The 72,089-nt window shown below is 33.5% G+C and overlaps 1 protein-coding gene across 1 annotated transcript; it reads right to left on the bottom strand.

Annotated features, from left to right (window-relative positions):
- Positions 1–41,288: 41,288 nt before the first annotated feature.
- On the bottom strand, positions 41,289–56,781 carry LOC111898195 (MADS-box protein FLOWERING LOCUS C). The gene is made up of 7 exons (XM_023894121.3): positions 56,397–56,781; positions 42,377–42,446; positions 42,246–42,298; positions 42,084–42,177; positions 41,820–41,861; positions 41,654–41,695; positions 41,289–41,553 (listed from the first exon to the last, which is right to left on the bottom strand). The coding sequence occupies exons 1-7, from the start codon at positions 56,585–56,587 to the stop codon at positions 41,473–41,475; spliced, it is 573 nt and encodes a 190-aa protein (XP_023749889.1). The 5' UTR covers positions 56,588–56,781; the 3' UTR covers positions 41,289–41,472.
- Between the last annotated feature and the right edge of the window lie 15,308 nt (positions 56,782–72,089).

Below are 72,089 nucleotides of genomic sequence, written 5' to 3'. Positions count from 1 at the left end.
AACCTTGGGACTAACATCCCGAACCAGTTAGTATTTTAAAAACCTTGGGACTAACATCCCGAACCAGTTATAAGATAATTCGATAAAAACCATGGGATCACTATCCCGAAAGTAGATATAAGATAGCTTGATAAAACCATGGGATCACTATCCAGAAACTAGATATTTGATAGATTGATAAAATCATGGGATTATCATCCCGTATAAGATTTAGTTTCAAAACCATGGGATTACCATCCCGAACGAGATATAGACACAAGATCATGGGATTATCATCCAGAACGAGTTATAGATATAAAACCATGGGATTACCATCCCGAACGAGATATAGATACAAGAGCATGGGATTACCATCCCGAACGAGGTTTAGATACTAAACAAATTGTAGCTGTGAATAAGTTTATATTAATACGTATTGTGAGTCGGGTAACCATACTGATACGACAACGAGACCTCCTTGACGTTAGTCAGACGTCGGACGATATACAGAATTTGTCACCCCAGGCGTGCCTGCCTAACTGTAGCTAGCAGTTAAGGTGTGGGATTGTCAGTCCCGAATAGATCTATTCACAAATTCCTCGCTCTCCCTCCAGGAGACTCTGGTTACACTTCCGGAGAGGATTTACTTGATCATCCATAAAGGGTAGTGACTATCTCCCAAGCTAGTATTAACTATTCACAGGATTCCAATATGATACCAAACATACAAAGATTTCGAGACATGATACAGTGAAAAATAGATACATACAACGAAACTATCTGACAAATCATTCGAATGATACGGAGATAAACTGAATCAGACATAGTTTATCTAATAACTTAATACAGATATCAGTACATAATATAAAGAGTAACATAGAACCCCAAATTATTTCCATAATAATTTGATTAGTTTGGTTATTTTCTTAACTAAAATCCATTTAGTTGAAATCGATAAATCATTCCTTATGCTCAACATAATACATAAGGAGTAAAAGAGTATATAAGTTTGCCAGATATTATTTGAAATACATCGATGTTATAATTCGAAAACAGTTATAGTTTTGCTTGTATTCCCCCCCCCCCCCCTGAAAACAGTTAAAAACAGTGAAAAAGGCGTAGGGGTATGAACTCACCGGACGAGAAATGTGACGATTTGGATGCTAAGAGTTGATCCGGGGCTTGTAAATACACGAGGTTCCTAATTATAATGTAAAGATACACATTTGTATCTAATTAGGACTTAGTTTATTTATATGTTAGGGACACTTGCTTCAAGTCGCGAAAACACTCTGATACGAGTGTTTGGAGGGACCCGGGTGGCATTTAGGGACGTGAAATGACACTAGGGACTTGGGACTTGAGTTTACTTCCCATGAGTAAACTAATATAAGAGTTTTGGTCTAAAAACACCCATTCCCCATGAGTTTACGGCCGTAAACTCATGGTGGGTGTGGTTTAAGGTGCTAAATGACTTCTAACACTTAGGGGATAATTTCTAGACTTGGTTTAAGGACTTGAAAGGATTTTAAAACATAAAGAGTAAATTACACGAATGGTCCCTATGGTTTGGTGAAATTTGCGTCCTTGGTCCCTAACTTATTTTTTTAACTCGGAAGGTCACTACCGTTTGTTTTTGTTACGCGCTTGGTCCCTACTGTTTGTTTTTGTTATGCGCTTGGTCCCTGTCTTACCTAAAATGATTATTATTTAAATAGAAAAAAATGGTGGGGTAGGTAAGGTAAGGTTAGAAGTGTGAGATTGGGGGTGTGTTTATTTAAATAAATTAAAAAATCAAGGGAAAAATAGTCTTTTTAGGTAAGACAGGGACCAAGCGCGTAACAAAAACAAATAGTAGGGACCTTCCGAGTTAAAAAAATAAGTTAGGGACCAAACATGCAAATTACCCTAAACCATAGGGTTATTTGTGTAATTTACTCAAACATAAAATAGACCCACATATGGGAGTTTACGGCCTAGCATGGCTTCCTGGCGGTAAACTCCTATTTTCTCATGAAAATGGTGTTAAATGGTTCCAAAACAAATCACATGTGATTAATAGAATTATTACAAGGCCTAACATGAGTTTGCAAGAGACATTTGAGGGGTTTATGGAGTTTACGGCCTATGAGACCCCCCTCATGGCCATAAACTCTCCTATAGGGTGCTACAAGGTGTTTCAAGGTCTAAAACTTGCATAGAAGGACTTCTAAAATTCATCTAAAGGCCTTAGGGGTGATTAGTTAGCATTCTAACACCATAATTTATGGAGTTTACGGCCCAAGAACAAGCTTTGGCCGTAAACTCTTAGAAATCCCACAAATGATGTGTTTAAGGCCCTTAAACTATTTTTGGTTGGTCCCTTGATTTATTCCAAGGCTTTTGGTGGTGTTGGATGGCTTTCTAACACCTTAGAATTGAATTTATGCCTTGTTTTGGGGAGTTTACAGCCCAAGCACACACCTTGGCCGTAAACTCACATAAGCCCCCCAAAAATCATGTTTCAAGTGTTCAAATGCTAAAACCAATGTTCTATAATTCATATCTAAGCCATACTAGTGATTTGGAAGGGTTTAAGGTCAAGAAAAACCCCATTTACATGAGTTTACGGCCCAAGCTTATGCCTTGGCCGTAAACTCCTCCAAATGACTCAAAATCAAAGTTTTAAATGTTCTAAGTCCATATCTTGAAGTCCCTTAGCCATATCTAAAGTCCAAATGAGTTTAGGAAGGAGTTTAAGGGCTTAAAACTCTTCAAAATGGTGTTTACGGCCTAGGCAGCCTCCTGGGCCGTAAACTCACATATGTTGCCCAATTTCATGATTAAATGTCAAATTTGGAAGCCAAACATGCTATAGATTAAGGCTAGGAAGGTACCTTAAGGATTTGAGGCCTTAAAATTGAGTTTTGGACACTTAATCTTTGGATTTAGGAGAGAGGTTAGAGAGAGAGTAGTGAGAGAAGGAAAAAGCTTCAAATGAGAGGTTAAACATGTTTATATAGTTCCTAAAACTTGGACACGGTGGAATTCTACCCGATACCGGCCTTAAACGAAGCTTTAGGTTGCACCCGATTGAGTTTCCGTCACCCGGCGAGGATATTTCTAAAACTTATGAAATAAATGTTTTGGGCTAAATTCATGAGTTCCTAAATGATTTGGACCCTCAATGAATGATAATAAACATATAATTTTAGTTAACTAAACCCAAAAACGATATCGGGACATTTCGATCTCCGACGAGTTATACGGGTAGAATGGGTTTTTCGGCGATGAACAACTTCGGCTTGTTACATTATCCCCCCGTTAGAGGGAATTTCGTCCCGAAATTCAAAGAATAAGATACAGGTCATGGATTGGAATGAAACACGAATGGATTTGTTGCTTCGGATCTTCACTTTCTCAAGTGGAGTCAGGTCTCTACTGGGCGTCCCAGCGAATTCTTCATTATCGGGACATGTCTTGGTTTCGTTTCTTGACTCTCTCAATCTACAATATCAATCTGTTCTCTCGTGGAAGTTCCAACTCTGAACGACTTCGGTTTTCTCAAAGGAATCATTAGGGTTTCATCGAGTAGGTGCTTCTAAGGATTCGAGACGTGATGGCCTAGATAGATGTTACCAAGCTCTAAGGGCATCCGAAATCTAAAGGTTGCAGAATCGATCCCTACGAAGATCTCGAAAGGTCTGATGTGAGACTAAACTAGACGCTCGAAAGAAACTCCCGGGAATCCTTCGGGATAGACATGCTAACTTCCCGTTTCTCAATAATCACAGAAACGAGGGATGCGTGATAATTCACATTGGGAAAACTTTTGAGTTCTAAGGCATAGAATGATACGAAAGTTTGATGCCGAAGATCACGAGAACAGGGTCGAGGAAAAATCTAGACGAGCGACCCCTTCGAAAGCAAAGATAACAACATGAATGAGACTCGGTCATTTCATGTTAAACATAGCATCAAAGTATTTTCATAGAAAGTTTCCCCCTTTTTAAATCGAATGGAACAGAATAGTCCTCCAGACTGAGGATTCAATCTATAGGTACGAAGTTAATGTTCTCTATCTCACTAGTTAGTCGTCTCGACGGTATACGTTTCGATCACATACGAAGGGTTGAGTTTAGAAAATGTTCGAATAGATAGATAACAGGTTTCCCTTTTGTACTCAAATCGAAAAGAGTTGTAGGTATAAGAATTATCATAGAGAGATATACCTGCGGCAGCAGAGGGATTTGTGGTTGTAGCTGTCTTGGGACAATTCCTTTTGAAGTGCCCAGCTTCACCACAATTGTAGCAGGCTGGACTGATTCCCGTTCCTGATGATTGATTTGTTGGCTTGGCTGGTTTTCTGCAGGTTCGCGCAAGATGGCCCTTATTGCCACAGTTGTCGCAGATCCTTTCGCGACATGGTCCAGGAATGCGGTGGTGGTAGTTGCACTTACCACACCAAGGAAGGGTACCAGTGTATCCACTGGCGGGAGTTTGGGCTGTGGAACCTACAACTGAAACAGCAACAGGGGCAGTAGCAGCATGGACTGCTACCGTTTGTTGTTTCTTAGAAGACCCTTGCGTACTCTGGGCCTTCCGCTTGTTCCAGGATTTCTTTTTACTTCCGCCTCCACTAGCGACTGGCTCGGGGGTAGTAGCTTCTTCATCAGAGTTGTCTTCGTGATCTATCAGGATTTTCGCAAGACATTTGGCACTGTCATAAGTGTCTGGCTTCGCAGCCAAGACATTCCCTTTTGTTGGCTGGGTCAACCCCCAGATGAACCTCTCTATCTTTTTACTTTCCGGGGTAACCATTCCCGGACAAAGTAACGCCAGATCGTCAAATCTTGAGGTATAAGCAGCTATGTTGGAACCCTTCATCTTAAGGTTCCAAAGTTCGTGTTCTAGTTTTTGAAGTTCGCCCCGAGGGCAGTACTCTGCGAGAAGAAGCTCCTTCATAGCTTCCCAACCCATAGCATTGGCTACAGGTAAAGTTAAGGATTTGACTCGGCCATTCCACCAAGTCAGGGCTTTGTCTAGGAAAGTGCAGGCAGCAAACTTGACTCTATCAGACTCCGAACAGCCACATATTTCAAAGATTGATTCGATTCTCTCGAACCATCGGGTTAAAGCAATGACACCCCCTGTGCCATCGAAGAATGTTGGTTTTGCGTTCATGAAGTCTTTATAGGAACCCCCTTTTTGGTGTCCCTGGCTATCATCTGGGTTTTGGGTTTCACCTCCTGAACCCCTAGAGTTCAGTTGAGGTAAGAGAGCTGATATGGTAGCAGAAATAGTTGCCTGAAGTGTTTCCAAATCGATCTGAATAGGAGGTGGTGGCGGAGGAGGATTGTTGTTGTTCGTTGAGCTGGGTCTCTTTCTTGGAGGCATCTTGATCTAAAAAGATCAGGAAAGAGAGGATCATAAGTCCTCTGAATTGAATCAAGAGATATGGGACAGGAGATATCTCATCAAGGCAAATATAGCATCATACAAAGCGATAAAGCAGAAAGGAGTTATCAAGATAGAACATTTTATCGCTAGAGGAATGATCAAGGAATAATGCGTATATGAAAATTTCTACAAAGGATCGGCTCGAGAAATACTCCCATAGTATTTCATGGTTCGCTGCAGCGACGATTCGTTGTTTGGAATATTGGGTAAGTTTTAGGTATGCCGCATACTACAGTCACTCCCAAGCACATGTTGGCCGTGTCTCGAATGAATATAGTTGGCCAGGCTATATTGACCCTAGACACGACTACATAACTGCTCAGGTTTAACCGCAGTGTACAACACCCATTTACTTATGTTTTGTTCTACTTATAGTTACGGATTTCGACGGCTCGACATACTTAAATACTTTTGAAAATACTTATATTTTGTAGGATACTTTTAGTTCAGAGCACTTTGGCCCCTTAATGTTTATAGTCTTATACCATGTAAGGTTTGGTATACTCTGTTCACTATAAACAAGGGCTCTGATACCAATCTGTCACACCCCGAAAACCAAAGGCGGAAACGTTCCCGGGGTTGACTCCATGTTGTGTATCAAATCCAATGTACATAGTAATCACAGTAAACAACCATTACATTACATATATCTGAAAGTTACATTTGGTTCAAAAGTAAATTGTACAAAAGTTATACATATATCATATGAACAAAACGAGACGAGTCTTCGGAACACTCCGTCTTCACCAAAAGATATCACCGGGTACCTGTCTAACTTGGACCTGAGAATACAAGCAGTTTGAAAATCAGCATAAAGCTGGTGAGTTCATAAGCGGTTTTGTTTTGTGAAAATGTATCGGTTTCCCTTAGTTTTCTGAAAAGATTTGATATCCAAGAAAATCTCATATTTTCTTATGTAAGTAGTTAAGTTATCTTTCGTTACAGTTCAGTTACAAGTTATAAGATAACCCCAGGAAAATCCCATATTTTCCTAATTGCAAGATTGATTGAATAGCGCATAGTATAGTTTAATATACAAAACTATAATTTAGACGAACTGTAGATAGAATGTAATTTGAAAACCTTGGGACTAACATCCCGAACCAGTTAGTATTTTGAAAACCTTGGGACTAACATCCCGAACCAGTTATAAGATAATTCGATAAAAACCATGGGATCACTATCCCGAAAGTAGATATAAGATAGCTTGATAAAACCATGGGATCACTATCCCGAAACTAGATATTTGATAGATTGATAAAATCATGGGATTATCATCCCGTATAAGATTTAGTTTCAAAACCATGGGATTACCATCCCGAACGAGATATAGACACAAGATCATGGGATTATCATCCAGAACGAGTTATAGATATAAAACCATGGGATTACCATCCCGAACGAGATATAGATACAAGAGCATGGGATTACCATCCCGAACGAGGTTTCGATTCTAAACAAATTCTAGTTGTGAATAAGTTTATATTAATACGTATTGTGAGTCGGGTAACCATACTGATACGACAACGAGACCTCCTTGACGTTAGTCAGACGTCGGACGATATACAGAATTTGTCACCCCAGGCGTGCCCGCCTAACTGTAGCTAGCAGTTAAGGTGTGGGATTGTCAGTCCCGAATAGATCTATTCACAAATTCTTCGCTCTCCCTCCAGGAGACTCTGGTTACACTTCCGGAGAGGATTTACTTGATCATCCATAAAGGGTAGTGACTATCTCGCAAGCTAGTATTAACTATTCACAGGATTCCAATATGATACCAAATATACAAAGATTTCGAGACATGATACAGTGAAAAATAGATACATACAACGAAACTATCTGACAAATCATTCGAATGATACGGAGATAAACTGAATCAGACATAGTTTATCTAATAACTTAATACAGATATCAGTACATAATATAAAGAGAAACATAGAACCCCAAATTATTTCCATAATAATTTGATTAGTTTGGTTATTTTCTTAACTAAAATCCATTTAGTTGAAATCGATAAATCATTCCTTATGCTCAACATAATACATAAGGAGTAAAAGAGTATATAAGTTTGCCAGATATTATTTGAAATACATCGATGTTATAATTCGAAAACAGTTATAGTTTTGCTTGTATTCCCCCCCCCCCCTGAAAACAGTTAAAAACAGTGAAAAAGGCGTAGGGGTATGAACTCACCGGACGAGAAATGTGACGATTTGGATGCTAAGAGTTGATCCGGGGCTTGTAAATACACGAGGTTCCTAATTATAATGTAAAGATACACATTTGTATCTAATTAGGACTTAGTTTATTTATATGTTAGGGACACTGGCTTCAAGTCGTGAAAACACTCTGATACGAGTGTTTGGAGGGACCCGGGTGGCGTTTAGGGACGTGAAATGACACTAGGGACTTGGGACTTGAGTTTACTCCCCATGAGTAAACTAATATAAGATTTTTGGTCTAAAAACACCCATTCCCCATGAGTTTACGGCCGTAAACTCATGGTGGGTGTGGTTTAAGGTGCTAAATGACTTCTAACACTTAGGGGATAATTTCTAGACTTGGTTTAAGGACTTGAAAGGATTTTAAAACATAAAATAGACCCACATATGGGAGTTTACGGCCTAGCATGGCTTCCTGGCGGTAAACTCCTATTTTCTCATGAAAATGGTGTTAAATGGTTCCAAAACAAATCACATGTGATTAATAGAATTATTCCAAGGCCTAACATGAGTTTGCAAGGGACATTTGAGGGGTTTATGGAGTTTACGGCCTATGAGACCCCCCTCATGGCCGTAAACTCTCCTATAGGGTGCTACAAGGTGTTTCAAGGTCTAAAACTTGCATAGAAGGACTTCTAAAATTCATCTAAAGGCCTTAGGGGTGATTAGTTAGCATTCTAACACCATAATTTATGGAGTTTACGGCCCAAGAACAAGCTTTGGCCGTAAACTCTTAGAAATCCCACAAATGATGTGTTTAAGGCCCTTAATCTATTTTTGGTTGGTCCCTTGATTTATTCCAAGGCTTTTGGTGGTGTTGGATGGCTTTCTAACACCTTAGAATTGAATTTATGCCTTGTTTTGGGGAGTTTACGGCCCAAGCACACACCTTGGCCGTAAACTCACATAAGTCCCCCAAAAATCATGTTTCAAGTGTTCAAATGCTAAAACCAATGTTCTATAATTCATATCTAAGCCATACTAGTGATTTGGAAGGGTTTAAGGTCAAGAAAAACCCCATTTACATGAGTTTACGGCCCAAGCTTATGCCTTGGCTGTAAACTCCTCCAAATGACTCAAAATCAAAGTTTTAAATGTTCTAAGTCCATATCTTGAAGTCCCTTAGCCATATCTAAAGTCCAAATGAGTTTAGGAAGGAGTTTAAGGGCTTAAAACTCTTCAAAATGGTGTTTACGGCCTAGGCAGCCTCCTGGGCCGTAAACTCACATATGTTTTCCAATTTCATGATTAAATGTCAAATTTGGAAGCCAAACATGCTATAAATTAAGGCTAGGAAGGTACCTTAAGGATTTGAGGCCTTAAAATTGAGTTTTGGACACTTAATCTTTGGATTTAGGAGAGAGGTTAGAGAGAGAGTAGTGAGAGAAGGAAAAAGCTTCAAATGAGAGGTTAAACATGTTTATATAGTTCCTAAAACTTGGACACGGTGGAATTCTACCCGATACTGGCCTTAAACGAAGCTTTAGGTCGCACCCGATTGAGTTTCCGTCACCCGGCGAGGATATTTCTAAAACTTATGAAATAAATGTTTTGGGCTAAATTCATGAGTTCCTAAATGATTTGGACCCTCAATGAATGATAATAAACATATAATTTTAGTTAACTAAACCCAAAAACGATATCGGGACATTTCGATCTCCGACGAGTTATACGGGTAGAATGGGTTTTTCGGCGATGAACAACTTCGGGTTGTTACATTATCCCCCCGTTAGAGGGAATTTCATCCCGAAATTCAAAGAATAAGATACAGGTCATGGATTGGAATGAAACACGAATGGATTTGTTGCTTCGGATCTTCACTTTCTCAAGTGGAGTCAGGTCTCTACTGGGCGTCCCAACGAATTCTTCATTATCGGGACATGTCTTGGTTTCGTTTCTTGACTCTCTCAATCTACGATATCAATCTGTTCTCTCGTGGAAGTTCCAACTCTGAACGACTTCGGTTTTCTCAAAGGAATCATTAGGGTTTCATCGAGTAGGTGCTTCTAAGGATTCGAGACGTGATGGCCTATATAGATGTTACCAAGCTCTAAGGGCATCCGAAATCTAAAGGTTGCAGAATCGATCCCTACGAAGATCTCGAAAGGTCTGATGTGAGACTAAACTAGACGCTCGAAAGAAACTCCCGGGAATCCTTCGGGATAGACATGCTAACTTCCCGTTTCTCAATAATCACAGAAACGAGGGATGCGTGATAATTCACATTGGGAAAACTTTTGAGTTCTAAGGCATAGAATGATACGAAAGTTTGATGCCGAAGATCACGAGAACAGGGTCGAGGAAAAATCTAGACGAGCGACCCCTTCGAAAGCAAAGATAACAACATGAATGAGACTCGGTCATTTCATGTTAAACATAGCATCAAAGTATTTTCATAGAAAGTTTCCCCCTTTTTAAATCGAATGGAACAGAATAGTCCTCCAGACTGAGGATTCAATCTATAGGTACGAAGTTAATGTTCTCTATCTCACTAGTTAGTCGTCTCGACGGTATACGTTTCGATCACATACGAAGGGTTGAGTTTAGAAAATGTTCAAATAGATAGATAACAGGTTTCCCTTTTGTACTCAAATCGAAAAGAGTTGTAGGTATAAGAATTATCATAGAGAGATATACCTGCGGCAGCAGAGGGATTTGTGGTTGTAGCTGTCTTGGGACAATTCCTTTTGAAGTGCCCAGCTTCACCACAATTGTAGCAGGCCGGACTGATTCCCGTTCCGGATGATTGATTTGTTGGCTTGGCTGGTTTTCTGCAGGTTCGCGCAAGATGGCCCTTATTGCCACAGTTGTCGCAGATCCTTTCGCGACATGGTCCAGGAATGCGGTGGTGGTAGTTGCACTTACCACACCAAGGAAGGGTACCAGTGTATCCACTGGCGGGAGTTTGGGCTGTGGAACCTACAACTGAAACAGCAACAGGGGCAGTAGCAGCATGGACTGCTACCGTTTGTTGTTTCTTAGAAGACCCTTGCGTACTCTGGGCCTTCCGCTTGTTCCAGGATTTCTTTTTACTTCCGCCTCCACTAGCGACTGGCTCGGGGGTAGTAGCTTCTTCATCAGAGTTGTCTTCGTGATCTATCAGGATTTTCGCAAGACATTTGGCACTGTCATAAGTGTCTGGCTTCGCAGCCAAGACATTCCCTTTTGTTGGCTGGGTCAACCCCCAGATGAACCTCTCTATCTTTTTACTTTCCGGGGTAACCATTCCCGGACAAAGTAACGCCAGATCGTCAAATCTTGAGGTATAAGCAGCTATGTTGGAACCCTTCATCTTAAGGTTCCAAAGTTCGTGTTCTAGTTTTTGAAGTTCGCCCCGAGGGCAGTACTCTGCGAGAAGAAGCTCCTTCATAGCTTCCCAACCCATAGCATTGGCTACAGGTAAAGTTAAGGATTTGACTCGGCCATTCCACCAAGTCAGGGCTTTGTCTAGGAAAGTGCAGGCAGCAAACTTGACTCTATCAGACTCCGAACAGCCACATATTTCAAAGATTGATTCGATTCTCTCGAACCATCGGGTTAAAGCAATGACACCCCCTGTGCCATCGAAGAATGTTGGTTTTGCGTTCATGAAGTCTTTATAGGAACCCCCTTTTTGGTGTCCCTGGCTATCATCTGGGTTTTGGGTTTCACCTCCTGAACCCCTAGAGTTCAGTTGAGGTAAGAGAGCTGATATGGTAGCAGAAATAGTTGCCTGAAGTGTTTCCAAATCGATCTGAATAGGAGGTGGTGGCGGAGGAGGATTGTTGTTGTTCGTTGAGCTGGGTCTCTTTCTTGGAGGCATCTTGATCTAAAAAGATCAGGAAAGAGAGGATCATAAGTCCTCTGAATTGAATCAAGAGATATGGGACAGGAGATATCTCATCAAGGCAAATATAGCATCATACAAAGCGATAAAGCAGAAAGGAGTTATCAAGATAGAACATTTTATCGCTAGAGGAATGATCAAGGAATAATGCGTATATGAAAATTTCTACAAAGGATCGGCTCGAGAAATACTCCCATAGTATTTCATGGTTCGCTGCAGCGACGATTCGTTGTTTGGAATATTGGGTAAGTTTTAGGTATGCCGCATACTACAGTCACTCCCAAGCACATGTTGGCCGTGTCTCGAATGAATATAGTTGGCCAGGCTATATTGACCCTAGACACGACTACATAACTGCTCAGGTTTAACCGCAGTGTACAACACCCATTTACTTATGTTTTGTTCTACTTATAGTTACGGATTTCGACGGCTCGACATACTTAAATACTTTTGAAAATACTTATATTTTGTAGGATACTTTTAGTTCAGAGCACTTTGGCCCCTTAATGTTTATAGTCTTATACCATGTAAGGTTTGGTATACTCTGTTCACTATAAACAAGGGCTCTGATACCAATTTGTCACACCCCGAAAACCAAAGGCGAAAACGTTTCCGGGGTTGACTCCATGTTGTGTATCAAATCCAATGTACATAGTAATCACAGTAAACAACCATTACATTACATATATCTGAAAGTTACATTTGGTTCAAAAGTAAATTGTACAAAAGTTATACATATATCATATGAACAAAACGAGACGAGTCTTCGGAACACTCCGTCTTCACCAAAAGATATCACCGGGTACCTGTCTAACTTGGACCTGAGAATACAAGCAGTTTGAAAATCAGCATAAAGCTGGTGAGTTCATAAGCGGTTTTGTTTTGTGAAAATGTATCGGTTTCCCTTAGTTTTCTGAAAAGATTTGATATCCAAGAAAATCTCATATTTTCTTATGTAAGTAGTTAAGTTATCTTTTGTTACAGTTCAGTTACAAGTTATAAGATAACCCCAGGAAAATCCCATATTTTCCTAATTGCAAGATTGATTGAATAGCGCATAGTATAGTTTAATATACAAAACTATAATTTAGACGAACTGTAGATAGAATGTATTTTGAAAACCTTGGGACTAACATCCCGAACCAGTTAGTATTTTGAAAACCTTGGGACTAACATCCCGAACCAGTTATAAGATAATTCGATAAAAACCATGGGATCACTATCCCGAAAGTAGATATAAGATAGCTTGATAAAACCATGGGATCACTATCCCGAAACTAGATATTTGATAGATTGATAAAATCATGGGATTATCATCCCGTATAAGATTTAGTTTCAAAACCTTGGGATTACCATCCTGAACGAGATATAGACACAAGATCATGGGATTATCATCCAGAACGAGTTATAGATATAAAACCATGGGATTACCATCCCGAACGAGATATAGATACAAGAGCATGGGATTACCATCCCGAACGAGGTTTAGATTCTAAACAAATTCTAGCTGTGAATAAGTTTATATTAATACGTATTGTGAGTCGGGTAACCATACTGATACGATAACGAGACCTCCTTGACGTTAGTCAGACGTCGGACGATATACAGAATTTGTCACCCCAGGCGTGCCCGCCTAACTGTAGCTAGCAGTTAAGGTGTAGGATTGTCAGTCCCGAATAGATCTATTCACAAATTCCTCGCTCTCCCTCCAGGAGACTCTGGTTACACTTCCGGAGAGGATTTACTTGATCATCCATAAAGGGTAGTGACTATCTCCCAAGCTAGTATTAACTATTCACAGGATTCCAATATGATACCAAACATACAAAGATTTCGAGACATGATACAGTGAAAAATAGATACATACAACGAAACTATCTGACAAATCATTCGAATGATACGGAGATAAACTGAATCAGACATAGTTTATCTAATAACTTAATACAGATATCAGTACATAATATAAAGAGAAACATAGAACCCCAAATTATTTCCATAATAATTTGATTAGTTTGGTTATTTTCTTAACTAAAATCCATTTAGTTGAAATCGATAAATCATTCCTTATGCTCAACATAATACATAAGGAGTAAAAGAGTATATAAGTTTGCCAGATATTATTTGAAATACATCGATGTTATAATTCGAAAACAGTTATAGTTTTGCTTGTATTCCCCCCCCCCCCTGAAAACAGTTAAAAACAGTGAAAAAGGCGTAGGGGTATGAACTCACCGGACGAGAAATGTGACGATTTGGATGCTAAGAGTTGATCCGGGGCTTGTAAATACACGAGGTTCCTAATTATAATGTAAAGATACACATTTGTATCTAATTAGGACTTAGTTTATTTATATGTTAGGGACACTTGCTTCAAGTCGCGAAAACACTCTGATACGAGTTTTTGGAGGGACCCGGGTGGCGTTTAGGGACGTGAAATGACACTAGGGACTTGGGACTTGAGTTTACTCCCCATGAGTAAACTAATATAAGAGTTTTGGTCTAAAAACACCCATTCCCCATGAGTTTACGGCCGTAAACTCATGGTGGGTGTGGTTTAAGGTGCTAAATGACTTCTAACACTTAGGGGATAATTTCTAGACTTGGTTTAAGGACTTGAAAGGATTTTAAAACATAAAATAGACCCACATATGGGAGTTTACGGACTAGCATGGATTCCTGGCCGTAAACTCCTATTTTCTCATGAAAATGGTGTTAAATGGTTCCAAAACAAATCACATGTGATTAATAGAATTATTCCAAGGCCTAACATGAGTTTGCAAGGGACATTTGAGGGGTTTATGGAGTTTACGGCCCAAGAACAAGCCTTGGCCGTAAACTCTTAGAAATCCCACAAATGATGTGTTTAAGGCCCTTAAACTATTTTTGGTTGGTCCCTTGATTTATTCCAGGGCTTTTGGTGGTGTTGGATGGCTTTCTAACACCTTAGAATTGAATTTATGCCTTGTTTTGGGGAGTTGACAGCCCAAGCACACACCTTGGCCGTAAACTCACATAAGTCCCCCAAAAATCATGTTTCAAGTGTTCAAATGCTAAAACCAATGTTCTATAATTCATATCTAAGCCATACTAGTGATTTGGAAGGGTTTAAGGTCAAGAAAAACCCCATTTACATGAGTTTACGGCCCAAGCTTATGCCTTGGCCGTAAACTCCTCCAAATGACTCAAAATCAAAGTTTTAAATGTTCTAAGTCCATATCTTGAAGTCCCTTAGCCATATCTAAAGTCCAAATGAGTTTAGGAAGGAGTTTAAGGGCTTAAAACTCTTCAAAATGGTGTTTACGGCCTAGGCATCCTCCTGGGCCGTAAACTCACATATGTTGTCCAATTTCATGATTAAATGTCAAATTTGGAAGCCAAACATGCTATAGATTAAGGCTAGGAAGGTACCTTAAGGATTTGAGGCCTTAAAATTGAGTTTTGGACACTTAATCTTTGGATTTAGGAGAGAGGTTAGAGAGAGAGTAGTGAGAGAAGGAAAAAGCTTCAAATGAGAGGTTAAACATGTTTATATAGTTCCTAAAACTTGGACACGGTGGAATTCTACCCGATATCGGCCTTAAACGAAGCTTTAGGTCGCACCCGATTGAGTTTCCGTCACCCGGCGAGGATATTTCTAAAACTTATGAAATAAATGTTTTGGGCTAAATTCATGAGTTCCTAAATGATTTGGACCCTCAATGAATGATAATAAACATATAATTTTAGTTAACTAAACCCAAAAACGATATCGGGACATTTCGATCTCCGACGAGTTATACGGGTAGAATGGGTTTTTCGGCGATGAACAACTTCGGCTTGTTACATATATATGTCTAGAAACCTATGTAGTCCATGAGAAATGTTTTCTAGCATATTTTTTTTTCAAGTTGCCATGTATTCTAGGTTCAAGTGCCAAGATTTGAGGAAAATAGTCCTTATAGGTACACCTTTTTATGCTTAGTTAACGATAGACTTTTAGAAGTTAGAAAAATCGAAGCTTAATTAAACAAATATGTATTTTGTACTTAGATATGTGTAATTATAATATGCTTCACTATGGTTTTTGATAGTGGTTGTAACCCCTTTTGTGGACCTAATGTTAATAATGGAAATGAGGGACGGAAATTGGAGAGTATAGGATGACTAGAATGATATAGTATTGTTGGAACAAACTTGTCAATTGATAAACAATCTATTGAATAGGATTGAAGGAAGGTAGCGACAAAGGCAAAACACAAGGACAAGGAAAAAATGTAGTAGCTACTAGAGACTAACTATTAAAGGTTAGTACATGTGAATTTTTTTCCTTTTCGGGATACATGGCATAAGTATAAGTAATTCTTATTAACTGTTAAAGTATTTGAGAAAAAGTAATGTATTCTGATACTTTGGAATAGTATTTGATGATGAGAAAGTTTAGGCAAAACAACATGGGTTTTTGCTATTGAATTTTGAGGCCAATAAGGAGGTTATAAGAAGGGAAATAAAGTCGAGACTTTATAAAACATGATCAAAGTAAATGATCTTAAACTCTTCTTTTAGATTATGATGTAGATGATGAGACTTCATTAACATGTTTGATTGTAATAATAACATTATTCGAGCTTGAATAGTAATTTATGGAATTGGGCCAAAGAACCTTACTTTGAGAAAGCCCTTCATGATGTATATGTATATAGTATGATGTCATTATATATTAGTTTCCTCACTAGTGACGAACGAGCGTATCAAAATTGTGATCATAATCTTTGAATAAAAATAAGAGTACATACATAGTTGAGTTAAATAAGAGTTGGTACATATTCGAGTGGAAATATATAAAACTAATGAAGTCGGGAAGACCTAAGTTTAGGGTATTAATAACCTAATATTGAATTTGGTTTGTAGTCATCCATTGCATTAGGCGTGTCATTAGATAGCAAGAATATATTTCATTTATTAATGAAAGTAATGATTTCTCATTACGTTTTGATGAATATATTTGTGTCTAAAACTTATATATCTCACGAGGCCTTTTTCTTATGTATTTTGTTTTTTTAATTGTCGTGTGTTCCATGTTCAAGTACCATGATTTGAGGAGCATAATCCTTATAGGTGGACTATTGGAAGTTAGAAAGAGTGAAAATTAATCAGACATTTGAGTATTTTATACTTAGACATTTGTAATTGTAATGTGCTTCACTATTATTGTTAATATTGGTTGTGATCCCCTTTATGGACCTAATTTCCAAAATGCTATTGTTGGGATCAAATTTCGTAAAGCTAAAAGACATTATTGCAAATTTGCGAACAAACTTTTACCAACACGGGAGTTAGAGGTCTTAGACGTTTTGCTTGACAACATTTTTCACCAATCTAGGCATTGGCATTGTCCTTTAGTAAGAGATCGTCTCATCCGACCTACAATTGTTAAACGCAAAGATGTGGTTAATCGTGTGTACAATCTGGAAGGCTTTACATAGGATCCAAAAGGCCCCACATAGCATCCAGAAGGACCTTGAAAAACATAATAATGTTTTCTATCTCTTATTTTAATAACCCTCAGGTGGACCGAGTTTATGCAGTTTGTGCTTCTAACAGTGAATCCTGAAAGCTAAATGTCGGGCAACTCAGCGTTAAGTGTCATTAGCCTCCAATGGCTTTTCGGTTCTCTACTTGACTGGATGACTTCCTTTGCTTTGATTATCCTTTTAGTTGATAAATTTGGAAAACATTTACGTGAACATCTGAAGCCATCTTAAAATAATTTTATGACCACCCACATATATTAGATATTTACAAGGTATAGAATACTTCCTTAATTAGACTAAACAAACTAGCATTTGAAAATTTTTATATATTCAAAATTTTCAAAGAGCTCCGGAATAAGGAAAAGTGTTCTGAAAATTATAACGGTGTTCGAAAATGCAAAAAAAATAAAAGTTTTCGAAATTAATAAATGTCGGAAAATAGATTTTTGAAATTTTGTGACTTCGAAAATTATGATGTGCTAAAAATTTAGGATAAAGTTATTTTCGAAATAACTTTACATCACGAAATCATATTTTGAAAACCAAAAACATATTCGACACAACTTAGTTCTGAAATGTATTCGAAAATTACATGTCATCAATGGAAAAATTCATTTTTGAAGTACCTTTTTGTATTGAATCAAATTTTAAAAATGGACATTCTTGAAATTCATAGTCTTATACTAATTTTCCATGAAAGGTGGTTATAGTATGGAATATGTTGTCTTTTTACGGTCATTGATGTCAATATCTATTTTTATAGCATGATACTTGGAACAATTTCGCTATTACAGCTACAACTTACCCCATGCCTCAATAGTAAATGATATGGATACTAATTCAATACAAAATGACTAATTAAGGGTTATGTAACATCTTATATGGCAATGACATAGACCGCCAAAGGCTTATTTAATGTAGTTTGCAAATAGTTGATCGACCTCTACTTCTTTGGTTTGAATAGTCGTACTACAATATAGGGATTGGTTGATGGGATTCGATGAAGATATCCATAGGTATGTTTTGTTTTCCATAGATTGAAATTTACGAGTGAAATTGAGGTTAGAGAGAACAAAAGTCAAAAGATGGGTGGTGTGACTCGTGTGAAAGGGACGATAAGGAGGGGGTGAAAATACGTGCATCCCATGAAATCTTAAAAACTTGTCGCAAATTAATCATATGAATAGTGAGAACGATGGCATGTGTTGACGTTTTTTTAGTTACACCCACATCTTCAAAATAAACATTAGTTACACTAAGCATCAAAGTTTGAGTTTTAAAAACAATACAAAGATGAAAATCATTTCGATATAATTTATTTGATTCTTCGATATTAAATTTTCAATATAAATTACTTGATTTCCTTCATAAATGTAACAGTCGGGTTGTCAACTTAGACGTCAAAACTGAAAGTGTTAGAAAAAATGAATTTTAATGTACATATTACTAGTTTGATAGATTATCAATTAATCATTTTTGTATATTATAAACTAATAATAATTAATTTGATATAACTATTTGTTATAAAATTTATAAAATACCAAGCAATTAAAATTTAGAAATTAGATATTTCAAAAATAATAGAATAAAGATTTATAGAAACAAATGACACTACAAGATCATGGATCTCCTCCTAAGTACAATAATGTTTTCTAGTTCAAGTGTCTAGTAGAATTGTATGTGTGAGAGAACAAATAATCTAAATGATGAATGTAAGTTTCTATAAATCTTATGGTAGGGCAGAAGCATAATCACATTTCTAGGTCTCATGTAACTAGTTCTTTTTTTTTTATCTATAATTTAATAATTTTGCATTCATGAAAACATTTGCATGATGAAAAAACCTTTAAGTTGTATTAAATTCTTACAAGTTGTCGATTTTTATTTTTTAGCAAATAAATTCCAAAACTGCTATATATAAAAATTTTAATTACCACATGCAATACAGCAAATTGAAGGAAAAAAAAAAATCAGTCCACAAGTGCCATCCAAAGAAGCTGACTATGATTCGGATACTCAAACCGACAGCAAATACAAACTCCCACAGATTTTGGTAAGATAAGACATGAATCAAATGTATATATAGCTGCTACAAATAATTATGCCCTAGAAATCTTCATTCCGATCGATTGCAATATATCACACAGACACAGACACAGTTCTATATATTAATAAAGCTTATTATTTTTGGTTTACTTTTATAGTTTTCCCTTTTTATATGAAAATTTACCATTTAAAGTATTATTTAATTTCTAATAGATTATAAATTTAAATACTTAAGTAATAAATCAAATTAAATATGACAACAACATATATTTGTATAATTTGATTTTGAAAAATAAATCTCAGTTAAATTAAAATGGATGTGTTATGACGTTCAAACATGGTATTTTCTAAAGTTTTATTTTTAACCTAATTGTAATCATGTTAGGAGACTAATGAATTAATATACGATTGTGTTATTAAAACCATTTTGTTCACAAATAATGTTTTATAGATTGAAGTTGGTAAAAGAATTTGAAAATTTGTAGAAACATTCGGACTGAATCTATAAGAACCCTTTTATAAAAATATTTGAACCAAATTTGTAAAAGAAATTAAAAATTAGGCTAAAACTGTACAAAGAAAAAAGGGAAAGCTAAATGGGTTGTATAAGGGTCGGATTTGGGTCATGGGTGGGGCAAATCTAAGGTTTTCGCGGTTAATAACCCCGAAAAAAAATGGATGGTGTCGGAGTTTAATATAATAAGGTTTATGGGTTTAATAAACAATAAAGCCTTGGTTAATTCTAGTATAAAAATAACATAAAAAATATTGTCAGAAAATTGTATGATATATATATATATATATATATATATATATATATATATATATATATATATATATATATATATATATATATATATATATATATATATATATGTAACATTATTAATCCAATTGTAGATCAAAATAAACAATATGATTATAGTTTATATATATGAAATTGACAAATGGGTAAAACTAAAAAATTATTAAAATAAAAACGTGTCAAAATAGTCAAAACGTCTTCAAATATATAACTTTTTTTTAAATCGAATCAATAAATTGGATTGTTACAGTGACCAAATTAGTATAAAAATCAGCATATATCCTATAAACAATTTTGATCATATGCCTTTGGCCACTTTTTTTTTAAACCCAAGTTTAACTAAAGATCATGTCATTTAAGTATTGATGGTAAATTGTGTCATCACTGTTATTTTAAGTTTAATGATATTAACTTGTTTCATCGATGTTACCTTGATAAATATTGAACAAGTTAGGGTGGTGTGAGTGTATAATTTTTTAAGTTTGTTTGATTGAAAGTACACTATTATTTAGAGGTGAAACCCCTAAACCAACAAGGGTCCAAAGGGTTATGGTAGTGGGGTCCAATGGGTGATAACTCCTGGTTGGGTCATGTTGTCAGGTCAGCTTGGAATTTTTTTTATTTGGGTTAATATTGTTGTGTAGAAAATGCATAGAAATCCAAAACTGAGAAAATAGATATGGTTTTGACCCTTATCTTGTACCCGTTTTTTCGTGGTAGTTTTTTTTTTTTTTTTTTTTTTTGACAATTTTAAAACTATCTTGTGACAGTTTTGGCAGTTTTCAAACATAAGGAGTTATATCCCATTTTTGATTAATTTCTGGTACACACAAGAACATAACAACTTCATTATCTCTGTTCATGAACCATTGAATTTTATGCAATTGAGATTCCGATTATACTATCGAAATACTTCAATTTGAAAGTGTATCACGACTTTCGTTAGATTCCAAAGTGTGATCGCATCATAAAAGTGTTGTGACATCCAAGAATTTAGCTCTAAAATTATAGACGGTCAATTTACAGTGAACCACATTATAGTAGGATCTGGGACGTAGTACCTCGATGATTTTAACTACAAATGAGATCATGTTACTTATAAGTGCCTTTGGTATACCTCATAACACTACATTCGTCATCAAACAGAAAACAGTTCAAAAATCATTGAGATCTGATGCCCTAAAAATCAAATTTTTGCAATTGACCTACATGGGGGCATGAATGATAAAATTGGATAGAACATGTTCTCAGGTTTCCGTTGATATAAAGAACGTCCAAAACGGAGACCGTATGAGAAAGTTATGTATGTTTTAAGTTTGTAAACACGTATATACTTGATTTTACCCGGTACCGGACACTACGCAACTTAGTTTAAAGTAGTTACACATCTCGTAAATAAATTTTGAGTACATTTCTAAACTCAAGCTTTAGGCTAGTATTTAATTTTACTATTCCGGTATTTTTATCTTCAATCAAAATCAGATTCGCAAAAACTAATGAATCGGAACCCGGTTGATGCGAAACTTCGAACGCTGCTTCATGGAGATCCGTATATCAGATTTAGATTTTGTTCGAATATTTGAAATCATCATGACCGTGACATTATCCAGATACTTTCGAAATATTTTTACGGGAAATCTCCAGAAAAGTCCTAAAATTTTAGGTTAATTTATGAAAAAGTCTCAAACTAAATTTTGTTTACAGAAAAGCACAGAATACCGGTTAAAACTTCGAAAAGACCCTTTTCAGGCGGTTTCACAGATTTAGCCGGTATTTGTCCTTCTTCGTTAGTTTGCTCAAAATGTTGGGACTTTTCCAAAAATTACTTGATAACCAAAATATTGAGACTGTTCTGAAAATTACCATGGAATTAATGGATATTATTATTAACAAATCATTTTATAAACACAAAAAATATTTTTATTATAAAAAAGGAAATACATTTTTTGCTAATTTCTAGGAATAAATTCGTTGTCTAAGTACTCATCTATTGCTTGCTGACCACTCAAACTCTGTACGTTCCTCCTATGCATTGTTGTGGATATGATGGTGGGATGTACTCAATTAGTGTTCATTTAATGTTGGTGTTCATCTTATGTTGTTTAACCTAACTAACACTCAACATCCATACCTCATATGTTAACAGCCATTAGCTAACACACATATATCAAATGCGAAAAGTGGTCCATGAATGATAGTTTATATGGAAACAAGTGTAGGGTGATTATCTATTTAAATTGTCATTCAAAGTTTATTTTTTACTCTCGATTGATGTGTGTAATTTGATGGTTGTTACCGGGTAATGTATGGAGGTTAGGTGGTAATTAAGTTAAAGAACATAATAAAATATCTATAAGTTCAAGAATCATTGTGTAATGATATTTTCTAATAACATGTGATCATATAACGTCATGCCTAATAGCAAGTAGATACTTATTGATTGTGTATTAATAAATATTATCAGATCTTGTATTGGTCACGCCTAACAAGTTACTTCTTACTATGACATCCACAACGATACATAGGAGGAACATAAGGACTTTGAAGTGGTCAACAAACAATAGAAAAGTACATAGTCGACCATTTTATTCCTAGAAATTAGCTAAAAATATATTTCCTTTGTTTATAATAAAAAAAATTATATGTTTATAAATGATTTATTAATAATAATATCCATTAATTCCACAGTAATTTTCAGAAAAGTCTCAATATTTTGGTTATCGGGTAATTTTCAAAAAAATCCTAATATTTTAAGCAAACTGTTCCCACAATCACAATTGTAGGAAGCAGTCTGTTTCGCTGGAATTGGTGGCATGTATTTCTCTACGGCAGGTTTGTTAGGAATAACAGAATTCGAAGCAACAGATTCTGAGTTCAAGGAGATGTTGGATTATTCAATGGTTTTCTCCTTGTTATCATCTTTTGCTACTTTACCTGCACATAAAGTAGAAGCATTAGTATTTTCAACTTGAATACCTCCTGACACAAATCCAGTTGGTTTGCCATATCGAAGATGTGCCTCCCTGTCAATTTCTTCCTGTGTCATAGGGATGGATGTGTAGTTATGATTGAAATGTGGATGAACACTATCATACACTAGACCCTTGTTTTGATTATCTTTAAATTTTAATTGGGTTTCAAATAAGGACTCGACTGTCTGACTTGACGCAATATAATTTTTGAAACTAACATCTGTTTTTCCACACTTAATTTTCAATGTGTCAAGTTCTTCAGTTACAGCAGCAAGTTGTCTCTTAATATAGTCATAATTTTCACACTTGTTGCTATACTCTTCCTGAAGCTTCCTAAAGTACTTGGTTTTTGCTTCTAATTCAGCCTTCATGGGTTTCTGTCCTTTCCTGAGTTGATATTTTTCATATCTCAGGTCCTTAACTTCTCTTTTTAATAAATCAATTTGTTCCCGAAGAAATTTAATCGTATCTTCACTAGATAGTGTACATGAAAGTTCACATGATTGAGAACATGGAACTTCATTGACCGGAAGGTTTACAGAACTCATTGTATTTCCACACTTCAAAGCGTCAAGCTCTTCAATTACATCAACAATACTAAGAAGATTGAGATCTTTTGTCTTCTTGATGACAGCTACGTTCATATCCCACGATCTTGGAAGTGAATTCAATAGCTTTTTGTTTATCTCAGATTTAGACAAGAAGATCCCAACTATATTCATCTCAGTAGTAAGTGTAATAAATCGTTGCAACTGAGTTTCGAGGGTTTCTCCAGGGATATAATCGAAAATGTTGAAATTTTGTCTTAACATCTCTTGGCGACTCTCTTTCATGTCTTTATTTCGTTGACCTTAAAAGTCATTAAAAGCACAACTAGAAGCCAAAATCAAACTTAAAAGTCAAACCCTTTGATTATAAACCTCAAAAGTCAACCTTAAAAGTCAAATTTAAAAACTTAAACTCAAAACTCAAACCAAAAAGCTAAATTTGAAAATTTAAAAGTTAAACGAAAAAGTCAAAGTTTAAAGTCAAAGGTCAAACTTGAAAGTCAAAGTCAAAATTTAAGGTCAAAAGTTAAAAAATAAAAGTCAAAAATAATTTATTATTATTTATTTATTTATTATTTTATTTTAATTTTTTTTATTTTGGATGAAAAATGAATTTAAAACTAAAAGAAATTGATTTTTGGGCTGATTTTGTAAAAAATGCGAAATTAGGAACAAAAGGAACACGTTATGTTTTAAATTTCGAAGAGATGACACAAAAGACTTGCTAGCCGAGTTGGTAAGGCGCTTTTGTTCTTGATCCGAAGGTCGCGGGTTCGATCTCCAGCTCCTCCAAAATTCGCATCCCCCCTTTTTTTAATTAAGATACTTTGCGAGGTTGCTTCTTGCGAGACTGCTGCTTGCGAGGCCGAGGTGCGAGCCGTAAACCGAAGACCGCAAACTCGGACCGGCCGTAAACTCCGAGGCCGCAAGCTCGGACCATGAACTCCGAAACCCTAGCCGTCGGCCGCAAACTCCGCCACACCCTCGCAGGTTTCAACCAAAAACATCGATTTTTCGACTTTGAAGCTCCAAAACTCGATCAAAAATCCTTTTTTATGAAAAACATAAAGAACAAAACTCTTTTATTTTTCAGAGATCTATCAAAAAATGCAAGAATATTTCGAAAATAAGATCAAACTCTGCCCCAAATCTGACAAAATTGACTAATACAACTTGACTCTGATACCAATTGTAAGTCCCTAATTTGCCTGTGTATCAATCAGATCCGTTTGATGGTGCGGAATCCCAATCAAACGGATGATGTCAGATAAAATAGAAGAGAAGAAGAAGAAGAATATGATGAATCCATGTATGAATTGATTAGAATGAAGATCTGGATACAAAAGATTCACACACAACACACACTCTTTTCTCTAGTTTCTCTCTTGGCCGTACACTCCTTGTGTTTCATCAATCTCTACTCCTCACCCCTAACACACCTATATATATATATATATATATATATATATATATATATATATATATACATGTTTACGGCCGTAAACACATAAGATATTACATAAAATAAAATTTCCTAGAAAACCAAAGTATAAACCATATCTTTGACCCAACACACCAACCTTGTGTTGACCCTCAAAACTACATGTATTCTCAGGATATCAGCAAACAAGCTTTCATGTAACATCCTGTTTATTAAATAAATAAATAAAATTAATAAATGAATACTAGTCCTAAATTCATAATATTTAGCGGGGTGTTGGTTTTTGGGAGCCAAATAATATAATTTTGATTTTCGGGGGTTAAAGTGTAATTCTGGGAGTTATTTTGCAAATATTCTCAGAAGTCGAGGGTGTTTGGTAAGTATTGGACTTATTTTGAATGGATTTTGAAGACTGAGCGTTGTTGGGTAAATTACGGATTTGAATTGAAAGGGATTTTAGAAGTCAGGGTAGAATTGGTAAATATTGGAGCTAAATTGAAAACATTTCGGAGAGGAGGGACCGATTATGTCAATATGGATTGAAGTTCATATGGAGTCGGGGTTTATAACCGACATCCTCGTCCCACAACCCTAACCCTAATCATTTGAACAGTCGCCACCCTCCTTCCCCTACCTCCAGCCCCTACTACCAGCTCCGGCCACTTGGCACCACCGAACGCTCGCCAGTGACTCTTATTGCCGGCGATAACGAAGACCGTGGGAAGCCGGGAAAGGGCGCTGCATCAGTTGAAGACTGAATAAGAAGTTGACGTCGTGGTTGTCGCCGTTCATGACTTTCCAGCCGTCGCCATCGCTGTCAAAGCCTAAACCGTCGGGATAATTTCGTTGTCGCCATTCTTATCGTGGTCAAGGACGAGGGCCAACCTTATGACGTCGTTTCAGCCAGGACCACTGCCGCCATCTTTCTTCTGCATTTACATCGTCGCCACCATGCGGTTGTTTCACCTTGTCAGATGCTCTCTGACGGTTGCACGCCACCAGGTGGGTGGTTCCGCTCGTATTAACGTGTGTAGGTGTATGTGCTGTTGTTGCCGGCTGTGAATGTCAAAAGGGTGTGATGGTTTGGCCAAAAAATCAATAAAAGCCACCAGCACCACCATGAGGCGGTGGCTATCACCTCCAATCACCGCCTACCACCACAAGGGTGGTTGAGTGCGTGTGTGTGTAATTTGGGATTTTATGTTGTATAATGTATTGAACGACTGGAAAATCCGAAGAAACCCACCATCACCACCACCGTGAGGTGGTGGCTGCCTCCTTCTACCGCCACCAGCCGTCGTGTTGGGTGGCGGTGTGCATTGTGTGATTCAATTGTTAGTTTAGATGCTTGGACATATTTAGTTTAAAATTATAACCACCACCGTGAGGTGCTGGCTGCCGCCGTGAGTCGCCGTTGACCACCACTACCCGAGGTGGTAGTGGGTGGTGCCCGACTTAATTAACATTAATTAGTCTAAAAACTTAAAAATAGACTAATTGGAATGTGATTGGGTTATAAACCCTAAGTAGGGTTTAGAAAAACCCTAATTTTGGATATGTTAATTTGGAATTGTCGGGACCCGCATGTTTGGACCATTGGATTGGAATTATGGATTAATCCCGACCACATTGTATGGTTGACCTAGTAGAGTGATGGACTTAATGGATTAAGTCCTTAATGGGTTAAGCGAGAACACTTAACCCTAATCGTCAATTTATGTGAAAACCCTAATTTTGCTTGGGCCTTGAGTTGAGCCTTTCTATTGGGCTTTGGTGATTGGGTTATTAATGGGCCATCCAAAAACAAGTATATGGACTAGAATATTTGGATGGGCCTTAGGGTAAGGCCAATGTGAGGGATTTGGGCCCAATTTGGAAAATTGGGCCATACATGGGCCATAACTGGGCCTTGATGATTATGATACATTGGACCATCGAAATGCCAAGTGTTGGGACTAGAATAAATGGTTGGGCCTTAGGGTAAGACCATGTAAAGGTTTGTGCCCAATTTGGAAAATTGGGCCATATGTTGGGCTTTGGTTCATTGTTTGACTTTTGGGCCTTTGGATTGGGCCTTAGGAATGAATCAAGCTAAGTTGGGAGTATAGTAGTCCTTTACCCCAAGCATGGACTTATGGTTATGTGTTGGAACCCAATTATTAGTTGGGTGTTATTTTAATGTTGACAGTTCGGGAATCTATCATCCAGCAGTTAGAGTTTTATCCGTGGGACTTCAGCAGTGTGAGGTGAGTTACCTTCCAGTAGAAGTGGGTCAAAGGCACCAATGTCGGCCCACTAGTAGTTGATTATAGTTGAGATGATTTTCTTTGTGATAATTGTCTGGTATGCTACTATATGTTATGCTTAGTGCGCTAGTATGCTATGATATTATGTGATAGTGGTAGGAGGGGTAGGTTAGACCCCATAGCCGATTAAGATAAACCGGAGGGTAGGTCGGGCACCCAGATATTCCTAACAGTATGTTTATGCTATGTATTATGTGGTAGTGGTAGGGGCTGAAATAGTCCCCGTAGCTGGTTGAGATAAACTGGAGGGTAGGTCAGGTACCCCAGATATGCCTGACAGGGAAGGTCAAGCACCCAGATATGCTTGACATGGGTGGGTTGGGCACCCCAGATATGTCGGATAGCGTAGGTCGAGCACCCAAATATGCTTTACATGGGCAGGTCGGGCACCCTAGATATGCCTGACAGGGTAGGTCGAACACCCAGATATATGTTTGACATGGGTAGATCGGGCACCCCAGATATGCCTGGCAGGGTAGGCCGGACACCCAGATATGCCTAGAAGTATGTGTTTATTGATATGATGGGGAACTCACTAAGCTTTGTGCCTACGGTTTTTAGTTTTGGTTTCAGGTCCTTCTTCTTCGAAGGGAAAGAAGTCGACATGATAGCAGCGCATCACACATGATTTTCCACACATGAGATCTTGGGGGATGTACTCTGACATTATTTTTCTATGACATGTTTTGAGATATTTGACACATGGAATTTAGTATGATATGAGATAACATTGATGATGTTTTAAGTAATCTATTTTATGAGTTGTTAAATTAAAAACGAAATTTTTGGTCTTGAATCATGGGATGATACATTTCAGTCGGAAGATTAGTCATGGATTTTAGGCAACCTAGTTTTATCTAATTTTTTATTATATCAACCTATCTGTAAAGGCAAATTTATGAATTTTTATTATTATGAACCTTGTATTCAAACCTTAAAGTGGAATGTAACTGCTATGTTGTTATTGTTGTAACTTGTGATGTATATTCAATTTGCTTGTGATCCATGAATAAAGTCGCACAACCTGGCGTATTCCGCCGTCTCGGTCGGGGGTGTGACAAGCGTAGATAATGGGTCCTAATATTCATTGATGTAATTAAACATCATTTCGATTAACTGTGACCATAAACGTTTTCTTGACACACAAGCAGTTTTTTATAGTGACTATGTTCATTTAACGGTTATATGAATTTATTTTTAGTGTGGCCTGTTATTTAGTCATAAAAGGATGGTTTATTGAGATTTTAGACATGTCGTTTTAAGAAGATCATGGTTTAAAGTTTTGATGTAATCAATCATTTTATTCAATAATTATGGCTACAAACTCTTACTAGACACACATGTGTTTTTTGGCTTATTGCTACTGTTCACCCATGTACTTTTCATTTTGGGTTTAAAAGGTCCTTATTCTAATTTTTGAGTGTTATGAATCCTTAAACTTTCAAATAGTGGGTTAAAAGAGCGAATATGACCCTTCGTATCCGATTGTAACCGGTTACAAGAGTTTCCATCGCCCACATAAGATCCACGTAAGCTCTAGGTTGGCATGTGGACCGACATTAAGAACGAGGGTTTCCATCGGCCACTTCACACAAATTCGTACCCTTAATTTATCGCAAGAAGCATTAAACCTAGATCCTTCGATGATGGTTAATCCAATTGATGTCAACGCCGGAGTAGTCACACTTTGGAGTAACCCAACTGAACCCATCCCCAATTGTGGTTGTCGTTACTCTGCGAAGAAGAGAATGTCGTGGACGTTGCCCAATCCAGCTCGGAGGTTTTTCAAATGTCCATTTTCTATGGTAAGAAATCTCACTTTAGCTGATTGTAACAATCTTCATACAAATGTGAATTGAATGATAGTATATTTGTTACAGTTGAACGGGGTAAAATGTAACGACTTTGATTGGATTGATCCTAAGCTTGAAGGACCGTATGCACACTACAAGACCATACTCAATGAAATGAGAAAGGATGCAAATGGAGATGCATAATGTTGTTCTGCAAGGATGGAGGCAAAAATGAAGGATATGCAGATTATGATGATGGAGGAACAACAAGTTTTTGCTACACATGAGTTGAAATTGACTAAACAAGGGGAGAAAGTTTACCTAAAGATCAAACTAGCAATACTCTTTGGATTTGTTTGTGGATGTGGGTTCATGATGATGGTTAATAGTTTCATGTAGAAGGTGTTGTAGTGTTGGTAGGATAAGGGTATGCATAGCTTTTTGGATGCTTTTGTATAATCTTTTTGGGAAGTGTATGGGATGGTTTGTATATGTTTTTGGATAGTGTGGATATCATAGATAAATATGGGTAGTGTATGGGAATCGTTTGCATATAACATGCACTATGGGTAAGGTCATAACAATTCACATTTTGTATGTATCTTATGTAACAACACATGGGTTAAGTTATCAATGGAAGTCATTCCTCATTTAAGTACTTTAAACATATGTGCATGCATGTATCGTCATTACTTTACCCTTACTTTATGTACTTTGAATACGAAATTATTTCGATTATCAATACCAAGATTCCAATCATAATAAACAAATGAATGGACCACAAACAGAAGCATATGCAACCATAGACACATAAGTGGACCACATACTTAATTGATTCCATTACAAAAGGTGAATTGGTCTTAGCAAAAGAACACAGACAAAATACTTAAATTGTTCAAAATGTACCCATAGTTGTGTTGGTGGTCGTGGACCACAAAGGAAACAGCCAAAAGACTTAAGTTTTACATAACCTACATAAAATAAGACAACAATCATATCATTCTAAATCCAAAGGTTTCCCAGATGTGCTCCATGCTCCACCAAAATTCTTGCCTAGTTTCATCAAGATTATCCTTTCAAATTGCTTTCTTGCCCTATAAAATGGTCTTGCATTTGGTCTTGGAGATGGTCTACCACATGGTCTTGCAGATGTGGTTGCAGGTGGTGCCTCTGCTTGCACTTCATGTTCTTCCTGGTTTTGGGTCATTTCTTCTTGCCCCTGCCCTTCGCCATGCACCCCATCTTGGATCTTAGTCTGCACTTCAGCTTGAACCTCTTCTTGGATCTCAGTTTGGACTCTAGCCTACAAACACATAGTATTGTAACTCAAATAATAATAGAAGGGTAAATAAACAAGTTTCAATGCTAGATTTGGTCATTTAACTTTTTAATCCTTCTAACATTAAGTTTGCTTCTTCTAAATGTGCCCTCACTCACTTTCTTACATGTGTCCTTGTTATGCCCACTCTCTTTGTATACACTACACTTGATTCTCTTTCCAGCTCTAGACATTGTATGTGTTTGAGAAACCCTTACTGACGCATCCTTTTTTTTCAGTTGGTCTACCAGGCATCCTTCTATCTTTGGGTGGTAAAGGTGGAATGTATGTTGTCTCGGGCCACATAGAACTCCTATTCATGCCTGCTATGATGTAGTATATGCCTTATTGTACATTGCACCACTGAACATGTGGTCTACATATGACTCTACATTCCTATTTAGGTAACATATGGTAGCTACTGTGTGTACACTACCATATCCATTCATTTGCCATAATCTACAAGAACAAGTTTTCCTTTCAAGGTCTACTACAAAACCCTCTACACCACTTCTTACTTCAAATTGATTAAGACCACTTGCATACACATGCCAATACCTTTGATGTTTCTTCACGTCATTTAACAACAACCTTATAGCAGGCCAAACTTGTCTGTCTTCCCATGCCATCCCATTTGCTCTCATTTTGTACATCATCTCCATCTTGTAAAGGCTTGTTTCTTGCAACATTTTTATGATAGGATTTTTCCTAGCATCTACTATTACAGAATTGAAACTTTCAGACTGCCCATTCTCTACTGAGTCATAACATCTACCTAATTGATAATGTGACATTGACCAAGTTTTAGGATCCTTATCCATTAAATAGGTACATCCTTTTGGACTTAACAGTTGAATTTCTTTCATTTTCTGATTGAAATGCAACTTCTGTTGTTGCTTTACAGCCCATAACATGTTCTTAAAGTGGGCTCCAGGAAACCTTTTCCTGAAGCTGGAAAAGATATGTCTTGCACACTGCCTGTGCTCAGCATGAGGCAGTAGATCCTTGACAGCATCTATTAGTCCCTACAATACAAATAATAAATTAACATCATGGCACACAACAAGTTAATAACATGAAAACAAAAAAAGTACCTTGTGTTGGTCAGACATCAATGTCAAGCTATTTCCTCTTACTAGGTCAAAATCATCAATAAGTAAGTCCAAAAACGACTTCCAGTTCTCTTTGTTTTCTACATTTATAACACACCATGCAATAGGAAAAATATGGTTGTTGGCATCCCTCCCTATAGCGGCAAGCAATTTCCCTTTACAAATTCCTTTGAGGAAGCATCCATCTAAAGCTATTACTCTTCTGCAACCATCCATCCAACATTTTTTCAGTCCAACAAAACAAACACATAATTTACTGAAGTAGTTTGTACCATCTAACATTGGATTAGTATCCATTTTCACAATGGAACCAGGGTTTGATCTTCTTGTTTCCTCACCATAAGACCACAGTCTTGCATAATGTTCCTTAATATCACCTTCAGTTATGCTCAAAGCATATTTATTTGCCCTCCTGCGTTGCCCAACACTAACATATATTCCAAATTTTGTCATAACCTCAAGTCTAAGTTGTCTATGACTCAATTTTAGCCTATGCATAATTTTCTTAGTGAAGTGACTTCTATTCCAGGCATAAGTTACAATTGACCCCATCTTCAAATTCCTAGCTTAATTGTGATCAGGATTTAATGATTTAATATGGAAAGATTGTTCATTACCCATACATGATGCCCAAAGTCTTAATGAACAAGCTCCATCACAACATAATACTAACAGTCTTTTAGTATCATTTTTCTTGAGGCATAATTGATATCCACTAGCAACTGCATAGTTACATAACATATGCTTCAACTGTTTTGGATTCTCAAATCTCATTCCCAATATTGGTTTCTGTTTTTTCCATGGGATTTCCTTATTAAAGATGCAATGTTCCTCACATTCAGGGTTATTCTCACCTTCCTCATCAAAAGCAATGTCATCAGCTACATGGGTTTGTTCTTGGTTGTGTTCCTAACCTACTTCATCTTCATCATCCATGCACAACTTACTAAAAAAAATATCATTCCTAGTTTTGTTCATTTGATATTTCTCACCCAATTCATCCAAGTCCACTGAGAAATTTTCTATGTCTACCTCCTTTTCTCTTTGACCCTGGATAACTGATTTCATCTCATCACCACTAATTACTTCATTTTCACTTGACACAAACCAACCTAATTCGTCACTAAAGATGAATAATGAAGCTTTACCTCCTCCTATAGCATATGAAGCATGTATGAACTCGGCATACTCTACAGCACATTCTTTTTTTCTAATACCATTATGAAAGGGTTTTTTTGGGTACAAAAAGTACATTTGTGCACAACGGTCACCCAAGAAACGTTCAAGAAATGTAACACAATCACTAAAATTCATACCAACAAAGTCGTGGTCTGTAAATAAGAATTTGTTACCTTCAACATACTAGAATGGACATCGAATAAAATACCCCCTGTAGTTTAGCTCAAGTTTTTAAGATACCCATTTTCATCATTTGCCATATTTGTGGAAAAATGAGAGAAAAATCGGTTTGAATGAAGTTAAGTAAATCGATGGTTCCAATGGAACCCTAGACCAATGTCTGTAAATAAAAGGGAATCGGTTATGCCTGCACATGTGGACATCCATGTACTCATAAGCAACCTCTTAACCCAGTCAAAATGGTCATATCCCCTCTTTTAACCCATTATTTGAAAGTGTAAGGATCCATAAAGCTCAAAAAAATAGAATAAGAGCCTTTTAAACCCAAAATGAAAAGCACATGGGTGAACAGTAGAAATAACTCTATGTTTTTTTAGAGTGACTATTGTCCATCAATGGCCACATGAATAGTTTTTCATTATTGTAACATCCTAATTTTTTTTAAAAAAACATATTAATTTCTTAGATATTTTCTCAAAACAAACACATTAAGAACTCTTATTATAACTTAAGTAAAAATGATAACATGAGATAAACACGGAAGTCTTAAACTTAATTTAAAATACTAAATAAATATGAAAATATTTTTCTTTAATTAATCATAACTTCACTTTTCTTATAGCACAAATAAAAATATAAAGCGTAAGTCTTTAAAGGTCATAAATATTCTTGTTGAGCACGATGCAATCAGGCCGAATCTCGTATATTCATAAAAAATGTTAATAAACAATGAGTAAGCATAAATCTTAATATGCATACACATTACTCACCCATTATATCGATCAGTTACCCCTACATAACATTCATATCACATAATATATAAATACATACATTCTTACTACATAATGTTGGTACCAGCCAGAATCTTGTCCCCCCCCCCCCCCCCCCACCACACACACACACACCATTATCCCGAATATGAAGATAAGAGAAAAGAGTGCAACTTTTTCTCACTTGAGAACAAAATATATTCTGTAATTTCGTTGTTCACTCTATCGAATTAGGGTATCCGTGAACAATAATATATAACAAGTAAAACCTAAATAATAGGATAGTTAGTGTAACTCACATTTCTTAATAACTTGAAACACTCTACTAGCGGGAGGTAGATGGATCTCTTCCTTTTTGAAAATCTACAAAACATTTATAACATTACTTAACCTGTGCCTTATTACATTACTCTTAGACATATTTTTACATTCCATAGTTGTTCTTCACATTGCGAAAATTATGAAATTTTTAATAGATCAATCGTAAAACTAACATGTTTTGTAGAATTTGTCTTTCTTTCCAAAAAAAATTTAAAAGCTTGAGTTCCTAATTCTTTTTCATATTTTTCCATAATGTCATTTCAGTATTGAGTTGTAGGTCTCATTTATTAGGACCGGACGATACAAATGAGCTTAACCGTTTTCATCGAGTCCAAAATGCCACTTTCCAGATACTTTGATTAGTTTTTAGATTATTTTTGAAAATAAAAGTTATTTTCGTTAAAACTTTATAAAAAAGTGGTTAGTTAACTAACCAATTTTTCACATCCGAAAAAACTAATATTTAGTAATTAGATTAATAAGTTTATTACATCTTGTAAAAACGTAACTATACACATGTAAGTGAAAAGATATATCACAAATTAATCGTACGATTTCTAATTTCCTATGCCTTTTTTATATAAAGCCAATACATCACTTTCCATAGAAAAATGAAATTCGTATAAAAAAAAAAAGAAAAAAAAAAACCACAATTAAACTGATAATCCATTATGCAATAACCATTTCTACATTTTTTGCAGTATTCTTTTTTTTTTTGAGTTTGTAACTTTTGCCACTACATTTTTCTATTTTAGAGTTTTGCCACAATTTTTTAGATATTTGCAGATTTAGTCCCTGTAATTTTATAACTCAAAACAAAAATCTTTGTGAGGTTTGTTTTTTGTAGAAATAATCTCATTGTTTAACATTTTTATCTTTTGTTTAGTAGTAAATATACAAACATTTTTTTTTCCATTTCCATAAACTTAATTTTCATAAATATGTTATTCTTTGTTGTTTCTTGTTATAATTTGCTTTTTTAAGTTTTTTTATAAAACGTGTAGTTTTTTATTTAAAAGTGTTGTTTTTTATAAAACATGCAATTTTTTTTTTCTAAAACATGTCGTTTTTTTAAAGCGTAAAATTTGTTTATTAAAATATGCAAAAAAAAAATTAAATGCTTAAATTGTTAATTTAAATATAATATTACAGTGTCAACTTAAATATAAATTTCAGTTCCACTAAAAAACCAAATAATATTTTGTAAATAGTTAAAAGTGATAAGTTATAGTGATAAATACAAAAACTAAATTGTAATATCAGTTTAACTAAAATATTTCCTAAATATATTTATATAATCGTTAAAAATTTTCAAATAAGTAGTTTAAAATAACTTATAATAACAATAGTTAAAAATAACTCTATATAAATGATTATATTGTTACCTTTAAAATCAAAAAATAATGTTTGATGTTTTAAATAATTATAATGATACAAATTAAAACATCAAACAAATAAATTTTAAAAAATTAGTTAAAAATAACAACTATAAATGATATTAAACCATATATAATATTTAATTTTATTGATGTCTAACTCGCGAGTAGAAGTCATTCAAACGATTGAGATTATGACATTATAATAGATTTATATATTATCATATAATTCAAAATAATCAATATACTATATCAAATTAATATACAAATTATTATATCAAATTTAACAACAACGTTAGTGTTATATTTTAAAAAATATATATTTGCAAAGACTTCAACTATATAGGTGTTTCTGCGCATTACAATGTCAACTCAAATATAAATTTTAGTTCCATTTAAAAAAAACTAAAGAATATTTTGTAAATAGTTAAAAGTGATAAATTGTAGTGATAAAAGCAAAAACTAAATTGTAATCTCAATTTAACTAAAATATTTCTTAAATATATTTTTATAATCATTAAAAGTTTCCAAATAAGTAACTTAAATTAACTTACAATAACAATAGTTAAAAACAACTTTATATAAATGATTATACTGTTAACTTTAAAATAAAATAAAAAAATAATTTTTGATGTTTTAAATAATTATAATGATAGAAATTAAAACATTAAGCAAATAAATTTTAAAAAATTAATTAACAATAAAAAAACTATAAATAACATCAAATCATATGTTATATTTAATTTTATTCATGTGTAACTCGCGGGTAAAAGTCATTCAAGCAATTGAGATTATGAAGTTATAATAAATGTATATATTATCATATAATTCAAAATAATCAATATATTATATCAATTTAGTATATACAAATTATTATATCAAATTTAACAACGACGTTACTGTTATATTTAAAAAATTATATATGTGTAAAGACTTCAACTATATAGGTGTTTCTGCGCAACGCGCGGGCATTCACCTAGTTTTTATATAAAGCCAGTACATCAACTTTCCATAGAAAAATGAAATTCGTATAAAAAAACCACAATTAAACTGATAATCCATTATGCAATAACCATTCCTACATTTTTTGCAGTATTCTTTTTTTTTTGGAGTTTATAACTTTTGCCACTACATTTTTCTATTTTAGAGTTTTGCCATAATTGTTTGGATATTTGCAGATTTAGTCCCTGTAATTTTATAATTCAAAACAAAAGTCTTTGTGAGGTTTGTTTTTTGTAGAAATAATCTCATTGTTTAACATTTTCGTATGTTGTCCGGTTTGCATCTGTATAGAAAATAATATGCAAAATTGTCTTCATAATTTACAGACAATGTCATTATGTATTTTTCTTAAAGAAATGGTTATATGTTTATAAAAATTATATGAGTAATCCATACCTAATAGAAAATTTGCAGAATACACCTCCGCATGCCCCCCACAATATATCTGAAATGTTCATTTTGAAGTGTTTAATATAACACTTTTCGATCAAATATTTGATTTTAATTTATATTATTATATATACTTCCTATTTACTGTGTTTGTTTAAACTTTTGTTACATTTTGATAAATACATGTTTGTTTTCTTTTTTAAATTCCAAAAATTGTTAATTGGAATTCAGACTTGTTTTTAAAATTCTAGTGTTATTTTTTCAAAATCCAAAAAAATGTTTCGAAATCTTAAAGAGTGCTGCTATGGACACACCAATCTACTTAACCCTCGTATAACATTAGCCTTACTTTTTAGGTAAGTATTACTATATAATTATCATTTGTCATGCCTTTTAAGTCATCATTGTCATATAATTATTCTTTAAATAACTTTTATAATTATTTCATTAAAACTTAATCAATAAAAGTTTATTATATAATAATTATTATAATTTTATTAATATTTTAAATTTAAACTTATTTTTTATTAAAATAAAAAAATAACAATAATATTATTTTGATAATATAATAATATAAATAATTTTCAATAATTTTTATCTTTGTTTTTAGTCGTAAATATACAAACAATTTTTTTTCATTTCCATAAACTTAATTTTCATAAATATGTTATTTTTTGTTGTTTCTTGTTATAATTTGCTTTTTTAAGTTTTTTTATAAAACGTGTAGTTTTTTATTTAAAAGTGTTGTTTTTTATAAAACATACAATTTTTTTTCTTAAACATGCTGTTTTTTTAAAAGCGTAAAATTTGTTTATTAAAATATGCATAAAAAATTATAAAAATACAGTTTTTTTTTTCTAAAACATGCAGCTTTTTTTTATAAAAACTTCATTTTGTTATAAAATGTGCAATTTTTTTAATAAAACATGCAGTTTTTTTTTTAAAACGTACAGTTTTTTTTATAAAGAAATATTATTAATATTTAAACAATATTGGTAAATTTATTAAAAAGAAACATGAGAATGTATAACTTAACGTGAAGTTAAAAATTGCATTTTGATTGCGTTCCTAAAAATAAAAAATTAAAAAGCTACTAACAAAAAAATTCTTCAAATAAAAAGGTGAAATATAAATATATATATATATATATATATATATATATATATATATATATATATATATATATATATATATATATATATATATATATATAATACGAAAAGAAATATTAAAAAGCCTAAAAAAAACTCTAATATACTTTATATATACACTAAAAAATAGAAAACAAAAGGTAAAAAGGTTTAAAAAAATTGTTGAAAAATAAAGTTAAAAAATGAAAATAAATAAAGGATACATGTAAATAGAAAATAAAAAATGTATATATATTTATAAAAAAAACCGAAAATACATAAAGTATACAAAAAACGAAAATAAGGTTAAAAAAAGCATGTGGTGTAATTTTTTCCAAACCTCAGGGACTAAATTTGAACTTTTTAGGACTGATTTTGCAAAAAAATTAACCAACTTAACCATGAAACTCGTTAAGTGGGCTAGAGTGATAATTCTGCGAGAATATTGTGGCCACAACAATAATAAAAAAATCTCAAGGCTTTTTCCAATTATGCGTTAAAAATTTAGGACTTTTATAATATTAACCGTACTTTTAATTCAATGACTCCTCCTATCCCCACTGGGCGCCAATTTTATCTTTATTCATTCCAATTTCTTTTTTTTTTTTTCCTTTTTTTTTTTAAAAAAAAAAATATTAAACCTTTAATTTCTTGAAACCAATGTTTTGAAAACCGGACCGGACATCGAACCGGTCGTCTTACCGGGTTGATGGTTCAATTGGTTCGACCAGTCGAACCGGTCCTAAAAACCGGATGAACCGGACCACATCATATATATATATATATATATATATATATATATATATATATATATATATATATATATATATATATATATATATATATATATATATATATATATATATATATATATATATATTATAACATTATTTTTGGACTTTTAAAATGAAACAACACCTTCCAAAATACTAATTTTAATAATTTATATATTTCTCAAAGTTTTGTTATTAACCTAATGAAAAAAGTAAAAAAGAAAATTAGTTTTTGTTGAAGGTAGAAGAGGAGTCCGAGCCTTTAGGTGTATCCCACATCGACAAAAAAACAAATGTGGTGGCCATAGAGAGCATTATAAAAGCAACGGAGTTATAGGGTATTCAAAAAGCAAACAGCGAATCTACCTTATGAAGGTGTGGGTCTCCTGCACCGTTTTTTAATGCAAATTTTATAAAGGAAAATTATGACCGTTTTTTTTTCTGGTTTAACCAGCCCGGTTTTTATTGGTTTATGGTTGAACCGTCGGTTCTTAACCGGTTTGATTACAAGCGGTTTTCATGCTTTATAAAACCGGTACCCTAACTGGTTCCCGATTGAATCGGCCGGTTCGGTCCGGTTTTCAAAACCATGCTTGAAACTTCAAATTTGATTACATGAAAAAATTGGTAAAAAGTCATACTAGACTCGTGCGTAGTAGGATGGTAAAAAAAAAAAAAAGTTTACAATCCTACTATTACATACCATCCTAGTTATTATGTCTTACTTTTTAGGTAATGATTATTATTTGAATAACTTTTTAATTTAATTCATTATAATTTAATCATTATTATTTTATTATTCAATAACATTTTTATTATTAATTTTACTAAAAATTAATAGTTTTAAATTTTTTTATTAAGATGATAAAACAACAATAATATTGTTTTTATAATATAATAATATAAATAAAATTATTTAAAAAAATCCAAATAAATTTTCAACAATTTTTTATTCTTGTTTTAAATTGTAAACCCACAAATTTAATACATTTTTTTTCATTTTCCATAAATCTAATATCATTTATTTAAACGACGATATTAATGGTTAGAATTAATGTCACAAAATTGTTAAAAAAAATAAATATATAAAATTATTATATTTACAAACTATATATACGACATTAAATCATTACATCATATATTATGGAAAAATATTCAAAAAATTTATCGGTTTATTCTATGATTTTGTAGTTTATATATAACTGAAAACCAACTAAAAAAATTAATTAAAAATAAAATTATTAAAAATCGATTAAATATTTCGTCAACGATAATGTGAAATAGGAGTTATCGGGCAAATCAAATAATTATACGCCGCGTCGCTTTACCGGACCACCGAAACCACCAAGTCATCGTCGTCGAACCACCGACTCGCCAGACCACCAGGCGTTATGTTGATACCACCGTGGAACCATAACCATAATTGACGATTAAACAAAATGATGAATATTCTTAAAAAATTTCCAAAAGAATATTCTATACAAAGACCAAAAAAAAAATAAAAAAAAAATTTACTCTTCTTCAAATAATATAATTATTTTAACCAATGATATCATGTTTTGCAAGATCTAATACATTTTGTAATATATCGTGAGATGTGAATTTGATTAAAATTTTATTATATTTAACATTTTTTAGTAATAAGCGTAATCTAAACAATATGTAAGTCGTGACTGCTTTGTTGCGAAATTTATAATATGTAGCTTTTAATATGTTGAATATAACATACCTGTCTACATGTATACTTTTTCTGATTACTTTAATTTTAAACCTAAATTTATTAAAAAGGAAGATGAGAATATACAACTTCAATTCACCTGAAGTTAAAAATTGCATTTTGATTGTGTTCAATAGTATATTTGTAAATCTATAGACATGAGATATAACTTTTTGTATATCAGATTATAGATTATAGTATGAGAGTTAAGACTATTATATATATAGGGAAAAGTTCAATAAAAAACCATAATTATGGGTTATTCAAGAAAGCAAATCATTTTTTTTCAATTTCTAGAGTTTATTCTTTATCGAAAAAATATCTAAAAATATCTAAATTCATATATTAACATTGTGAATGTGAAAAATATTTTTCGTATTCACCGTGTGAATCCGGATTCACGTTGTGAATTTTCGAAGATTCACATTGTGAATTTCACGTAAAAAAAAATCGAATTTTATATCATTGGAAAAAGGATAAAAAGTTATTAATTTCTGTATTTCTAGTTTTTTTTTGATAAAAACTAAGTTCTAAAAGTTGAAAAAAAGATTCATTCCTTGGTTAATTATGGTTTTCTATTGAACCTTACGCTATATATATATATATATATATATATATATATATATATATATATATATATATATATATATATATATATATATATATATATATATATATATATATATATATATATATATATATATATATATATATATATATAAAATGTGAGTGAATTAAATTTCTATATCTTCGATGGACAAATTAATGATATTCTAAAACCTATCTAACAGTTGTTCATAATTAATGACACATGGACCAACTAATACTGCAAATTAACGACACATGGACCTACGAATATAGACTATGTGATGTCATTTATAAAAATCTTAATTGTTCACGTAGTGAAAATACCATTGTTATGAAATTGTTCTATTATGGATTAGGTCGAATACCCATTCTCCAAGACAACTTTTGTATAATGGCCGGTGACCAATATAATTAAAAAATGTGGAGTGGAGGTTAGGGAGATTTCTTCATGGTTAAGCTCTCTCTCTCTCTCTCTCAGGGTTTCTTTATGATAGTTGTCGTAGGTAGCTTTCTCTTTCTAGAAGACGCCAACTGCAAGAGCTTCATCGGCAAACATATACAAGCTTTATTGGTGAATCAATATTAATTTATTTAGTTACTATATATATATGTGCAAGTTTATATACATATATTATACATATATATATTTCCCATTAACTCCGTTCGAAGATGCTTATTGATTAATTCGTAGAGTACAACAAACAGACAGATTTGTAGTGTAGGAAGTAGCTAATCTTTGAAGAGAGGGAGTGCTCGAAGTTTTTGGGGTGGACGTGAACAATACTGGTTTACTGCTGATGCCACTTGTAACTGTAAGTCAACGTTGATCATCACTTGTTTATTCATGGCAGCAATTAATTAAGTGCGGAGAATCTTTGCTGTAAGTTAATAAAGATAGATCGATATTTACCTGCCGATTCAGTTCTTTATTCTCGTCGCTTAATTTCTTTTCCTACACAACACCAACTCCAACAATATATAAATGTTAGATACCAACAAAAGTAAGTGAAGCTTAGTGTGATGAGGTGAAAACAATGCATCGACTTGTAATTAATAGGTATCAGGGTTGTTCATACCTGTTCACGAAGGCTTGATACGCGCTCCATCATTAACTGTGTCTGTGCAAACAAAGCTTAGTTAGTGTCAATCTATAGAGACTCGATATAATTAATTAATTAAGATACCATAACCAATTTTATTACTTGTTATTCAAAGAATATGAATTCTGTTTTCGTAACTTAATTTCCAATATAAAGACAATAGAACAGAGCATGATATTCATATATAGAACAACAAAAGAAAAGTAGAAAACAAAAACCAAATGCTCAGATCACACCTACCTTTCTAGAACGTGTATGCATAAGAGCAGCATTAAGTTCCTTCTCTAACTCTGTCATGTCACTCATAGAGACATCTTTCCCTTCTTCATCAACTCTGTCAAGCGCTGGTATTAACTTCCATATATAATAGACATTTAACACACGTGTATATGATACGTATACCTTTTTACTGACTGTAGAAGCTCATTGCATGTTTTGAATCTGGTGCTAATTCCCTGTGTACGTAATGGAAAATTTAGTGTTAATTCCCTGGATTGAACACAAAGTTATAGTAATATATAGTAATTACTTGCCGTATCTTGGGTGGGTCTCTCTTCTGCCTGAGGGCGGCTTTTATGATACCTGGAAACCATAGCGTCGACACTGCACAATAGCTAGTCAGAGACCATAACCAACCATTTAAGTCCATTTGCCACCTTAAACAAAAATAAAAGGCAAATTTTGCATATATATATATAGAAAGTAACCAACTTCCAGTTTTCTATTTTGGTGATCAGTTGTTGCCAGATAACGCAACTTCTACTTTACTATTGACTAATGATAGCATGAATGCATACTTTTCTTAATTTGTCTATGCATGCAGATAACAATGAGATTAATTAGTAGGCTCATGATATGTCATCCGGATCTTTTGGAATATTATTGGTATTGCAGATACGGATATCAATCAGATTGAATTACATTACACACGAAACCAAAGACCTAGCCAATGGAGATTTGGGTATTCTAAAGAAACCTTTTTCAACAATCACCCAAAGTACAGTAAATTGGAAGTTTGTTACCAAAGTTGCTTATATTTTTCTGTGCAATTACCCCAAAATTAAACTCTTGAAACAAAACTAGGGTTACCAAAAATTAGCCCACAAAATAAACCACCCTTAATTATGATATTCAAGTTCCAGGTTGGAATGATAGTGGTTCGTAACATGTTTAAGATGAGACAATAAGAAGACGATGAACCTCTGCCAAGTTTTGGGCTAAACTAGTTTAGAGACATATTACACGGTTAATGAAATGAATAATAATTCTAATAACAACAAATATATATATATATATATATATATATATATATATATATATATATATATATATATATATATATATATATATATATATATATATATATATATATATATATATATATATATATATAATAACGTACAAGCTAGGGTGTGCTTGTTTGCACGTGGAATCAGAATAATATAGAGAAATATTAATATAGAGAAATAAGCGATGATTATCAATAGAAGTCTCTCTAGTTCAGACAAGGGCGTGCTTGTTTGCATCCACTACTCTTATCAATAAACTCAACATTCCAACCTCATCTCACCCGAATCCGTACCAGCTTCAATGGCTAATCAAGGATCCGTCATGAAGCCAAACAAGCCCTACTCTCATTTTCTATTGGTAAGTCTTATCAAGATCAGGTTCTAAACTGATATTATACCGATGGATGAATGCCATATGTTGCTTGGAAGACCTTGGCAATATGATTGAAAAGTTCGGCACGATGGTCATCAAAACACCTACTATTTTGTGATTAATAAGAAGAAGCTAATCTTCGAACCGCTACCATTTATCTTGCTGTAAAAGAAATAACCGGGACTGGTTACTCAAGTGCAGAAAAATCTAATAATCAACGAAGCACGAATGGAGAGAGCTATTTGAAAAGATAAATGTTTTTATGTGTTATTGCTAGTTGAAAACAACTTCGTCGATGTTCCTTTGCCCACGACTATTCGTCCGCCTCTAGAAGAGTTTAAATATGTTTTCCCTTCAAATTTACCTCCATAATTACCTCAACTTATAGGTCTTAAACATCATATCGACCTAATCCCGATGGCATCGCTTCCTAACAAACCAGCCTACCCATATAATCCCGAAAAGACTTGAGAACTACAACTTCAAGTCCAATAGCTCATTGACGGCTACATGCGTGAAAGAATGAGTCCTTGTTCTACTACGGTCAAATATCGCTATCATATTCCAAGATAGGATGATATGTCGGACAAACTTCATGGCGCCAATTTGTTCTTGAAAAATGATCTTTGGAACGGATATCGCTAGATACGAATCCGTGAAGGAGATGAATGGAAAACTGCCTTTAAAACAAAAATTAGTTTGTATGAATGCTTGGATGCCATTTGGACTTTCCAATGCTCATAGTACTTTTATACAGTTGATGAATGGGGTTCTTAGACCTTTTCTTGGCGATTTCATTGTTGTATACTCTGATGGTATACTTGTGTACAACGAAGGTGTAGAAGAGCACATTCAACATTTGAGAAGAGTATCTGAAGTGATAAGAAGTCGGAAACTCTATGGGAAGTCGGAGAATTATGAATTCTTTTCTCCAAAAGTGATCTCTCTCATTTATGTTGTATCTAATGATGGAATTATGGTGGATGAATCAAAGGTGGCAACAATCAGTACCCACGAGTCCAATAGAGATAAGGAGTTGCCATGGCCTTGCTTCATTTTACACAAGGTTTGTCAAGAATTTCAGTACTAGTGTTGTACCCCTCGTTGAGTGTATCAAACAAGGCTCTTTTGAATGGACTTGATCTGTCCAGAATGTATTCAAGAAAATCAAAGAATGTTTGTGCATGCCGCCTGTTGCCTGTTGTGACCCTTCCGGATTTCAACCAATTGTTTGAGGTTGAATGTGATGGAAGCAAAGTTGGTATAAGGGTTGTTTTGGTACAAAATAAACACCTTATAGCTTATTTCAGTGAGAAATTGAATGAAGCAAAAAAGAACTATTTTTACGTACGTATGACAAAGAGTTTTATGTTATTATGCTTGTTCTAGATCATTGGAATCATTACTTGAGTTTGTTTTACATTCTGATCATCAAAATATCAAGCATATCAATGGCCAAACAAGTTGAACCCAAGACATCAAAATGGGTAGATTTTCTCCAATCATTTAACTTTGTTTCTAAGTATGAACACGAAGTTCTAACATTGTTACAGATGCCTTCTCAAGGAGATATATCATGCTTAATGTTCTTGGGTATTAGGCTTTTCTTTCATTAAAGAATTGTACTTAAATGATCCATATTTTTCTAAAGTTATTCAAGAGTGCAAAGATCAAGCTTGTGGTTCTTATTTCATCCAAGAGAGTTTCTTTTCAAGAACAAAAAACTTTACATTCCTAAAGGAACCATAATGGAGTTGCTAATTAGAGAGGCTCACAAAGGAGGATTGGCTGGTCATTTTGAAATCAACAAAACCATTAGTGTATTACAAGAACATTTCTACTGGCCACACATGGAAAGTGATGTTACCACTCTTATTGTTAGATGTGCAACATGTCATCAAGCTAAAAACAAGTTTCATCAAGTCTTGTATACTCCATTACTTGTTCCTTCCCAACCATGGGAAGATATTTCTATGGATTTCATAGTGGCATTTCCTCGTACGCAACGTGAGAAATATGTTATCATGGTTGTGGTGGATTGTTTCTCCAAAATGACGCACTTTGTTCTGTATCTCAAAATAGATGATGTCATTCATGTTGTTGATCTATTCTTTAAAGAGATTATACGTCTTCATGGAGTCCCCCAAACCATAGTTTCTAACAAAGATGTTAAATTCTTCAGCTACTTTTAGAAATCGTTATGGAAGTTATTAGGCACAAAGTTATTATTCGACACTACCTATCATTCGCAAACGGATGAATAAACCGAGGTAACCAATCAAACACTCATAACTTTGCTAAGAAGTATGGTGAGCAAGTCCTTGATGATGTTAAAATTTCTTTTGTTGAGTTTTCTTATAACCAGTTTCCAGCGTATTCTACTTGATACACACCATTTGAAGTGAATTATGGATTGAATCCTCTCACCCCTATTGATCTGATAGAACTACGTAAGGGTAGCGAAGTTCACTTTGAGGCATCAACTCTAGCCAAGGAAATGCGGAAGATTCATGAACAAGTCAAGGAAAAGATTGAGCATGTCAATGACTTGTACAAGAAAATGCCAAAAAGCATCATAAAAAGGTTCTCTTTGAACCTGAAAAATTAGTATGGTTGCACCTAAGGAAAGAAAGATTTCCCTCAAAGATGAATAACAAGCTAATGGAAATAGGAGATCGACCATTTATGGTGTTTTTAAAGGATTGTAGATAATTCTTACAATCTAGAGTTATCGGGAGATTCAAACATATCAACAACTTTCATTGTTGGAGATCTTTCTCCTTATCTTGACGATGGTCCGTTGAATGATTTAAGGGCAAAACCTTCCTAACCAAAGGAGGTTGATGCAAGAAATCCACACCATTTTTAGCGAGTATCAGACTAGCCCATTCCTTGTTTTTAATGCTTCTTTAATTGTCTTTTAATTGCTTTTGCAACGTTTGGTCTTTCATTAGTCTTTTCGTTTTCCTAGTATGTTCCTTTTATTTAACAGCCTATATAAAGAGCTCCAAGTTGTAGCAGAAAAGACATCTTTTGAATAATGAATTTACAATATCTTGTGAAGCTAATTTTGAGTGTTCATACACGAAAGGATTCGATTCTTGATTATTGTTAGTGTGGTGTTGTTGCTTTATCACTATTAACATCAACCTTCACGAATTTCGTTAATCTTGGTTGTGTTTAAGTACTTTATCCTTGATTTAATTACTTTGTTACATTACCCCTGGTCATATCCCTTTTCTTTGTCATATATCTACCTATCAATCACCCTACGCTCTGTATAAAGGGAAACTACTCTCTTATAAAAGGATGAAAGTGTAGAGTTGTCTTTCTAAGGTGCAAGTACTTTCTAAGAGCACTAAACTTGCACCAAAAACCATAGACTGTATTTATCTTGGTCTTGTAATGAATAATAGTGCAGCTTATAGGTTATTAGTATACAAATCACAAGTATATGATACTCATAATGATATCTTTACGGAATCAACATAAGTTGAGTTCTTTGAAGGGTTTTTTTCCTTACAAGGATAAAGAGAGAATTCTTGACAAAAGTTTACAATCAAATGAAGAGATTCATTCCAAGGTTCAAGAAGAAAACTTGGAACAAAGAAGAAACAAACGAATAAAAATATCCAACGATTTTTGACCTAATCATGACATATGTTGTCGGTAATATACCCCAAACATATAAGGATGCTATGGATAATACATGAAAATTGGTAGATTTGCCTTTTAGGTAAAATCAATTGGACACAAATGGATATTAAAAAGTTCATACCTGATAAGTGTAAGGCTAGTTTAGTAGCTAAAGGGTATCGTCAACAGGAGTGTCAATAACAACAATATGAGTATTAATAGAAATAATATCCATTTACAATATGGAAATACACCAAATGAAGGTGAAAACTATATTCTTGAATAGTAAGTTGGATGAAGAAATATATATGAATTAGATTGAAGGGTCTATAATGAAGAGTCAAGAAAATAAACTGAGTAGATTAATCAAATAACTTTATTGAATAAAATAGGCTCCAAAGAAATGGCATGAGAAGTTTGACGATACATTTTTATCAAATGGTTTCAGAGTAAATGAGTGTGATAAATATGTTCATATCAAACAATACAAAAAGACCAACGCCATCATATGCTTATGTGTAGACAATATATTTATAATGGGAACTAGTTTAGATATTATAAGCTCAACCAACAAAATGGCACACTCCTCCTTTGACACGACGGATTTGGAGTGGCTAATATAATTCTTGGTATAACACTTTGTAGAACTCATGAAGGATACAATCTTACACAATCCCATTATATTGAAAGCATACTCAGAATGTTCGGACACTACTATGATGACAGGCAGGTTGTTACCCAATTTGATCCTTCTATTCATCTTAATTGGACTTCCAATGCCCCATTTGACCCCTCTACCTCGTGTGATGCTAATTGGATTTCCAATACCTCTTAAGGTAAATCCACAAGTAAGTATGTATTTGCACTTGGTGGAGCTGATATATCTTGGAAATCATCTAAGCAGACTGAGAATACCCTTCTACAATGGAAGCAAAATTTGTAGCTTCAGACAAAGCTATTGAAGAAGCTAAGTGGCTTAAAAACTTCTTAGAATATAGTCCTTTGTGGCATAAACTATTGCCATTTGTATAAATTATGGTAGCATTGTTGTACTTACTAGGGAATATAATCAAATATATAATGGTAAGTGGAGACATACTAGCAAAATTATTTCAATTAGTTATATAAAAGCAAAGAAAAAAATATAGTTCATCCTTTGACAAAACGCGTTAGCGTAGAGAAAGTTATGTTTACATTGAGAGGAATAGGCTTGAAGCAAAGAAATGAGTCACCACCTGGCGAAACCTAGCCTAGAAGTATTGGAGATCCCTGTTCTAGGTTCAATAGGAAAACTAGACGGGAAAGAATCAAAGTAGCACAAACTCAAAGGTATGTTGACTCTATATATATATATATATATATATATATATATATATATGGCTAGGTTATTTTGTTTCTTACATTTATTGTGTGCTAGAATGCACCAATAGAACTTTAGTAAATTAAATAATCATTTAATTAAATAAATATAGATATTAAATGATTTCCATAATTATATGTATATTAAATGATATCCACAATTATAATTTTCTTTTTATGAAAACTAATTAAATTCGTCATTAATCTCAGCAATAACATTCTTTCAGAAGAAATTCGCATCTAGGTGTTTATATATGAGTTCGTATTTTGTTTCAGGAGTCACTCGCTTAAACTACAATAGTTGAATGGAATATGAAGAACAAGAGTGTATTCTACTAGAATATACTCTCATTCTGCTGGAATACACTCTCATTCTTCTAGATATGAATTCATTCTGAAAGAATATTATTGTTGACATTAATGACAAATTTAATTAGTTTCCATAAAAGTGAGTTATAAGTATGGATAGCATTTAATATACATATAATTAATACTAAATTCCTATTGGTGCATTCTAGCACATAATAGATGTGAAAAACATTTGATACTATATATATATATATATATATATATATATATATATATATATATATATATATATATATTGTTAATGTTTTAGGGCTGAATATTTTTTTCTTAATAATGTTGATAGCTTTTATAGCATTACCTATTTCGAGGACAAAATTGTCTTAAGGGGTAGGTAGTTGTCACAGCTGAAATTTTTCATGTAATGATGAACTTGTATGTGAAACTTTAACTATATATTAATGTGAAAGAGTGAATAGACGATAAGGGTAATTTTGTCATTAATAAAGAGCTCGGTGTTAGTTTAAATATGTGACATGAGGAATCACTATACTTGCATTCACAATCAATGTAAATTGAATTATAAAAATCAGAATAAAAGAGAAAAGGTTGTAAACTATGTGTGATAATTACCCAAAATGGGAATAATATGAAAAAGTGGTGCTAAATGAAAGGCATATGTTAAGTTATAGTGAAAATATGTTTATACATGTTTTAGTGTCTATAAGAAATTAAAAAGTGCCAAACATTTAGCACTTGGGCTTGAAATTTAAGAATTAACAAAGAAGGTTGTTATATTTGAAAAGAAAGACTAAAATAGGTTGCTATATTGTGTAATCTTGGAACAAGACATGATATGGCTAAAGTGAATCACGAAATACATTGTGTAGCTCAAAATACATAAGCAAATGTTGTCTAAAGACAACTATACAAGGGGGAAAGGCATTGGAAACATGATACTAAAGTAAAGGCACTTACATTTGATTTTAGGTATAAAGTACTTGAAAGTATTTGTGAGAATCAAATTACAATGCATGAAATACATAAATTATTAAGTCTAATAAGAATCCAATACAAAAAGAATAAAGTCATTTAGAGTTGAAATGATAAAGTTATGATAAATTGACTTTGTGAGAAGAGATATACAATCCTCATGTTCATGGGAATATAATTTGAGATTCATGAATGTTTTGAAAAAAAATCAAAACATGGAATTTGTAGTGGACACAAAGATGAAGATGTGGCAGAAAAAATCAACAAAGTCGAAGTTTAGATGAAGAGTTATGATGATTTAAAGTTAAGGAAAAACTACGGTAAATTGTTGAAAATTTTGGCTAAGCCATGGAAGTGATCCAACATGGTGTGTATTATGTTGAACTCACATGGTCCGAGCCTAAAAATCATGTGGACCTCGTGAAAACATGTTGAAAGAAGTTGTACAATCGAGTTTTTAGCCTAAAATACCACCATTTGAACCATAACTCTCCCAAACATATGTGTATGTAACCTGAGGTGTGAAATTAGGGTGTTCTTACCCTAAATTGAGTGGAACTAAGTTGAAATCAAATACTTTTAACAAGAATCAAGATCATCAATGTTGGATTCAAATGTAAACATCCTTACTCTTTCAATTAGTTGTTATCATTGATGGGTATTGTTATATACATGAATTTTATATGTGATGGATTTAGCTTGCATGTAATAATCTAGTGCTAGTAATGAAATATTAAGTAACTGTAACATATTTAAACATATGGTTGTTATGTATTGAGATTGCTACATCTACATATGAAGAAATTTAGCAAGAATATATGAATTGCTTGCTCATTAAAGTTGGATAATAATAAATCAAGCTTTATTATCAACATTTAATCATTAAATCACAAAGAATAAATATTAAATCATGAAAATTGATGAAAGGAGAATTATGACCTAAACCCTAGTTTGGAAAATTATATGAAGTGTTGGAACTGGATATAAATAATGATGCATTAGGTAAAATAAACGTGTTCTACATTGTTATAAAAATGTCATAATTTGTATTTGGTATTCAATCTAAAGAATTGGGATAGGTGATTTATAAATGGAAGTTAAACTTGATGTGTGGATTCAATTGGATGCTCTTAATAGAATTAAGCTTATTATGAGTTAAATTTAATGTGCAAATCACATTAGCACTTAGAATGTGAAATTATGACACTGAAAATCGGTGTTATGGAAATGAGGGACAAGAATTGGAAGGTATATGATTATTAGAATGATATAGTATTGTTACAACAAACTTGTGAATTTCTAAACAATTATATTTGTACCTATTGAATAAGATGGAAGGAAGGTAGGGATGTCAACCAGGGCAAACGGGACGGGGATTGCATCCCCCGCCCCCGCCCCCGCCCCTGAAATTAAAACCGGAGTTAACTTTGCCCCCGCCCCCGTCCCCGATTTTTTTCAACAAATGCCCCCATACGGGATGGGGCCCCCACGGGACTTTTTGACATCCCTAAAGGAAGGTGGGGACAAAGATACAAGGCAATGACAAGGGCAAGAGTAATAACAAGTTGAGACCAACTATCAAACGTAAGTACATGTGGATTTTTTCCCTTTTGGGATATATGACATAAGTACCAAGTAATTATTATAAACTTTTTTATAAATTTATAAAGTATTTAAGAAAAGTAATGTATTTCGATACTTTAAAATGGTATTTGATAACGAAAAGGTTGTAGACAAAACAAGATGGATTTTTGCTATTGAATTTTGAGGCCAATATGGAGGTTATAAGAAGGGAAACAAAGTCAAGACTTCAAAAAACAAGATCAAAGGTAAAAGATCTTAAAATCTTCAATTAGATTATGATAAAGATGATGAAACTAAGTATGGTCATGAATTTTAACTTCTTATTTGGACTTTCTTGTTAGTTTCAAGCTTGGAGTATGGCGAATAAGCTTTATTAACATGCTTGATTGTAACAATAACATTATTCAAGCTTGAAAAGTGATTTATGGAATTGGGCCATGAACCTTACTTGAGAAAATTGTTTGCATATTGAAATTAGAGTTGGATAATGATAACTCAATATTTATTATTTTGTTATAATCATTAAATCATCTAGAATGAAGAATGAATCATGAAAAATGATGAAAGGAGAATTATGACATAAAACGTAGTTTAGAAATTTGTTTGGAATGTTGTAATGTGATATAAATAGTGATGATTTGTAAAATAGACATGGTATACATTGTTAATTTGTTATAAACATGTTACAATTTGTATTTGGTATTCAATCTAATGAATTGGGAAAAAGGAGATTGATATAGAAAAAGAGATTGATATATGGAAGTTAAACTTGAAGTATTGATTGAATTGGATTTTTGTTATTAGAATTAGCTTATTATATGTGAAATTTAATGTGTAAATAACATTAGCTCATAGAATGTGCAATTAAAAAATTGAAATATTGAAATGGGGGACAAGAATTGGAAAGTATGGATTATTATAATGATATAATATTATTGGAGCAAACTCGAAATAAGGGACAGGAATTGGAAAGAATGGAATTATTATAATGATATAGTATTATTGGAGCAAACTTGTGAATTCCTAAACAATCATATTGTATTTATTAAATAGGATTGAAGGAAGATGGGGACAAAGGTACAAGGCAAGGACAATGACACAGTTAGTAATTAATTGAGACTAACTAGTTAATGTGAGTATACTTTCCATTTTTGGGATACATCTCATAAGTAGAAGTAATTGTTATAAACATTTTTATAAAGTTATAAAGTATTTGAGAAAAGTTAAGTATTTCGATAGTTTGGAATAGTATTTGATAAAAGTAAAGTATTTTGATACATTTAAATTTTTTGGTATAGAGTAAGTATTTTTGCTACTCTTAAATAGTTTTAGTATAAAGTAAAGTATTTTGATACATTTAGATAGTATTTGATAAAAAGAAATAATTTATACAATTGACTAATAGTTTATAAAACGGAAGTATTTTGATGCTCTTGAATTGTATTTTATGAAATTATAATTTGTTGATACTCTTGACTATTATATTTGGAAGTATGAATATATTTTACATTGTTCTGATGTTATTTGTAGATCATATCTTCCATGTTTAGATGGAAGCTTTGTTTATGTTTCTTATGTTATCCAAGCTCTTCTAATTATAGCATGATTCATGGCATGACACGTTGTGTGATTAAAATTTGCATAAAAGATAATATTTGCTCATGTATGCTTTGGAATGTGATTGCATTTAGCTTGCTATTTTGGTCTAGACACATGATATTTGGGACCTTTAACGGGGTGGTACCACCCTTCATGAGGTAGATGTATATAGTATGACGTCATGACAAATTGGTCTCATTTCTACTAGTAAAGAATGAGCATATCACAATTGTGATCAAACACTTTGTATAAAAATAAGAGTAGGTACATAGTTAAGTTAAATAAGAGTTGATACATATTCAAGTGGAAATATATAAAACTAATGAAGCAGGAAGACCTGACGTTGGGGTATTAATTACCTAATATTGCATTTGGGTTGTGGTCATGCATTGCGTACATTGCATTAGGCATGTCATTGGGTAGCAAGTATATATTTCATTTTATTACCGAAAGCAAAGATTACTCATTATGTTTTGATGAAGATATTTGTGTTAAAACCTATACATCTCACAAGATATTTTTCTTATGTATTTTGTTTTTAAATTGTCATGTGTTCCATTTTCAAGAACCATGATTTTGAGGAACATAATCCTTATAAGTGGACATTTTGATGCTTAGTTGAAGGTGGGCTTTTGAAAGTTAGAAAGACTGAAACTTAATCACATATTTATGTATTTTGTACTTAGACATTTGTAATTGTAATGTGTTTCACTATGGTTGTTGATATTGGTTGTAACCCCCTTTATGGACCTAATTTCCAAAATGTTTTTCATGAGATCAAATTTCGTAAAGCTAAAAGACATTATTGCAAATGGACGAAAATGACTTCTACCAATGTGGGAATTAGAGGCACCGGACGCTCAGCTTGCCAACATTTTTTCGGCAATCTAGGCATTAGCATTGCCTTTTGGTAAGAGATCATCTCATCGAACCTACAACTGTTAACCGCGGAGATGCGGCTAATCGTGTGTACAATCTACAAGGCTCTACATAGGATCCAAAAGGTCCCTCATAGGATCTAAAAGGCCCTTAAAAATGGAGTAATGTTTTTTCTAGCTCTTATTTTGATAATCCTTTAGGTGGACTGAGTTTATGTAGCAATTGCTTCCAGTATTGTAGTTTGTGATTCAACCATTGCAGACCACATGTTACAATTTACAAAACTAAGTGGGTCCTAAAAGTTGAATGTCAGAAATTTGTTTTGATAAATTTGGAAAACATTTATGTGAATTTCTAAAGCCATCTCAAAATATTTTTATGACCACTCACTCATATTAGAAATATATAAGGTATAGAACAAACTGATACTTGCTTAAATAGACTGAAAAAACCTATCATTTAAAAAATTTTACATGTTTAGACTTCAGATTTTTCAAAGTGTTATAGAAAAAGTGTTCTGAAAACTATAATAGTATACGAAAATACCAAAAAAAAAAATGTAGTTTTCAAAATTACTGTATGTCAGAAAATAAATTTTTGAAATTTTGTGACTTCGAAAATTATAACATGTGTTCGAAATTTATGATAAAGTTATTTTTGAAATAACTTTACTTCATAAAATAATATTTTGAAAACCAGAAACCAGTTCGACACAATTTATTTCTAAAATTTATTTGAAAATTACAGGTCATCTTCTGAAAAATCATTTTCGAAGTACCTTTTTGTAAAGAATAACTTTTAAAATGAACATTCTTGAAATTCATAGGTCATATTCTGATATTTTTGTGAAACGTTGTCATAGTGTAGCATATCTCATGTTTTTGCGATCATTGCTGTCGATATCTATTTTTTTCTATTATAGCATGATACTTGGAACAATTTAGCTATTATAGCAACAACTTACACCATGCCCTAATAGTAAAATAACATGGATACTGATTCAATAAGACATGACAAATTAAGGGTCGTGTGACATCTTATGTGGCACTGGCATAGATCGCCAAAGGTTTATTTAATGTAGTTTGCAAATAGTTGATTGTCCTCAAACTTTGAACTCTTTGGTTGGAGTAGTCATACTACAATATAGGTATTGGTTTATGTGATTCAATGAAACTATTCATAGTTTGGTTTTGTTTTTCACGAATGGAAAGTGATGAGTGAAGTTGAGGTTAGAGAGAATAAAAAATGGGTGGTGTGACTTGTGTGAAAGAGATGATGGAGAGGGGGTGAAAATATGTGCAACGGGAATTAAGAAATCTTAAAATTTTGTCACTATATGAAAATGATTTTCATCTTTGTATTGTTTTTAAACTCAAACTTTGATGCTTTACTATTTGCATATAGAAACACGACTTTATATTTCATATTCCACAACATAATAAGCTCTTCATTGTTACAATTTATAGCATAACGAATCCAGTTCTTGAATTACGATTCACATCCAATATGATAACCGGTATACACTTTGAATTTCTTAAGCTTCAAATTACGACATTGAGTTAGGGTTTGTCAACGAACAAAACGAAATCCAACATCGGGTGATTAAAATCTATTTCTGTAAAAATGAGAGTAGGAACTGAAGTCCATAATTAATGTATATTTTGATGATGTTGGTGTAATGATAAAGAACTTCAACACCTTCATGCTTTGAAGATGTGGGGAGATGATTATGATTTTGTTTTCGATATTAAAGATTCAATATAATCTACTTGATTTGCTTTATAATTTACAGTCGAGTTGTCAGCTTAGTCGCAAAACCAAAAGTTTTAGAAAACAACAAATATTATTATCCATTCAAAACTAATAATTAATTTGATATAAATATTTCTTACAAACCTTTATATAATACTAAGAAAATCAAATTTACAAATTGGATACTTAAATAATTTAAGATTAAAGATTTACATAAATAAACAACATTACAAGATCATAGATCTTCTCCTAAGTTAAATAATATTTTCTAATTTAACTGTCTAGTAGAACTATATGCATAAAAGATCAAATAAATCAAACATAAAGGTCATATGAATGATGAATGTAAGTTGGTATCAAACTTATGGTAAAACAAAAGCATAATCCGACTCCCACGTCTCATCTAAGTAGTTATACAATTTTTATCTATAATTTATTAATTTCTATGTAAGTAGTTATACAAATTTTATCTATAATTTATTAATTTCCCATCCCTAAAAACATTGGCTATCATAAAAAAAAATTAAAAAAAAATAAAAAAAAAACCTTTTTCAAAGTTTTGCAAGTTGTCAACTTCTATCAAAAGAAATTCCAATACTGTTATATTAACTTTACCTCTTGCCCTAGAAATTTTCATTCGATCGATTGCAGATATACACACAGACACAGACACAGTTGTATATATTACTAAAGCTTATTGTTTGCTCCGTACATGACAGCATACACGCACAAAGGCTAAAAGGAAAACATGATATCGAATATAATAACAAAACAATGGCTGACCTTTCCGTACTACCGCTGCAATATTCATAGAGGTTGCCACAGGAGGAGAAGACGACGACGGCGACGTCGACATCGCAGAGAACGGAAAGCTGCCGCGCTTTATTGTTCAACCCTAATCTCCGCTTTGAAAACGTCACTTGTCTGCTATGCTTGTCTTCGATTCGCTTCATCTCCAACTTTCTCCGCCCCATTCTTCAAACCTAACTTTTTCAGTTCCGATGAACACTTCAATTCTATGCGATATATATCTCTATTCCTCAATCTCTCTCTCTATATTATATTTTTTATTTCTTTTATATAAAAAACCATACTTTCACAGAAGGGTGCCTCGTCATTCATATTTGAAAACCTCGATACCCCTCCCTTTGCACTTCTGTGTCTTGTAGGAAAAAAACAAAAAAAAAAAAAAAAAAAAGATTTTTGGAGACTATTTTGTAGAGGGGTCGAATCACGTATCACTTAATGCACATGTCGGATTTGACTTGACGGTAGTCCTTCTTAGTCTTAATCCTTCAATGTCAAAATTTTCTATTTTTAGTTTACTTAGGTTTTTTTCTATCAAAAATTAGGATTTAAATTATTATTATCAATTTTAAATAAATTATAAATTTAAATAATTAAGTAATAAATCAAAATAACAACAACATATATTTGTATAATTCGATTTTGGACAATAAATTTGAGATAATCATAAAAATGGATACCTTATCATAAATAGTTATATAAAGAATTTCGAACTTGTTAAGTTATAAAGTTTATTTTTAACCTATTTATAATAAATGATGTGATATTGCAATACTAATTAATTGATTTGAGATCTTGTTACTAAGACCCTTTTATAGACAAATATTGCTTATAAATTGAAGTTTGTAACCTTTTTATAGAAACATTTGGACCAAATCTTTAAATAATTTGAAAATAAGGTCAAAAGTGTAAAAATAAAATAAAATAAAATAAAAAATAAAAAAAAAAAAAAAAAATCTAAGGTTAGATTCAGGTCATGGGTAGGCGGATATGAGGTTTTCGGGTATTTATAACCCAAATAAAAAAAACAATAGTGGATGGTGTGGGAATCAACAAAGCCTTTGGTTAATTCTAGAGTCTAGACCCAAATAAATGTTGAAAATGTATGAAATCTCTACCCTAATAAAAGAATCCATATTATGCCACGTGTCATCTCCTCCGCACACTATTTTCCAAAGTTAAATTCTTATAATACCCTCATCTTATTTTTACCAATTACGTAGATATGCATATATTAACAACCCATTGAATGCAATCCCGTGACATTAGGAGGCAATTGATTCCATTTTTTCGTTTCAGATCGTATAACATCAAACTTCAACATTAAAGTCGATATATTAACAAAAAAAATCAAGGATTTTGTTGATGGTGCCTTTTTAAATCTCTCTGGTTTATGAAGCTCAAACTTCTCCATTTGATATTGTCGATTGGGGCTGTCTTCAGCCGCAATTTTTGAATTCTCCTTTTTAATTGTTTAGGGTTCTATTCTTCTGCTTACTTCTTAGTTGAATTGCTCCACCAAACACCAATCGCATCAGAGTAATCTCTCTCTCTCTCTCTCTCTCTCACACACATACACACACACACCCCGAGTACAACCCTGTTTATATTTATACCATCTATTTGATTGTGTGTATGTGAGCTGGTTCTCCGACCTAATAATGAAGGTGTTGATAATTTCTGACAATCGTTGTTGCTACCAAGAGTTGCCACCAATGACCAATTAACGTTGTTTTCCTCTCTCGAAATATCCCTAAACCACGAGCATCCCTTTTCTATATGTTACCCGACCATTATCATCCCTTTTCTATATGGTTTTATTTGTTCATACGAGTGTAATATTTTCTTAAAGTGACGTTATCGGAATATGAAGATATCGAAACGGTTCCACGGGAAAATAAAGATAATATTTTGGGTTATTTTTGTTTTGTGAGTATGAAGCTACAGATCTACCTGAAATGAAGATTTTGAATCTTATAACACTGCAGCAGTGATTAATCTGTGGGTAAAGTTGAGTGGTCTTAGAACTTTATGTCTTATTTGATGGTCTTTTGAATACAGTTTTTTCATGGTTGTCATTCATGCCTCAGATCATGATGGAACACAACCTTTTTGACAAAATAGATAATTTGATAACCAAATTTGAATAGATTAATACACTCAACCGACATTAATTTATGATTTTCTCTTATGAATTTATGGTGAACAAAGAAGGTATTAACAAGTTGTTAAGTCTATAGAGGTAGGAGACCCTTTCATTGCTATACATATTATCATTATTATGATTATTATACATATTATCATTATTCATCACAAGGATTTTTAGCCTGGAGTAGGAGAGGCTTAAATTCAATAAAAAGAGCTCGTGAGAATTATGTTTGGGTGAAGTTTGAAATGGAAGGGAACTGCTTACCGATTTAAAAAATTGTCGATTCATTTCAGTAATTAATTTTGCAGTCACTAATTTTGAAAAAGGAACTTGATGTTTTTTTACGTATTTTATCTGAATTATAAACCATTACCATGGTCCTAACTTACCTGATGGTAAAAAAAGATCGGGTTGAATGTAAAAGTTTGTGCCTATGGAATGCTTTCGTTTAATAGTTTTATTTTGATGTATTTTGATTTATTCATAAAATAATTAACAAAATTGGTTATGGTTTGTGTTATTTCTATATAATTAAATCACATGAGTTTTCACTACGTACCAATGCTAAATACATTTCTGATTATCAGTTTTCTAAGTAAAATAATGAAGCATCCAGTATGTCTATATATTACACCAGAATGCATAGAAATTTGAGATTAGAAATTTAGTGTAATTTCCTTTTTTATTCACCCACGAATCCCCATATGGTTCTTATGTTTTTTTTTTTGGAAATTGTTTTTTTATTGTTTGGTTTTGAATCACAGGTAGGTGTGGTTTTGTTTTGTGATTTTAGTCATTCTTAAATAATCGAGACAAATATAAACAACTATAATTTATTTTTTAAATCATTTTCCACATTTTTGATACAGGTATGTTATACTACTATAATTAAAAAAAACAGTACTTTCATTGTTATTAATTACCGAAAAAATGAAGCCACTAGCATGTTCACGTTCATCACTTTGTCAGACTTTGTGTGCTCAATTGATAAATGGATAGTTGCAAACAAAACATACATCATGTTTGGATCTATAACCATCCAACTGTATATTTGGTAAATTGGATAAGCCTGCAACTCCATAAACATCATACGCTAAAGCTCTTTCCTTTCCGTATTAAGCATTTTTGTTCATTAATTAACTAAATAAAATGTAGTAAATTTTTATAAACAAAAGTAGTGCGTAAAAAATCAAATTATATTTATACTTGCATGACTTGGGTGGTAAATACAGTACTATCATCTTATCTAACTCTTTGACACCTGTCAATAAACTTATCAAAAGGAGGGCAAATTCGAAAATTTACATGTTCCTCCTCCTTGCTGTTAATTATAATAATATACTTTAAAAGTGAATCATACATTCAGATCCAATTAGGAAACTTTTGTTGAATAATTTCATTGTTGATAGAATAAATATTATAATTTTATTTGACTGCTTCACATGTGAACTAAACAACAATTACAAACATACAACAATTATTATATACAAATTCTTTTAACCATCTATGAAGACACTCACATGAACCCTAAAGATAAGAAAATTGTAACACTCATAAAAATTTGAACCAATTTAAAACATTTTAATTCATTCAAAATCCATTAAGTTATTACAACTTGTTTTCAAAGAGTTTAACATTAGAGTATCCCCAGAACCAAATCACAAAATCATGAAGTATGAGGAGCGGTACGATCACGTCTTCGCCTTGCCACGATCTCCTGAAGTACCTACAACCAAAACACTACAACTGTAAGCCCGAAAGCTTAGTGAGTTACCCCCAAAATATCAACCACATATAACCATACTCACATCATATCACAATACAGAACAACCATGCATATCGAGTCTACAGTGTGACTGGTCCGCCCGCACCAGGCCTTCAGTCCACCTAGTCCACTCTCTGAGTCTGACCATGTATACCGAGTCTACAGTGTGATTGGTCCGTCCACACCAGGCCTTCGATCCACCTAGTCCACCCTCTGAGTCTACAGTATGATTGGTCCGCTCGCACTGGGCCTTCAGTTGGCCTGGTCCACTCTCCGAGCCTCGACACATCTGGACCGCCCTCTTAGGCCTTCAGCCTATCCGGACCGCTTGCTGGGTCTTCGGTCTATCCATTCCGCCCTGGGTATGTTGGCCTACAGCACAAAGTCGGACCCGCCTCAACCCGACCCCAGCCAAACAACCATGTGCACATAAAATAGTTAATCACATAACAATCCTCAGCCAAACAAACAAATATATCAGATCATGCAGCATAGCAACATCCTAACCAGGATACCGACCTAACCAGTCACTAACATAAGATTACCCTACATACCAGGATACCGACCTTAACCAGGCCACTAACATAACACCATCCTAAAACCAGGATTGAGATCTAGAAACTCAAAAACATATCAAACAAATACCTGGATTCCCATCCGATAAAGGGTCGGCCTTGGTGCCTTAGACCCTGTTGATATAGTGAGGATAACTCACCTTGCAACTACCGAACCGAATCACGAAAGCACAAACTCAAAGCACTGCCTCCAACTTCAACACCTATAATTATCAATAATCCAATGACATAAATATCCGAAAATTACCATAACACCCCTGAAGGTCAAACATGTCAAAGTCAAAGTCATGGCTAAAGTCAACCTTCCTGATTGACTCTACTCGCCGAGTCAACCCGTCGACTCGCCAAGTTCTCAAACTCATAAAACTCTCACAGCACGACTCAACTCGCCGGGTCACTCCAACACTCGTCGACTCCAACAATCTTTGAGTTCCATCATGCCCAACTCACTGAGTCGCCAACCGACTCACTAATCCGAGGTTTTAACCAAAAGAGGTTGGGGTTCTACGACCTGACTCGCCGAGTCCAAGAACAGACTCGTCGAGTCCACGACAATCTTCAATAGACTCGTTGAGTTGTTCTTCCAACTCGTCGAGGCCATGCCCATCTTCATATGACTCGCCGAGTCCACCCATGTGACTCGCCGAGTCCCTTCAGTCCTTAATCCATATTGAGGCTTTTCGAGCCATGCAGGGGCTCCAAACTGTAGATCCACTCTTCTAGTGCATAACACCCACGTAAAGTTGCAAACTTTACGTGAAACCAAGGAGTTAAAGGTCTAAATCGCTCTAGGGCTAAGGTTTAATACAAAGGGGCTTCACCAACAACTCATTGACTGATGCTTTATGACATTTTAGACCATCACAAGTCTAGATCTGGAGTAGCAACCTCAAATCTAAACTCTAAACCCGAAATAGATCTCAATCATACCAAAATGACCCCAAATCTCATTCAAGAATAGATCTAGAAGCAACAAAGGCAAGGTAACAACTTATTACCTCCAAGATATGCCCAAACTGCAGTAGATTCTGGATCTACACCACTCTCTTGATGCAAGCCCTTTTGATCTTCAAGCTTCTTCCACTAGAAAACCTTTCAAAGCTTCAATCTCCCTCCACTGGCTTCACACACAAGCTTAGGGTTGTCTGTCTCTCAAGGGCAATAAGGAGGCTGAAAGAAGGACATAAAGACCTTTAAATAGGGTGCAAACCCTAAGATTAGGGTTTTTCTCATTCTAGCACCAACTCGTCGAGTCCAGCTTCCGACTCGGCGAGTTGGTCACTTAATTCGCGACCCAAACCCGCTCCGACTCGGCGAGTAAGCATACCTACTCGTCGAGTCCCTTCATCGAAATTACACTTTAAACCCTCAACTCATACTTCTGAAATTCGGGATGTTACAAAATGGACGTTTTATGCCTATTTTTGTGTAGACATTTAATAATTTTAAATAATCAATATTCATTAAAATAATAAATTCATAATTTTAAAGAAATTTAAATAATCAATATAAAAGTCTACACAATACATATATCTTATTAATTTAATAAAAAATTTAAATCTTTATTTTTTCATTACCATTTTTAATTATCAATATTTTTTTCTTATCCGTGGTTTCTACGGGTTGTAATCTAGTATATAATACGATGTAACATTATTAATCCAATGGTAGATAAAACTAAAAATTTATTAAAATAAAAACATGTCAAAAATAGTCAAAATGTTTTCAAATATATAACAACTTTTAAACATAATCAATAAATTAGATTGTTACAGTGAACAGAGTTTTTCACATAATAGTTAATGTAATTATTATTTATAAAATTTAGATTATATCGAAAAACTAAAATTGATATATCTCTTCGGCATTGCATTGCGATTAAAACAAATAATTCTCTTTATCATATGACATTATAAGACAGGAGGGTGTGGGAGGGATGTTTCCCTCACTTTTTGTAGGCCACACCATCATTTCCCTCACCTAAAACCCAAGAAATTGGTGAGAAGCTCCACTCACTATTTTTTTATATTTTTTTTAAAATATATTTCATATATATATTATACTCATTTTGTAGAGAATTAAAAACCATGAATTTTGATATATTTTTTAATAGATATATAATTTTATAAATATTAAAAAGGTTTAAAAAAAGAAAAAAAAAAGCTACCCAATAGAATGAGGAGAGAGAGTGCGGCACCCCCTCCCCCCACCCCTTTCCCACGAGAAGCTTCCCTCAGCCACGGTGTGGTGTTCCAAAGTGAAGGAAGGTCTTCCGCTCCACTCTGTCCAGCCTAACCGAAACAAATTGCAACACGTATATAGTTATTTTAATTACTTTTAAATAAGGTCAAAACCGTAAAAAAAATTGCTAAGTTCATATTTGGGCCATGGGTAGGCGGATATGAGGTTTTCGGATATTTATAACCCAAATAAAAAAACAAGAGTGGATGGTGCGGGAATCAACAAAGCCTTTGATTAATTCTAGAATCTAGACCCAAAATACTTATAAAAATAAGGGAAAATAACTCTTGAGGGTAATTAACTTTTGCGTTTGTACTCATTTGGTCACTTTTCTTTTTTTGTATTCAATATACCATCGAACTTATTGTTGGTGTTTACCATAGCCCTTTTGACCGGCTTTTGACCTGTGATAGCCGGTCAAAGGGTTATGGTGAACACAAACAACAAGTTCGATGGTATATTGAATACAAAAAAAGGAAAGGGACCAAATGAGAACAAATGCAACAGTTGGTTACCCTCCTGATTCGTTTTCCCTTTACTCATTTACAACAAATCTCACATCATCTCCTACTGATATTAATGACTTTATGCGATTCATTCTTGCTTCTCTTCAAAACATAACCTACGAAAGGACATTATTCATGCATGTACAACTTTGTAATGCACTTGAATATTTATTAGGGGAATCTTGACTAAGCAGACGCATTTCATGACTACATTTACATTTCCAGTCAAATGATTTATCGTATCATGGATTCTAGACAAGTCTACAAACAAGTGGAATCACAAGTGCTATGATTTTTTAGTTTACTTAGCTTTAAGATCGAACTCATGGGATAAGATACAACATCAATATGTATAATATTATGGTGATGTGTCTACAAAAGCAACATGATATTGTACATATTGATGTTGTATCTTATCCCATGAGTTCGATCTTAAAGCTAAGTAAACTCAAAAATCACAGCACTTGTGATTCCACTCGTTTGTAGACTTGTCTAGAATCCATGATACGATAAATCATTTGACTGGAAATGTAAATGTAGTCATGAAATGCGTCTGCTTAGTCAAGATTCCCCTAATAAATGTTCAAGTGCATTACAAAGTTATACATGCATGAATAATGTCCTTTCGTGAGTTATGTTTTGAAGAGAAGCAAGAATGAATCATAAAGTCATTAATATCAGTAGGAGATGATGTGGGATTTGTTGTAAATGAGTAAAGAGAAAATGAATCAGGAGGGTAACCAACTGTTGCGTTTGTTCTCATTTGGTCCCTTTCCTTTTTTTTTGTATTCAATATACCATGAAACTTGTTGTTTGTGTTCACCATAACCTTTTGACCGGCTATCACAGGTCAAAAGTTGGTCAAAAGGGCTATGGTAAACACCAACAACAAGTTCGATGGTATATTGAATACAAAAAAAAAGGACCAAATGAGTACAAACGCAAAAGTTAATTACCCTCAAGAGTCATTTTCCCTAAAAATAACATTAAAATATCGTCGATCATGTCAAGTAAATGTTGAAAATTGTATGAAATATATAATACGATGTAACATTATTAATCCAATCGTAGATAAAACTAAAAATTTATTAAAATAAAAACATGTCAAAAATAGTCAAAATGTTTTCAAATATATAACAACTTTTAAACATAATCAATAAATTAGATTGTTACAGTGAACAGAATTTTTCACATAATAGTTAATGTAATTAGTATTTATAAAAATTAGATTATATCGAAAAACTAAAATTGTTATATATCTTCGGCATTGCATTGGGATTAAAACAAACAATTCTCTTTATTATCTTATCTGACATTATAACTAAACAAATTGCAACATGTAAATAGTTATTTTAATTACTTTTTAGTATTTATTTGATGTTTATAACCATAATGTGTAATATTTGATAATTTGAAACAAAATTATCTTCTTCGGCCTACCGGTTAAAGCATGGATATCCCATCATAAAACTTAGAAATATAGGGTTCACCGTTTAATTCCCTTTCTTTTTTGGATATGCAGGTAGCGAAATATGATTCGTATTTGTAACACTAACATCCGGATTCTGGCGTTAGAAATTTTATCATTTTTTTTTTGTGAAAATAAATTATTTGAAAATACAAATAAAAGGAAAATAATTTAACTAAATAATAATAAATAAATAAATAAATAAAAGATCTATCTACTTTATCTTAATAAAAGAGACTCTATTGATGACATGTCACTCTTATATTTCGTTTTCCATTCAATGTTAATTTACTTCCTTACCCTTGGTTTTCTTAAATTGTCATATATTCATTATCCTTCCATCGATTCAATCGGTTTTTGAAAATCCAATTGATTTTTCAAATTTCCGCTTAAAAAGGTTGTAATATAGTAAGATTTAAATGCATTTACACACTAACCATATTATCAATACATTTAAAATGCATTATATTTGGAATTGATTATTAACTTCTAGATATATGTTTAATAGAATTCCATGATATTTGTTTAATATCATGACCTGCAATTGTTTATCTCAAAGATCCTCTGCATATTTCAATCCAATTTACGGGTATATATGTATATTACATGTGTGGTATTCCATTTACACATTTGTTTATCTTACGAATCCTCTGCAGAGAAAAAAAATACTTTAACCTTTCAATCACTTTCATTCGGAAAATACATGTATTTGGTTCGTCTTTAATTTTTATTCTTTTCTCATTCCATATGTGTATGTGTACATGTCACTGTATCTACTTAGTTGGTTTGCACTCTTCATTTTTTATTATTGGTTTTCCATCGGCATTATGTTCCTACGATTTTTGTTTTGTACTTCCCATTGGGGTTGGTTTGACCCCATCATAGGTTTTATTTTCTGATTTTTTTTTATTGGCAAATGTTTTCTTTTGTACTTTTCCTTCTATACCTCTTTCAAATTCCATGACAAAGATACTTGAAACATATAATTTTGTTAGCAAAATGTATTTGGAATGGAATTTTGGTAATTTCATCAATGAAAAGAAAGATTAAATTGAATTTTATTCTTTTGGCAACCATGGAATGGAATCTATGATTCAAATTCAAAGTTATATGACATATACCTTCCTTGCAACAAGTCTTTCATAAGCTAAGTCTTTCAAGTCGTATATGGGTGGACAGGGGCAATTTTGTCACATAGTAGGATGCAATGGTATTTGTATACAAATAACAACATAGTTTCATTTTTTTTACTTATGTAAAAGATGCAAATTATTCCCTGAAGACTCTAAGGGTATTTTGGGCAAGACATGGAAGATTGTGTTTATAAATGCATGTATGCTATTCCTAAGTATTAAATTCAATATTGTTTCTTTGACTTTCAAGATTGAACATTATAAAAGCCCAAAATATAGGTAAATGTGTTGTATTCCAAGTTTTAGCAAACTAAAAATAGTCATAATTTCATAATCGATCAAATTATTTTATATAATATTATTTTGAAGAAAATAAACAGCATAAAAAACAAAACTGCTCCATTAATTTATTTTAGACAATTACATGGGCATTGAATACTTGTAAAAAAGTAAAAACTCATAGTCTTTGAAACAACTCAAATAATTAACAGTAACACAAAATTATGATTGAGAAGAGGGGTAATTTCCACAAAACCTATACAGGAAAACCAAAAAACTAAATCATCAAGATAATGAATATTAACAATCTTAGAAATTTCAAAAATGATTATACAATTATCTATCATTCCAACATAAGTTTGTAAAAAAGATTGGTTGTGAGATTGATATATATAACACTTTTATTTGAAGGGATTGTGGATCCACTTCAACATAAAAGAGATGTCTTTTGCATTGGTGTGTCCAAATCCATAGTAACAGACATACATCAATAAGGTTATAGTTTGCAACCGTAGTGTTGAACATGTGCAATTTTAAGAGTTTTGGATACGACATAGATAAAGAAAGTCATCTTGAAAATACATCATCCCATTTTTCTTGAAGTTAATTTATCCACAATATAAACCTTATCAAAGTTCGAATCATTTTAGCAAGCCTGCAACCGCTGTTCCCTAAACTATGTACCCTACAAACGAAATGACTAATGTGAGTTCATCAACTAACCTTCTCTATCTCCTCATCAATTAGTCTCATACATAATATGTATGTATATAACATATTCAAGTAAATATATTATATTAATTTTAACTAATTACTACAAAAGGTTTTAGAAAAACACAAATCTTCTTAATAATATAAATGTTTTATAAGTATTTTATCAGCGGTTCCCATGGGTTGTAACCTAGTTGAAACAAATAAAATAAATAGATTATATTGAAGTTTAAGTTTTAAGGTTATTAGGAAGCTAATCATGGGTTAAAATAAAATTTAAGATAGAGGGTTAAAACTTTTAACTTTTGGAAACTTGATTTGGCATTGTCGTTATTCTACTTTAGAATAGGTACCAAAATGTTTAGGAAATTAATTAAGTGCATTAGTTTAGAAGATAAGGGAAGTTGTTGTCAATTTGAAGGAATGAAAAGTTAAGAGGTTAATGTTGTCAAAAGCCCAAACTTTGAACCTATCGTCTTAATCCTTTTATACCAAAAGTTACTACTTTTGGTTTACTTTGTTTTTTTCTATGAAAATTTACAATTTAAATTATTAAATTTTAAATAACTTATAAATTTAAATAATTAAGTAATAAATCAAATCACATATTATATCACTAACGGTATAATATTTTAAATTTTCAAACAAAATTTTCATTTTCAAAACATAAATGAAACGCCAAAAACCATTTTTTATAAATCCTAAGATACTAATTTGGTTCCAAATCATATACTCAAGTCATAAATTGTATCGGAATAATAAAAAGTCTAGTATTTAAAATCTTTTACGATGCGTGTGCGGTACAATTAAGCTGGACTCTCCCTCTTAACAATAGAACCATCTGAAAATACTAAATTAACAATTGTAACCATAAAGTTTAGTGAGTTCTCCAACATCCCACGTGCCACGATACACATATAATGCATACAAAAAAGTCTTTTCGCCTCTCGTACCGATCCATTGGTGACTGATGGCCCTAGTGCTAGTCTAGTCATCGACAGTGGGTATCTAGGCTCATAGCTCTCCTGATGTTCTACCACCAAGAGTAATCTAGGCTTACAGCTATCATGATGTTCCATCATTAACCCATAAACATAACATATCAATGTATCCGATAATCACACAATCAAGCAATCAACAAGCACAAGACTATACTAGCATATCTGCCTAATCATCATACGACGATATCACTCCATCCTAACATACAAAGTATATATATAGTATAACACATTATAGTGAGATAACTCACATGAACTAAAGACTATTTAAACACAACACACACGAGCCCGTAAGAACCGGTCTCACGAACCACCTAGATAATAAATAGAGGTTAAACCTCCACCTACAACTTAAACTCACAAAGGCTGGCCTAAAGTCAAACTAGTCAAACATCAACAGTCAACTGGTCAAAGCCAACGCTTAACGCGTCGCGACCCCATTTATGGTCGCGTCACGAGCACAAATAGACAAAACAGTCACGGACCAATTAGAATCTTCGCATCATGATTCCCCTGGAAGAACCCATTTTCTCATTAAGCACTTAATCTCTTCATATTAAGGCTTGGATCTTCATATCTGAATCTTTCTAATGACTTAATGGATAAAGTTTCCAATTTTATTAATTTTAAGGGCTAGATCAAACCAAATCTACAACCCCAACTTGATTAAATCCATATAATCTTATAATCTTGTGCATGGCTGAACAAGGATGCAAGCACATACATTTTTCTTCTTCCTAAAGATCAAAATCATGTTCTCTTGCAAGCTAAGGTTCTGGAGTTGCTCAAACTCCAAGAACATCAAACCAAAGTGACCACAAATGACCAAAAATCCAAGTAAAACCTAAATCTAAGCATGAACTCAAATAAAGCATACACAAAACAATACAAAAAATATAATCATAAAACATAAGCTCTATTAATCATAAAAGAGAAATTACATCGTTTCCATTCTAAAGGTACATCATGCAGTTAGGCATATATATAAATAAAATACTGTAATATATACACAAAATCCCATGAGTGTCCGAGTATGTAACTTTTCGCTTCTTAAGTTCCTAAGAACACATGTAGTTTGATAGAACGTCAACATAAAGTTTGTGAGTTTTACAGGTTTGACTCAAAGTACTTTTATACCAAAAGGTTGTTTTTACCGTATATAACTGTTTTACCATCTTATACAAAGTTGTACTTATTTAATGCATTTAAAGTGTTTTCAATGTTTACTACGAGTCCCTATAACTGAGCTATTTGACGAGTTGCTTCCCTCATGTCACACCCCAAAACCGAGAACGGCGGAATACGTTCTAGGGTGGAGGACGTCATGTACAGTATCATAACAATGCATAATAGTAAAGACAAGCAACAACATCCATTGCATTAATATAATAATTGTAATACAAGCGTGTTCTGTACAGTTTGTTAGACACCAAAAGTATAATCAAAATAAAGAGGAGTCTTGTATGTGCTCCATCTTCTCAAAAGTTGCATCTGTACCTGTCTACTGATGACCTGAGAATACAAGTTATTTTGAAAACGAGTATCAACGTAAAGTTGGTGAGTTCATAAGTATTTAGTGTCATTGCTTGTATAAAAGTGTTTACAATCATGTAATATAAAAGTTGATATCAAGGTTTGAAAATAGTGTGATCCCTAGAAAATCCTATATTTTCCAGTAAAAGTAGTCTTCAACCAAGACTCGGTTATTTGTAAGTTTGATCCTTTGAGTGTGTAAAAGTTTTCCCAATGAGACTATCAGTTATAAAATATAGTTTTGGACTTCATTTATGTAAAGTAAATGGGAAAATAATGTTTTACCCCAGCGGTAATGCTGCCGGCTGAATGAAATAAAAATGCAGACTCCATGTAGTATTAAATGTACCATACACCTCAGGGAGTCTGTTTTTCCTTTAATTCTAAATGTGTTAATTAAAGGTTCGAATGTGAACTCGTATGTAACCATGCTGATTGACGATCAAATAACTGATGACTCTCCAGGTCACACGTAGTGTGGTGACATTTTGTCACCCCTGGGCCTACTCGGCTCGGATTGTAGCTAGCAGTCGGAATGTGGGAGTGTCTGTCCCGTATAGATTTATACACATAATGCCCGCTCTCCCTCCAGGAGACTCTGGTTACGAGGTGATAGCACAATGAAGTGTCGTATCGAGAAGTAGTATGTCACATTCAGTTTTAGTATATTCTCTTGTGTTAGTGTATAATGTACCTTCTAGTATAATGTATAGAGTGTTCTCTTGTATAGTATATAGTATTTTCTTTACATAGTATTTAGCATGTATTGACTCGTAACTGTACTAACTCTGGTAAGTATCATGGTAATAGTAGTAATGAGCGGTAATCCTTAACTATACCTATTATAGTTAATAGAAATGTAAATCGCATGCCTTTGATACACAAGGTATTGCACTGAAGTGAAGACTTTTATATCCCACACAAATATATATATATGATATATAACTAAGAATTCAACGACAGTCGGACAGATAACAAGATACCCTAAGTCCACAATCAAACAAGAACAGGAAGTAAGGTGAGATATCAGTCCTAAGTCCTTCAAGTCTTACTTATATAAATATATTGATGTGGATATGGTTTGGGAACAAAAGAAGTTTTAAAAGAGTTGGAAATAGTTTTATAACAATTTAACACGAAAATTGAGTTTGATAAACATTTAAATTAGTTTTGTTGGCAAAGCAGTTAAAAGTATAGAAAATCCTTTTTGGTTGCAAATCATAAATCACATGTGATTGATACTATAACTTGTTGGATTCAACTTGTATTCCCCCCCCCCCCCCCATAAAAGTATTTAAAACATTTAATAGGTCGATTAAGGGTTATGAACTCACCTGCAGTGAGTGGAGTGGATGGAAGTGTCGGGTAGGATGCTAGGTGCCAAGTGAGGACTTGGACACACACACGGATCCTATGTAACATGTAGCGACACATAATGGTATCTAATTGGTTATTTAATCACTAGTTAAGTAAGTAAAGACACTCTAATGCATGAAAACACTTTGTTTCCAGTGCTAGGAGTGTTAAGGGTTGCATCTAAGGAGTGTATAGCCCTATATTGGAGTGTAAGGTCACCAAAACATGGCTTTTGTGTGTGTGCGGACAGAGTGTGTGTGCGGCCGCACACTCACTATGGAGTGTGTCAAAATCGTGTTTCCAAGCCTTTGGGACTTTCTAGTGAAGGTGTTTCGACCATTGCTTGGCCGGATTGGGAGTTTGGGGCCATTTTGGACCCTAAAGAGGGTGTGTGCGGTTGCACATGGTGTGTGCGGCCATACACACTCCTAAAACTTGACCAAATCGACTTTCCAAGGCTTTGTGATGATTCTAAGAAGGTGTTTTGGTCAATGCTAAGCTTGGGTGAGTGTTTAAGCTCTTTTTAAGACCAAAAGATGTGTGTGTGGTCACACATGATGTGTGTGCGGCCGTACACACATGAAGATCATCTAAAATGATGATTTCATGGGTCAAACTCGAGTCAAAGGCTTTCCAATGTGTTTTAGTAAAGATCTAAGGGTGTTTACTTACTTGTTTTGATGATTGGAGAGGGAAAACTTGAAGAACTCTTGAGAGAGATAGTCCCAACTTGAAGGAGTGTGAAAAAGGGTGTAAGGTTGACTTAGGTCCTTTATATAGGCTGGAGTGTGAGGCTAAGGGGGTGTTCGGGTGGCTGTGTGCGGCTGTCTAGCCGCACACACCTTGTTGGGTGTGTTTGGCCCGATTTTATGATACTACACACATTCTCACCCTTCCTAAGACTCATATCTAGGTTATCCTGAGTCTTAAGCACCCCAAATAGACCCGAAACTTA

This window comes from Lactuca sativa, chromosome 4 (genome assembly GCF_002870075.4).
Source record: "Lactuca sativa cultivar Salinas chromosome 4, Lsat_Salinas_v11, whole genome shotgun sequence".
In the NCBI taxonomy this organism is placed as follows: Eukaryota; Viridiplantae; Streptophyta; class Magnoliopsida; order Asterales; family Asteraceae; genus Lactuca; species Lactuca sativa.
The sequence above is the reverse complement of the archived record's forward strand: the minus strand, read 5'-3'. Positions and strand labels throughout refer to the sequence as shown.

Coding starts and splice junctions, on each gene's coding strand:
- LOC111898195 (XM_023894121.3), bottom strand. CDS start 56,587: ATGGGGCGGAGAAAGTTGGAGATGAAGCGAATCGAAGACAAGCATAGC. Junction 42,447..56,396: donor TGCAGCGGTAGTACGGAAAG/GTCAGCCATTGT, acceptor GCTATTGTGCAG/TGTCGACGCTATGGTTTCCA. Junction 41,554..41,653: donor ATAAAGAACTGAATCGGCAG/GTAAATATCGAT, acceptor GTTGACTTACAG/TTACAAGTGGCATCAGCAGT.